The following is a 72089-nucleotide window of genomic DNA, read 5'->3' as shown; positions in this document are numbered from 1 at the left end:
TTATGAATCGTTGGGAGTAGTTATTAGAGACCCCTAGATATTACCCTATAGGTCCCCAAATAAGGGCATAGAGCAAACACGCTCCATGCCATTTGTTCTCATGCATTTCTATGTGAATAGCACATAAAATATAGTTTTGCTAGTGATGTTTTGTTTCCCTAGAGTAATACGTCACTTTTTAATACATACGTTGAGGCGCCATAATGCCTAGAACATAGTATTAAAAAGATGGATCTTTTCTGGTCTCGTACATGTAAATTACCCCTTGTTTTGTTTTCTTTCCGTTTTCATGCATGCGCATTGCATCATTCATATCGGAGTCTTGATCCACCCTTTTTTAGGTAAATGATGGGGACAAATCAAAACGGAAAAAGATTTTATCAAGTCAAGATTAAGGGTCTAGATGTCACCAGCCTTAAGGAGTTGGGACGATTGATGGGACCTCTCCAAAGGCAAGCCTTCTGCAAAGTGTACGGAAAGATTTTAGATTTGACCGGAGCGGAGGTATTTGCAGAAGCTGTTGTATCCCTCGCCCAATACTATGACCAGCCGTTGAGATGCTTCACATTTGGGGACTTCCAAATGGTACCGATTGTTGAAGAATTTGAGGAGATATTAGGATGCCCTCTTGGGGGAAGAAAACCGTATCTTTTCTCCGGGTTTCTTCACTCCTTGAGCAAGATTGCAGCTGTGGTCGGAGATTCGGCGAGAGAGTTGGATCGTATGAAGCAAACTCGAAACGGTGTAGTGGGCCTATCGCAGAAACACTTGGAAGGCAAGGCAAGGGATATGGCAAGTCAAGAAAAGTGGGTCCCGTTTGCGGATATACTAGCTTTGCTAATCTTTGGGGTTGTCCTCTTTCCGAACGTGGACGGTTTGGTGGACCTAGCCGCAATTGATGCTTTCCTTGCATATCACCATAGCAAGGAGAGCCCAGTGGTGGCTATCTTGGCGGACTTATTTGATACATTTGACCGAAGGTGCGAGAAGAACAGCGCACGGATCGTCTGCTGCTTACCCGCTCTTTGTGTGTGGTTGGTTTCGCACCTATTCCAACAAGACATAAGACACCCGTGTCCGCTTCAAAGTTATCGCTCGTGCGTTGAAAAGAGAAGAGTCGATTGGGACCAACACTTGGCTGGGATAGGAGGCAACACAATCAATTGGTTTCCTCGATGGAAGGAAGGAAAGGAGGGAGTTCTTTTCTAATGTGGGGACTACCCTAACGTTCCGTTGATAGGGACGAGGGGTTGTATTAACTATAATCCCGCACTTGCCATAAGACAGCTAGGGTACCCCATGAGGGGAGCGCCAATGGAAGAGAGCCTCTCGCCTTTCCTTGTGAGAGATTTCGGCGCGCAAAGTCTCAAGGTTGTACAAAGAGTCCACAAGGCGTGGAGAAGTCCGTTGAGGAAAGATAAAGAACTTAGGGGCATCCGTAATGGCATCATCGGTGGTTATCACGAATGGCTAAGGGTTCATAGGCGAGGGTTAGATTGGTTCTCCAAGTTGAAAGTTGTCAATGAGGAGAACTTCGAAGCTCCGGAAGAGGATGAAGAAGTTCAAGCTCTAAAATTAGAGCTAGGAAAGGCAAGACTCGCCAAAGAAAAATTCAAGTCAGCCGCTACAAACATCCGAAAAGAGTGCACCGAGTTACGAGAGGAAAACGTGGCCACTGCAAGAGCCCTTGAACATGAAACCAAAAGGGCCCACAAGGAGGAACATGGCCGAGGTAAATTCCGAGGAGCTTTGTGGGGCAGCAACAACGAGCTCAAGCTCCGGAGAGAGGAAAGGGACCAGTCACGGGTGCATGGCATGATCTTAAAGGAAGAGTTAGTTGCTTGCTCTAGATCCAAGAGGAGTTTGGCACAACACTTGGAAGCCACAGAGCAAAGCATGCTAGCTATCATAGGGCAATACAAGAAAGAGTTAAACCAGTCGTTGACCCATGAACAAAAACTAGTAGAGGACTTCGCACAAGCGTACACCGAGAAGGAAGCAAGAGGAAGGGTGATTGATGCATTGCATCAAGAAGCGACCATGTGGATGGATAGGTTCGCCTTGACCTTAAATGGAAGTCAAGACCTCCCGCGACTAATAGCCAAAGCAAAGGCCATCGCTGAAGTGTGTACAGCCCCCGAGGAAATTCACGGGCTAATCAATTACTGTCAACACATGATAGATTTGATGGCCCATATAATTAGAAACCGTTAGGTTCTGTTGTAACACTTTTGTATGATCTTGGCTAGATAAAAGCTTTGTTCCTTTTTATAAAAAGAGAAGTTCTGAAACTCATCACGTTATCTAAAAAAGGCCTTGAGGTGGATCCAAGTGCTCTGATCATTCATTAGCATATTCAGGTTTTGGTGGCATACTCACCATTGTTTGTTTCTTTTGGGAACTCACCATAACTAAGAAAGCGCAAAGGCACCCCTATAACACTCGATCCAGAAAAATGGATAATGAAGAGGGAGTGCAAGAACAGATGAAGGCCGACCTATCGGCCTTAAAAGATCAAATGGCTTCTATCACGGAGGCCATGCTAAAGCTTCAGAAAACTATAGAAGATAATGCCACGGCGGCCGCCTCCAATACAGCTAGGGAAGCGGAATCGGTGCTACAGCCCGCAATAAACTTGGGCTGAGACAGAAACACGACGGTTTTCGGTCGGAGATATAGTCCTCAAGCTTACCCTTATGGTTTGCCTCCGGACTTCACCCCCCGTACCGCTCCAGACGATTTGAGCCAAGCCCCTACCTTTGAGGGGCAACTTCCTCCTTATGCCGACTATCCCCTGCAAGAAGATGATGAAGGAGATGCCCATCTAGGCCCTCTACTTCCCCTCAAAGATCCGACCCCCCATGAATTGCCCCAACCAAACATAGTCCGCCATGTCCCGTCTCCACCCGCACCCGTTAAAGAATTCGATCCCTTTGCAAAAGATAAGGGAAAGATTGATTTACTTGAAGAAAGGCTGAGAGCGGTAGAAGGCCTCGACAACTACCCGTTCTCGGATTTAGCGGATCTGTGTCTGGTACCTGACATCGTCATCCCTCCCAAGTTTAAAGTACCAGATTTTGATAAATACAAAGGGACGACCTGTCCCAAAGGTCATCTTCGGATGTATTGCCGAAGGATGGGGGCATATTCTACGGACGAAAAGTTGTTGATGCATTTCTTTCAAGACAGCTTAGTCGGAGCAACAGTGGCATGGTATACCAATCTGGAAGCTTCTCAGATCTGGTCATGGAAAGACTTGGCAACTTCCTTCATTAGGCAGTACCAATACAACACGGATATGGCTCCTGATTGGAACCAGCTTCAGAGTATGACCAAGCGAGAACATGAGTCCATTAAAGAATATGCCCAAAGGTGGAGAGATCTCGCAGCCCAAGTCGTCCCGCCCATGACTGAGAGGGAGATGATCACAATTATGGTAGATATGTTGCCTACATTCTACTATGAGAAGCTGATAGGATACATGCCAGCTAACTTTGCAAACCTCGTCTTCGCCGGAGAAAGAATCGAGTCCGGACTGAGAAAAGGCAAGTTTGAATATGCCTCCAATGTTGCCCCCAACAACAACAGAAGAGCCCCAGTGGTAGGCACGAGGAAAAAGGAAGGAGATACCTACGCAGTCACCACCGCCCCAACTTGGATGAAAGCACCCCAAAATGTCCAAAACTCATACCAGCACAACCCCCTGAACTTTTTGATCCGAGCCAGGAGTTCCCTCCCAACTCAAGTGAAAGGACCTCCCGTAACAGAAGAAACACCTTCCCAACACACAGCTCCAGCCACACCCCGGCCAGCCAATAATACAACTCCTGGCGCGAGCTATAATAATGCACGGCGCCCCCCTGAGAGATGATTTCTCTCCTATTCCCATGGCATACTCCGAGTTGTGGCCTTCATTATTGGAAAATCATTTGGTGGTGGCCATACCCGGGAAGGTCTTCCAGCCACCATACCCCAAGTGGTACAACTCGAATGCCAAGTGTGCATACCATAGTGGAGCCCCCGGACACGACATTGACTCCTGCCTGTCGTTCAAATATAAGGTGCAACACCTAATAAATGCCGGTTGGCTATCATTCCAAGAGGAGGGTCCCAATGTTAAAACCAATCCACTGGCTAGTTATGGAGGGGCTAGCGTAAACGCCATAAAAAAGGATGGTCCGTCAGGGGCAAAGAGATTAGAAGATGTGGCTACATCTAGACGGTTCATCTACCAGTCGCTGCAAGCGGCATGCATGGTCTCTTGTGGTGGAGACGAAAGGGACGAATGTTTGTTTCATCTCGGGGAATCACACGACATGGAAACCTGTCTCGCGGTGGAAGAATTGCTTCAACGGCTCATGGACTGGGGGCAGCTCGAAGTGTCCAAAGGAGGTAGGGAAGAACCATAAATTTGCATGCAGTCGGAAGAAAAGAAGGTTCCCCTAACCCCCAAAGCCCTAGTAATATGTTTCACTAGGAAAGGGACCGGCTCTAGGCCCATGTACCCCCCGACAGCGCCCAAGCCAACGCCGCTTGCATATCAAAGCAATAAGGCCGTTCCGTGGAAGTATACCCCTCCCGCTTTTGGAGAAAGAGTTGCAACCGAAGTTGACTCCTTGTCAGCCAAGGTGACCAACATCACCAGCCTCAGTGGCGTAACCCGTAGTGGCCGGGTGTTCGCTCCCCCTCACTCGGCGAAATTGCCCTCCAAGGGGAAAGCGCCCATGATCCAAGAGCCCACAGACGTAGCCACCCCCTCAAAAGAAGTGGATCCTCCGGTGGTAAAAGGAGCTGAAAAGAAAGAAGGTCTTCAAGGAAAGATGGTGACTTTGGAAGAGGCTCATGAGTTCCTTTGTTTCATCCAACAAAGTGAGTTTAAAGTAGTTGAGCCACTGAATAAAAATACGGCAAAGATCTCTTTGCTCGAACTGCTCATAAACTCCGAGCCTCATCATGCACTATTGATAAAGGTCCTCAACGAAGTCCATGTAGCACACGACATCTCAGTTGAGGGTTTTGAAGGCATTGTTAATCATATAACCACCAATAACTATATCGCGTTTGCGGAAGAAGAGATTCCCATTGAGGGGAGAGGGCACAACCAGGCTCTACATGTGTCTGTTAGATGTATGGACCATGTCGTCGCTAAGGTACTCATCGACAATGGTTCAAGTTTAAATGTGCTGCCAAAGACCACCTTGGAGAAGCTTCCTTTTAGTGTGTCACGTCTAAAACCAAGTTCGATGGTGGTACGAGCCTTTGACGGTAGTCGGCGGGAAGTGATGGGGGAAATCGACATCCCCATTCAGATAGGCCCCCACACTTGCAATGTGGTTTTTCAAGTGATGGACATAAATCCTGCCTACAGCTGCCTCTTGGGAAGACCTTGGATTCAGGCGTTGGGAGTGGTCCCTTCGACGCTTCACCAGAAATTGAAGTTCGCGGTTGGTGGACTTTTGGTGATAGTGTCAGGCGAAGAGGATATGTTGGTGAGCTGCCCCTCCTCCGCACCATATGTAGAAGCAGCGGAAGAATCATTGGAAACAACTTTTCAATCCTTCGAGGTGGTGAGTTGTGCCTCTGTGGAAACGAGCCCGTTGCTACCTTCTCTCTCTAATGCAGCCATAATGGTGGCACGGGTGATGCTCAATGTAACACCCTGATATATATATCTATATATTATTAGTAATTATGTTTGATGTTTGATTATTTGTTGCGTTATTTTCATCCGTAATTATTTTTACGGAAGTTAATTTAGTTAATAGAGGAGTGGATAGATAAGGATCTAGCTTCTCAAAGAAGCTTATTGAGAAAGCTTCTCAAAGAAGCCACGAGGAAGCTTCTAGAGGAAGCCTCTTAATGAAGCTTCTAGAGAAAGCTACATGAAGCTGCCTCGGTAAAAACGCTGCCCAGCCTTCATTAACCGTTGGATCTTCTCGAAATTTGGTCTGAAACTTCACAAAACACTTTTCCATGATCTGACCGTTGGGATCTTTGAGAAGATGTCTGGAGTATGCTAGAAGCCTCTTAATGAAGCTTCTGGAAGAAGCCTCTTAATGAAGCTTCTAGAGAAAATTACATGAAGCTGCCTCGGTAGAAACGCTGCCCAGCCTTCGTTAACCGTTGGATCTTCTCGAAATTGGCTTTGCAACTTCACAAGACACTTTACCATGATTTAACCGTTGGGATCTTTGAGAAAATATCTGGAGTGTGCTAGAAGCTTCCGTTCCTGAGAGCATCTCTTATTTAAGCATTTCAGCCTTTGCTTTCTTGTAGCTTAGGAAAAATGCAATTTCTTCTTCTTTCTTTCTTCCAAATCCATTTCTAAAGTTCCAAGTACTTTCTCCATCACCCACATCCACCATTAGCCACCACAAACCATCATTGTTCTCCATTGAAAACCCACACCAAGAGGAACCCTTCAACCGAAGCAGAATTTCCAACTTGGCTTGCGGTTTCGGTAGAGAATGAAAACCCTAATCTGATCTTTTGTTTTCTTTCGAGGTAACCATGGTTCTATGCTTGTTTCTTGTTAGTTCCATCTTCTCTTTGCATCTTTTCTAACTTTGCAACCGCCATTGCATGTCTTATGCTTCCTTTGAAAAACCTTAGAGAAAGAGACTTTGTAAACGTTATCCTTTCATGAAATACATGTTATTTTTGTAACCTACACTGAACCCCGGTCACATTGGCGTGGTCGGAATTTCCAAATTACGTTCCTTTGTAAAACCCGAAATACTCTTAGCTCTTTCATGTAGTAATGTGGGTGTTTGACCCAGAGCACTGTTACTAGCTTTGTTTTCTTAAATCCATACTAAGTCTCCTTCGTTTTGGCATGGTAGAAGCTTGTGTGGAATCGACAAGCAAGGACAAAAATGAATCTTCAAGTGACGCGACGAGGAATCCGTGGGGTAGCTCACTATAGGTAAGGAGAGTTTATTATAAAACTTACCGTTTTAACACCATAGTTAGGGTTAGGGAACCTAGCTATGAGGATATCTGTCTGTCCCTGTTGCATGCTGATTTTTCTTCAAAGAAAATTATGTTTTAACTAATGGGATGCGATATATATATATATATATATATATATATATATATATATATATATATATATATATATATATATATATATATATATATATGTGTGTGTGTGTGTGTGTGTGTGTGTGTGTGTGTGTGTGTGTGTGTGTGTGTGTATTGTGATGAATGATATTGTTTTGGTTGTTTGAAATGTGTTGTTTGAAGACCGTGCGTGTGGAAATGATATTGTTGTGTTTGTTTGAATTATTGTTGATGTTGCTATTGAGGATTTTAATTGATATGTGATGATAATGATAATTATGATGATATTGATTTGAGATGACATTGTTAATAAAGACCATGTCAACATGGATTGTTATTATTGATGAATATGTGAATATGAAATGAGGTTGTTGTTGTTGTTGATAACGTCATTGAGATGAGATGATATTTATGTTGTGAATTACATGGAAATACGATTTGTTGATTGATGTTGGAAATGCATTGGCATGTGCATGTTGTGTATGTTCGTGGGGGGCACTGTGCACTGACCTTTCAGGGTCTTTGGCACTAGCTTTTGGCCACGTTCATACGTTGGATGTTGTGTATGATCGTGAGGGGCACTGTGCACTGACCTTCCAGGGTCTTTGGCACTAGCTTTTGGCCACGATCATACGTCGTATGAAGTGTATGTCATGGGGGGGTAGAGTGCACTGACCTTGTCGGATGGCGCAGACGTGGGTAACTAGCGTGGTTAGAGAATCTAAGCATTCCTGAGGGGATGCTTAGGTGCTTTAATTGGTCCATGGTCTTTGGCATTTACCTTTGGCCGTGATCATAGCTCATACGACACAGGAAATAGAGTAACTGTGGCCAAGTGTACTTTGTACTAGGGGGCTGTCACCTGGTAGGGAACACCTTTGGGCTCCCAGGCTGATCACCTATGGGAGGGGGGCTGTTACGTGCACAACCGGGTGGTCTCGACAAACTCAGCACAGTTCCCTAAGTGAGAGTGTCGTGTGGACACGCTTAGGCTATTTCCTAATATTTGGTTGTTGTTGGTACGTACCACACTGCATCTGAGTGTTGAGTTAGGTGCATGCATCATTCTGTGCAGTCTTGATTGGGTACATGGATGGATGATGAGTAATCGTTGGATGTGAATGATGAATATTTGTTGGATATGAGTGTTGAATAATGATTGTTGTGTATGCTTATCATGTTTGCCTATGTTCCTTGCTAATTGTGGTTATTTGGAATTGGTATTGGTTCTTTTATAATAAACTCACCCTTGCAATTTTGTATCGTGTGGTTGATACCTGTGATGATCACGAACCTTGTTCGTGGGAGCAGAATGACAGTGGCAGGGTGTAGGGAGTAAGATTCTAGTGAGGAGCCGCCGAGCCGACGTGATGACGTTGGCGTTATTTTGGGAGAGAGTTGTGTTTTGTAATCAACTCCTCCGTAGTTGGTTTTTAAGTTTTATTTTGTTGAGTTAAAGATGTAAAACTGGAATTTTAATTATATATATATGAACATATTTAATTTTCGTTATGTGTATGACATGTACCGAATTATTGTTTCTATGTAATTATGCATAATCACTTAAGTAATGGCGTGTTGTTGGATGAATTTATGTTGTGACAAAATCACTTCTATTTTCATAATAAAAAAATTAAGGGATTTCTTTTTATAAAAATTGAAATTATCGAATATTAGAGTGTGGATACCGTAGCGACGAGGCGGGTCGTTACACTCAAGCATGGTTATGAGCCCGAAATGGGTCTGGGCAAGGACGGCCTTGGGAATGCCGACGTGGTCGATATTAGGGGAAACCCGTACAAATATGGGTTGGGGTGTGAACCCGGGATGCCAGGAAAGAGGAATGCGCCGTCAAGACTCCGGGCGGATAGGGCATGGCCCGGCCATGTTAGCCAGTGTTTCACCAGTGCTGGAATAATGTTTGAGGAAGAAGTGGTAGCAATAGGAGAGGAGTTCCCTCAAGAGCCGCCAAATTTCGTGCGACCATGCCATCCCGATTCCCAAGTGGGGAACTGGCGCGTGATAAGCCAGTCAGAGGTCTATACCACTGATTCAATGTAATTAGAGGCTATAGATTCCTTTCTCTTTTGTTTTGTGAAACCTACCTTATTAAATAAACAAAGAGATCTTGTTTCATCTGTTCTTGCAGTTCCACCTTTTCTCATATCATTTTGCATGTTTTTGTTTCTTTTGTCTTGATTGGTATAGATATGAGGGTCGAGTCTTTGAGGATCCTAACGACGAGGGTTTGACAATCGATTTTGACCGAGATGTGAGCCAAATGATAAACGAAGAAGAGGAAGAGGACGTCCTTTCACCAGAGTTGGAGAGGTTGATCGCTCAGGAAGAACGCGAAATGAAGCCTCACCAAGGGGAAACCGAACTGGTAAACTTAGGGACCGGAGAGGGAAAGAAAGAAGTAAAAGTGGGAACCGGTATGACCGCACCTATCCGCCAGGGCTTGATAACCCTTCTTGAAGAATATCAAGACGTCTTTGCGTGGTCATATCAAGACATGCCCGGTCTGGACTCCGACATTGTGCAGCATAAGTTGCCATTGAATCCTGGGTCTTCCCCGGTTAAGCAAAAGCTACGAAGAATGAGACCCAAAATGTCTTTAAAAATCAAAGAAGTGAGAAAGCAGTTCGATGCGGGTTTCTTAGCTGTAGCTCAATACCCGGAGTGGGTGGCCAACATTGTCCCGGTCCCAAAAAAGGACGACAAAGTGCGAATATGCGTAGACTATCGAGACTTAAACCGAGCCAGTCCTAAAGACAATTTTCCCTTGCCACACATTGATATATTGGTAGATAATACATCCAAGTTCGCCCTTTTCTCTTTTATGGATGGTTTCTCAGGGTATAATCAGATAAAGATGGCACCCGAAGATATGGAGAAGACTACTTTCGCCACCCTATGGGGAAAGTTCTGCTACAAAGTGATGGCCTTTGGGCTGAAAAATGCTGGGGCAACCTATCAGTGTGCCATGGTAGCGTTGTTCCATGACATGATGCATAAAGAGATAGAGGTCTATGTAGATGACATGATTGCCAAATCTCGGATTGAGGGCAAACACCTCGTCAATCTGCGTAAGCTGTTTGGAAGGCTGTGGAAATACCAACTGAAGCTAAACCCAACCAAGTGCACCTTCAGGGTAAAATCGGGGAAGTTGCTGGGATTTATCGTGAGCCAGAAAGGGATAGAGATAGATCCCGAGAAAGTGAAGGCCATTCTTGGAATGCCAGAGCCGCGCACGGAGAAGCAGGTTCGAGGTTTCTTGGGCAGGTTGAATTACATCGCGAGATTTATCTCGCAACTCACCCCTACATGTGAGCCCATCTTCAAGCTATTACGTAAGAACCAGACGGTCCTGTGGAATAGCGACTGCCATGAGGCCTTCGAGAAGATCAAATAGAGCCTCGCAAACCCCCCGGTGCTCATGCCACCTGTAACAGGAAGACCTCTTTTCCTGTACATGACTGTGTTAGACGAGTCTATGGGGTGCGTGTTGGGTCAGCACGATGACTCTGGAAAAAAGGAACAAGCCATTTACTACCTAAGCAAGAAGTTTACCGCATATGAGATGAATTACATAATGCTGGAAAGGATGTGCTGCGCCCTGGTATGGGCGTCACATCGTCTTAGGCAGTACATGCTCAGTCATACCACGTGGCTTGTTTCCAAAATGGATCCCATGAAGTACATCTTTGAGAAACCGGCCCTCACGGGACGAATCACTAGGTGGCAGGTACTACTATCTGAATTCGATATTGTGTACGTCACCCAAAAGGCGGTAAAGGGAAGCACCTTGGCAGATTATTTGGCCCAGCAACCCCTCCAGGATTATCGGCCGATGCACCCTGAGTTCCCGGATGAAGACATCATGGCCCTGTTCGAAGAGAAGCGGACGCATGAGGACATAGACAAATGGATTGTTTGCTTCGATGGGGCATCTAATGCTTTGGGCCATGGAGTAGGGGCAGTCCTTGTATCCCCGGATGATCAGTGTATTCCTTTCACGGCCAGGCTAGGTTTCGATTGTAGCAACAATATGGCCGAATATTAAGCGTGCGCCCTTGGGATTCAAGCGGCCATTGATTTTGATGTAAAGCTACTCAAAGTGTATGGAGACTCAGCTTTGGTAATACGCCAGTTGAGAGGAGAATGGGAAACTAGGGATGCGAAGTTGATACTCTATCAAACTCACATCTTGAAGTTAGCCGAATTCTTTGACGACATTTCTTTCCACCACATACCTCGGGAGGAGAACCAAATGGCCGATGCATTGGCCACCCTAGCATCCATGTTTCAACTTGCCCCACACGGGGATCTGCCGTACATCGAATTCAGATCTTAGGGTAAGCCAGCACATTGTTGTGCGATAGAGGAAGAGCGAGATGGGAAACCGTGGTACTGTGACATCAAACAATATGTTGAGAACAAAGAATATCCGCCAGGGATTTCCGACAATGACAAAAGAACGTTAAGGATATTGGCTACTAGTTTCTTTGTGAGTGGTACCATCTTGTACAAACGAAACCACGACATGACCCTCCTACGATGCGTAGATGCCAAAGAGGCGAACTACATGATTGAGGAAATCCACGGGGGTTCATTTGGGACACATGCCAATGGGCATGCTATGGCCAGGAAGATCCTTAGGGCTGGTTATTACTGGCTCACTATGGAAAGCGATTGCTGCGCCCATGTAAGGAAATGTCATAAATGTCAAGTGTACGCGGACAATGTCAATGTTTCGCCACATCCTCTGAATGTTATGTCCCCCCCTTGGCCTTTTTCCATGTGGGGGATAGACGTCATTGGGGCCATCGAACCCAAAGCTTCGAATGGTCATCACTTCATTCTTGTGGCGATAGATTACTTCACCAAATGGGTCGAAGCAGCTTCTTATACCAATGTCACAAGAAGTGTGGTGGTCAGATTCATAAAGAGGGAACTGATTTGTCGATACGGACTCCCTAGGAAGATCATTACTGACAATGGCACCAATCTGAACAACAAAATGATGCAGGAAATGTGCGGGGATTTCAAGATCCAACATCATAACTCTACCCCTTATCGGCCAAAGATGAATGGGGCTGTAGAGGCTGCAAATAAAAATATTAAGAAGATTATTCAGAAGATGACGGTGTCATACAAAGATTGGCATGAGATGCTGCCTTTCGCCCTGCACGGATATAGAACCTCGGTGCGAACTTCTACTGGGGCAACGTCGTATTCCTTGGTTTATGGGATGGAAGCGGTACTCCTATTTGAGGTAGAGGTCCCTTCCCAGAAGATACTAGCGGAATCAGGCCTAGAAGAGTCAGAGTGGGCTCAAGCACGCTATGACCAACTCAACCTTATTGAAGGTAAGCGTTTGACGGCCATGAGCCATGGGCGCCTGTATCAACAAAGGATAAAGAATGCGTTCGACAAGAAGGTACGCCCGCGCAAGTTCAACGAGGGGGACCTTGTGCTGAAAAAGATATCCCACGCTGTTAAGGATAATCGAGGGAAGTGGGCCCCGAATTACGAAGGACCTTTCGTTGTGAAAAGGGCTTTTTCTGGGGGTGCTCTGGTACTCACCAACATGGATGGCGAGGAACTACCCTCGCCCGTGAACTTTGATGTCGTTAAGCGATATTACGCTTGAAGTCTGGGGCAATTGAGGGAACCGCTGCATGTTCTTTTATTTCTCAGTTTTTTGTTCTTCTTGGTTTCCTCTAGGGATTCCCATCCGCTGTAATTATCTCGTCACGTTTCTTTAAAAGAGAACATGGGTTGAGGCTTCAGTCCTCACTTTGGTTTTTAAACCTTGTGTTAGTTTGTAATAACCTGAGCCTTTTTCGTTCAGTTCATGGGGTGCCCCAAACGCTTAATTAAAATTGAACCTAACCAGCTTTCACTAAGAAGATCATTGCATTGAAAACATTCATGCATGCACATACACATGCATATTTTGTGATAACAGGGACAAAATCGTCTTAGGCCACGGTCAGAAGTCGAGACAAAGTTAACGGCAGAAATCAACCGAGGTAAGACGATGACCCGGTCACGATTTGCCACGCATTGTTGTTTCCTACTTTCAGGTACTTAGGGACGGATGCAAATAGAGGATAGGGTCACGACCGACAGATCGTCGTCTCTTCCCGACACTGGACAAGCAGAAAACGTCGCTGCAAGGCAGCCCAATATCCTTTAAGTTCACAGTAATTATTACTATCGTTTGTTTAAAATAAATAATTAATGCCTGATCTAACTTAAGTAGGTTCGAGTAGGCAAATGCTAACCTGTAGGGGTCCATGGTTATGTTTCCCCTAAAAAACAAATTGCAGGTTAGCTCGCCTGGGCGAGCTGAGCTCGCTTGGGCGAGCAACCCCTGCAGCAAATTATAAAAAACGAGGGAGGGGAACGTTTTCTGCACCCAAAAAAACTTCCCCCCCTCATTCAAAAAGAGAGAGCTCATGGTTTTTGCTTCCCCAAGCCACCTTTGGTTGCATTTTGCTTTCATTTTTGGTACTCCTATTCACTCCAACAAGTAAGTATTTAATCCTTGAGTTTTTAGCTTTCCATTGGTGCATTTTGTTCATCTTTTGGTGCTCTAAATTGTGGGAATGTGCTCAAATTTGTGGGGCAATTTTGGGATGTTTTCATGCTTGATTTGATAAAGTTGAGGGGTTGTAGGGGATGGCCTTAGGCCTATGTTGTATTCTGAAGCAATGGGGCATGCCACATTGCCCCCATTCTCTAGCTATTTATGCCTAAACATGCGCCCACCAAGTGCTCGGTGAAATGCCCCAATGACATATGAACATGGTTTTGTAAGATTGGGATTGTGGGACTGTTTTATATACATAGGGACAGCATAAAGGATTCGAAATGGGTGCCCAAATGCAATTCTAAGGTTAGGAACCCAAGCTCTTAGCTTCAATGCAAGGAAACATACTTATGGCTAAGAATCTAAATTTTGGTTTTGAAAGTGGAAAGGCATGAAAATTAGGACATGCTTGAGAGGGTTTTTACTAGAATTTGGCTGCCCCATGAGGGATACTTTGCATCTAGATAGCATGGAAAATACCTTTTAATGGTATGTATATATGTGTGTGAATATAGGTAGCATGGAAAATACCTTTCAATGATGTGTATATATGTGAATATATGGCATAAAATGCCTTGCAAAGTCTGAATGAGTAGCAAGAAATGCCTCTCAACGTATGCGTATTTGAGGATAGGTAGCATTAGGAGCCTTTTAGAAATTGTACCCATGTCAAAAAATGGCCTGAGGACGCTTCCTAAATGAATATATGATGGCATGGAATTTCCTTTTCAAATGCAAGTACGTGCATGACATAATTAGCTTTCCAATGTGCATATAAATAAATGTGAGTGAAACAACAAAAATTTGTATGTTAAATACTTCAAATATGTGTAGGTAGTTTGTGATAGCAAGATATTTAGGATGTGAATAGGTGTAATTTTGACACAAGGCCTTGAGCACGAGAAGGCGTATTATTTTCAAAGATGTATATATGTGTGGTAACTAGAATGTGTTGGATGTCCTTGTATGTTGAAATAAATAGTAGGATATTTTACACATGTGCATGTTCATAAATGAGTTACATTAAATGTGTGCATGAGTTCATTCTAAATCGGAAAAATTAGCATGTCATTTTTGTGTTAAAATAAGCATTTTCTTGTAGACTAACTTTCCAACTATCTGTCTTCACAGGAAATGGCTCCGAGGAAGCTTTCCTCGAAGAGATCTAGGAAGGAAGCCACGGCCGCAGGGACTAGTGCCGCTCCCGAGTTCGATAGCCATCATTTCAGGAGCACTGAGCACCAGCAGCGCTTCGAAGCCATCAAGGGATGGTCCTTCCACCGAGAGAGATGCATCCAGCTCAGGGACGACGAGTACACAGATTTCCAGGAGGAGATAGCTCGCCGGCGTTGGACGTCGCTGGTCACTCCCATGGCTAAGTTTGATCCAGATATAGTTCTTGAGTTTTACACCAATGCTTGGCCTACAGAGGAGGGCGTAAGGGACCTCCAGTCATGGGTAAGGGGCCAGTTGATTCCTTTCGATGCAGACGCCCTCAGTCAGTTCCTGGGATACCCCCTAGTATTGGAGGAGGGCAAGGAGTGCGAATATGGTTAGAGGAGGAACCGGGCCGACGTATTTGACGAGGAGGCCATCGCTCAGCTGCTATGCATACCAGGTCAGGATTTTGCCCGGACCGCTGCTGGGAGACGGGTGCGGATCATGCGCACCAACATGACTACCTTGACCCAGACATGGATGACGTTGCTGCTCAGCAACATCCTGCCCAGCGATCACAATTCCGACCTCCCTCTGCCGAAGTGTCAGCTGGTGTATGCCATCCTGACACGAATGAGCGTCCATGTGGCTCAGTTGATCGCTGATGCCATTTATTTATTTGCAGGTATGCCGCCTACCAGGCAACCTCTAGACCCAGATAAGCCTAACAGGGCCCTGGGTTTTCCAGCATTAATCATAGGTCTCTGCCAGTCGTTCGGGGTTCCTGTCACACCTAGTAAGGTGATTCGACTGTCGATCACCCGAGCTTTCATAGAGAAGTATTGCACGCCTAGACAGGCACAGGGTGGTGACCTGCAGGCCCCAAACGCACCACCGCCACCTCCTTAGGCTGACCCAGTTGGGTCATTTGACACGGAGCGGTATTTACGGCATTTGGTTCGCCAGCAGGCGGCCAACCACAGGGCGCATGTGTAGACCCGTGACTGTCTCTACCATCTCAGCCTCAGCCTACAGAGCCAGGGTTTTGCTTCTTTTCAATGCCCTACTCCTGATCAGTTCAGGGTAGAGGTCGCATGGCCCGGAGATTGGCCTGAGGCCCAGGCAGGGGAGGCTCCTGGTGATGCAGATGGGGCCCGAATGGATGAGAAGATGACAGATTTACTCGATTTCTTGGGGGGGGGAGCGGAGCCACATGACCAGGAGATCCCTAGATCCATATTCTCTTTTTATGTTTCCTCTTTTATCTATTACGTATCATTTTATTTTGTATAATTGAGGGACTAACGTTTGTTTCGTTTTGATTGACTCTTGTTTTGTGCATACATATCATTTGAACTGTTACGTTAGTGCTTACTTCGTTGTTGTCAATAGTGTTTGTTGAAATTCCGGAACCGTGTAGAGTTTTTCATTTAGGAACGTCGTCCTAAAAATAAAATGAACCAAAATCATGATAACGCCAAAAATAAGAAAGAATCGTTGTGAACAAATGTCGTGTCTATGTATACAAAGAAAAGAAAAGAGTTTTTTTATATATGTAAAAGAAATGTTTATAGAGGGATTTTTGTGTGTGTAAATAATGTGTGAAAAGAAATTCTTGCGTGTGTGAGCGACGAGTATATATAAAGAAACTTTTGTATAAACTACGGGTGTGTGTTGGGAAAAACGAAAAAATGAAATCTTTGAACAGGAATAGGGTTTGTATATAGACCGTGTTGATGTAAAGAGAAAGAGTTTTAATGCGTGTGTACAGAAAAAGTTCATCATAGGAATGTAGGTGTACCAAGAAAAGTTTTTCTCGTAGATGGCAATGGATGTATAGTTTTTTGTGAACATAAAAATGAAACAAAAAGGAAAAAGAAAGGAAGACCTCGAAGGTCGGCATGTTATGGTCGTAGGAAGCATAAATCATTCGTAGAGAGCAAATGTATCTTTTGGAAACAAGGGACTAACACTAAGAGTTTATTTTCCTAAATGACCGAGATAAGAATGGATGGTTTCATTGAACCGATGAAAGAACATAATTTGGAAACGTTGGGTCTGTTTGTGTAAATCCCCAACTGTAGTATCACAATGCCATAAACTGGATGCTTGAGTGCCCACCTAGCTGTGGCCATGACTAATTTTGCACGTTGTTTCCGAATCATCAATGTTACGCGTGCCTTGTGGAAATGATATGGAAGTTCAACCCGAGACCGATACCTTGACACACGAATTTGTTGTGCCCCAGATATCAAGATCGGGCTCCCACGAAAAAAGACCCTGTTGAGACACGACCTTAGACCACTTTGAACCTTGGCCTATAAAAAGAATCCTCATCCTTTCCCCCGAAGCAAAGGACAACGGAATCTCCTCAAGGGAGAGCAAATAATGAATGCTAAAACCTGATTTCCCAAAGAAAGAAATGGAGAGGGAGAAATGAAAAGTAAGAAAAGGAAGAAATGAAAAGAAAGAAAAGGGAAAAATGAAAAGAAAGGAAAAGAAGGATTCTCGATCAAAGATCGGAAGAAAGTAAAAAAGGAAAAGATAAGAGGAAAACAGAGTAATTCCCGATCAATGAAAGAAAGAGAACAAAAGATTTTTGGACCAGATAAATTTTCGGCAAGGTAAATGACTACCGGTAAAGGAAAACCCATTTTTTGGTGGTTCTTCCTTTGGGATTGCCATTCAAAGTCATTATCGACTGGCGATATCCCGTCCCACTTAAACAAAGAGGAAAAGACCGAAACACCCAGTTTCCTTTCCAAAAACACTACCCTCGAGAAAATCCTATTGATCCGTGATCGTGCGTGTGATCTTTTGATTCGATAGGAAATCGTGTGCAAAATAAAGTCATGGTGCAGTTATGGTTTAGGATTAGGGTAAAACACTTGCCTGTGTGAGTTTTTATACACTATGAGTGATTTATTCCCAGTTTCAGCTTAACCCGATGTTTCCCCTGAATGTTCATTTAAAAGCTAAATGTTGACATCCTACCCTTCATCTTCGGTTACAAGGAAAATTACCTTTGGTACGGGTATATTGTTTCTCTAAGATATAGTGCTCTCGCGAATGATTTATTTTTCTTTGCAAAAAGCATGATTCCCCTTTTTAGGTAGGAAAAAACCGGTGGACCATTCGGTCCTGCCAACAAATCTTATTCGGAGCCCTATGAATTGATTGTCATTCATGCATCCTCCACCAACGAGTCTGGAGCCCCGCGAATTGATTGCCTAGCGCTGTTCACCTATCCTCCACTCTCAAATCTTATTCGGAGCCCCATGAATTGATTGTCATTCATGCATCCTCTACCAACGAGTCTGGAGCCCCGCGAATTGATTGCCTAGTGCTGTTCGCCTATCCTCCACCCTCAAATCTTATTCGGAGCTCCATGAATTGATTGTCATTCATGCATCCTCCACCAACGAGCCTGGAGCCCCGCGAATTGATTGCCTAGCGCTGTTCACCTATCCTCCACCCTCAAATCTTATTCGGAGCCCCATGAATTGATTGTCATTCATGCATCCTCCACCAACGAGTCTGGAGCCTCGCGAATTGATTGCCTAGCACTGTTCGCCTATCCTCCACCCTCAAATATTATTCGGAGTCCCATGAATTGATTGTCATTCATGCATCCTCCACCAACGAGTCTGGAGCCCCACGAATTGATTGCCTAGCGCTGTTCACCTATCCTCCACCCTCAAATCTTATTCGGAGCCCCATGAATTGATTGTCATTCATGCATCCTCCACCAACGAGTCTGGAGCCCCGCGAATTGATTGCCTAGCGCTGTTCGCCTATCCTCCACCCTCAAATCTTATTCGGAGCCCCATGAATTGATTGTCATTCATGCATCCTCCACCATCGAGTCTGGAGTCCCGCGAATTGATAGCCTAGCGCTGTTCGCCTATCCTCCATTCTCCATTTTTATTTGGAGACCCATGAATTGATTGCCTAGCGTTGTTCATGTGTCCTCCGCCATCGAGGCTGGAACCCATGAATTGATTGCCCAGTGTTGTTCATGCATCCTCCACCATCAAGTGTGGAGCCTCCGGTGACTAGGAAATGTGGTTTTTGTTATTTTCCCGATCGGTTCGTTCGCCAAACATGTGTATATATGTATATTATGTTATTGGTGTTTTTGTTGTTTGTGTTTTGTTTTGTGTTGTGTAGAAAAAAGGAGAAGGAGAGACGGGAATCGTCATAGACTAATCACGGAAAGGGCGAAGACGGACGAAATCAGTGTTTTATCTTTGCTTTCCTCTTATCTCCGATAAAAGGTAAGTAAAGAGGGGCAACTGTCATACCCTAATTTCGTCCAGGGACTATTGCTTGATGGCATACAACCTTTAATTGACCGCTTCAAAGTACTTGGCACCCTTTGTTGCACAATATGTGAAGTCCTGAGACGCGCAGGAAATCAAAAGGAAGCGTTGTTACGCAATCCGTGAAATTTCGTAACGTGACGAAAATCAAAAGGAAGTATTGTTACGCAATTCGTGAGTTTTCGTAACTTTTTCGAAAGCTAAAAAAGAGTAATTACATGATCCGTAAGGTTATGTAACCTTACGGAAAGAAAATAAGTATCGTTATGAAATTCGTAAAGTTTCGTAACATTACGGAAAAAGAATCACCAAAAAAGTAAAAGGGGGTGTATTTAGTAAAAAAAAGGGGTGCAAATAGCAATCAGGCCCACTTGGGCCTTCCAGATTCTTCCTCCAGAAGGCGGTTGCTTCTGGAGGAAGCAACCTGGCTCGCCTGGGCGAGCTGGGTGGCAAGCTCCTCCCCTATTTTGCTATAAATAGGGGGAGGAGTGAAGAAGAAAGGGGTTCGGCCTTCTTAGCACTTCGTATTCACTTGAAATTGTTGAGGAAAATTGTTTCCGTGAAGAAAATCCTGTTGGACCTTGTGGTCTCAATAATCTTAAGAGGGATAGGCTTAGAATGCAGAAGAAGCAACAACAATCAATTTAACAATGTTCTTTAACGTGCAAGACACAACTGATTGCAACAAAATAAATAAGATAAGGGAAGAGAGAATGCAAACACAATTTTATACTGGTTCGGCCACACCCTTGTGCCTACATCCAGTACTCAAGCAACCCACTTGAGTTTTCCACTATCTTTGTAAAATCCATTACAAAGTCTGAACCACACAGGGACAACCCGTCCCTTGTGTTCAGATGCTATACAACAAGAGACTCACAGTCTCTTAACCAATCTCATTGAATAAGAAGAATGGAAGAAGAATTCTCTCTTCAAGAGAAGAATATTACAATAAAGATCATGTAGGAATCCTTAAAGATTTTGCAAGTGTTTGGCCAAGGATTTCTTTTGAGAGAGCATTTGACAATGAAGTTCTTTTGGAATCTCTCTCATTGTCTTTTGAGAGGATAAGACATTTTTGCCAAGCAAAACTCTCTCTTCAATTTCGTCCCAAGTCACACATATATATAGGCCTTTTATGGCCATTCAAAATCCAAATGATAAGATGTGACTGTTGGCGATATTCCTTGAAAATCCTCTCTGGTAATCGATTACAGAATTAGTGTAATCAATTACACAGTTGTTTTTCAACAGTTGTGGCCCTTCATTTAAAATTTGAATTTCCAATGTTTAGAGTCTCTGGTAATCGATTACATATGATGTGTAATCGATTACACACTTTCAAACCATTGGTAATCGATTACATGTATTGGTAATCGATTAGATGTGCCTTGAATGACTTGAAACCTTTCATTGTGAGGCAAGGCTTGATCTTGAAGAAATCTTGAATCAAGGCTTTGTTTGTTGAAACAATCTTGTATTAATCTTGAAGCAAAATGAGCCTTGTTTGATTCTTCTTTTGACATCATCAAAATCATGTATACATACATTCACAAATCCAAGCCGAGGCGCTTCCGTAACGTTTCTGTGGGTAATTACGCGAAGATTTTCAACCGTTCTTCATCATTCATCGTTCGTTCTTCATTGTTCTTTGATCTTCAACCGGTAAGTACCCAAATCGAGCTTTTCAATTCATTCTATGTACTCGTGGTGGTCCCCATTTGTTTCGTGTATTTTTATTCTCGTTTCATTTACTTTCCGTACCCCCTTTTGACGTGCTCCAGTCATTTATTTAAGTCATTTCTCGCCTAATCAAAAAATAAAATAAATTTTCACCGATCATTTGATTTGTGATATCTATTAATTTCTGTTAAAATGAAATTCGACCGTTCGGTCGTGTCGTAACCACGTGGGAAATCAAAAAAAGGAGGTAAAATAATAATATAATAATCAAAAAATACCTTTTAACGAAATAAAGCGAAAAAAACAATTGGACGTTTCTCTTTGGGATTTCTCTTTCTTAATTGAATTGACTAATAACTAAAGTAAAACTAAGGCTAAAATCAACCCGCAAAGTCAATCTCGTCCACAAAAATCACTAAAAAAGGATTTGAAAGTTCAATATCTCAGTTTTTCTTACCAAGTAAATGGATCATTTTTAAGGTCCAACGCCTTAAAATGATCACCTTCCAAGTAAAAATAATCGCTTGATTCACCCTTAAAAAGAACTATGTAGGTCTGATTTCCTCTTCGATGGAGGGTACGTAGGAGCAAGAGCCCCGCTTTTGTCGACCTAAAAAATAAAAAGAAATAAAAGTTAAGGTAACACAATTTCCACAATTCTAAAAATAAGGTTGTTGTCCTTTGAGACAAACGTGAGAGATGCTAATACCTTCCTCAAACGTAAATACAACTTCCGAACTTGGAATATTCTTTATGACCGGTTTCCTTCGATTTTTTCCAACATTTTCCACAAATAAACGTTGGTGGCGACTCCGCGCATTTTCCTCCTTTGGAAAACGCACCCGAGAACCTCGCCTCGCGCGCCCGCAAAAGGGCATGTTGCGACACATAGATTTCATTAATCCAAACTAATTAGAAAGTAAGCCCGCACAAAATATGTGTGATTTTGGGACAAAAACCGGGGAAAACAAAATTAGGAACAAGTGCTCATGACTTGTTCAAGGAAATGACTATAATCCAGTAAATGATAAGTGATAACTTTGTACTTGCTCATGAATTGACTTAAGAGGAATGAAGATTCAGTTAACTACAACAAAGAGTCCTTATAAGATACTAGGTCTAAGATAAAGTGATACTAGCTAACACCTAGCAGGAAATTTCAAAGAATTTTTACTTGAACAAAGCAATGCATTATTGTTGTCAATGTTGTGCTGAAACTGTATCAATGATTGCCTAAGTCCCCTTCACCTAAAAAAAAATTTTGGTAGCTATACTAAATTACAATTTACAACTTTCTTTGCTTGAGAAAGAAAAGCCAACTAGAACTCTCTAACCAAAATTGTGCTTATTCGCCTTATATTAACATGAAAGAAATCATGAATATACAGCAAGGCCAAGAGAAAGAAAGCAAATATTAGTGAATCTTCGGCATTTTGTTGATGAAAGTTTTCAAAACGAAACACAATAAAACATTCAATGAAAGGAAATTTAGAGCTCATAGTAGTTTAATAACATGTTGGAACCAGACATTTTACTTAATTCTCTTAAACCAAAAAACTCAACATTAAATGATATTCACTTGTTAACATTAGAGATTAAAAGAAGAACGAGATATTGCAATAAAACCAACCAAGTTCATAGTTGCAACTCACAACTTATAGCAGAAACAATTCCCAGCCATACTACAACAGATGGAATTAAAAATAATTCATATTCCAGATCATAAGAAGTTAAACTGACCCGAGTTCCATTTTGTTCATGTTTAAGGACTTTTAAAAGGCTTGGGGGATTTTTCGATTCATGGAGTACTACAGAAAATTAGATTGGAACTATGGGAAAATAGTAAATCCCTTTACAGAATTATTGAAAAAAAAGGTAACTTTCATTCATGTCAAGCATGAAGAGACACAACAAGCCTTTGAAACTTTATGATTAGCCATAGGACACTTAGGTATGTTCACAAATCATAACATGCAACAAAATATCTGGGGTGGTTTATTGGAAAGGAACAAAGAAGGATATCCAGTAGTTTATAGCTGAATGTCAAGTACACAAGAAATAAGCATCAAAGCCAGTACCTCACCAGTCTCTTGTAGCCATTGCCTATTCTAATCCAAAGTTGGAGTGACATCTCCATGGATTTCATCAATGGTCTATCCACAGCCAATAGGAAGGATAACACCTCGGCATGGAGCATAGACTGCACAAATATGCCCATTTTTTTTTTTGCTATAGTTCATCCTTTCACAACCAAGAAGATAGGCCATATTTTTATATCTGAAAATCTAAAGAATCATATGTCCCCTACTTCCATTAGGGATCAAATCTTGCTCATGCATTTCTAGTCAAAATTATTCAAGCGAGTGGTAACTAAAATGAAGAAGTACAACCATGCTTAACATCCACAAATGGATGGGAAAACTAAGGTGGTAAATAAATGTTTGGATATTTAACATGTTTCATAAGGTATAAGCAGTGGCCATAATCATTGAGTTGGGCTGAATGTTGGTTCAACACAAATGATGCCCTTTAGAGCCTTGTATGGAAGGGATCCTACCTTACTTTTAAGAGGGAATACATTTCCATCAATCATAAGCATTTAAAGTATGAACCAGCTCTCTAGTGTCTACTACAAGGGACTTAATTTTCGATGACTTGAAGCATAATTAACACCATGCTCTACACGACATAATGCAACAAAATAATGAGAATAAGAGATTTGCAGGTAGGAGATAAGATGTATAAGGAATCTTGGTCTTAAAGGTTTAGATTCTTGGCCCAGTAAAGCAATGAGAAACTCAATCCAAGATTGAAGTTCATCCTGTATTCCATGTCATTTGGTTGAAGAAAGTTGTATCAAACTTTTACAGTCCTCAAAACTTACCCAGAATATTGACAAACAATTGGTTATTGTAGACACAACCGAAGGAATTTTTGGATTTTTGACACACTGCTCATGTGGAAGATGAGTTATCAATATGACATGAGTTACACGTGAGAATTCTTCATAGTGTCTGGACCACTTCAGAGGTCTACTGAAAATATGTCACACTGTCTTTATATCATTTTTTGTTCTATTCCTGGTCAAATTCAACCAGAACTCTCCTAAATGTGGCAGATGGAATTTAAAATAGTACATACTACAGATCATAAGAAAGTGTCCTGATAATAGAAATAGTTCCATTTTCTTCATGTTTTCACACATTTTAACCAATGTTATTCTCATATCCATAATCTAGTATCAGTCTGAAAACTCTTATAATGAAAAGAGTTGAAGGAAATAAACTTACAACCCAACAATTTCTGCATGTTAAAACAATAACAAAGTTGGTAGTTTAATTGTAAGCTACATTTTCAAATCCCCTTTCCCTCCTAATCAAGGTGTCACTTTCCTATTCCATATGTGCGAGTTTCAAATTCTTCAACCAATCCCATTTCCTGAGTTGGGAGTGTATAACATCCTTCATATTAAGACCAAAGGAGAGTCACTTAATAGTTAATACATATATATTCTCATATCCTCACATCTCTATTTTTTACGCATTAAATTCCATGGCAAACCTAAAGACACCCCTTGTCCTTAATATGAAGGATCTTGTATGTGATAGTTAAACCCTCTAAGCCTACACCCCCTAAATTTCTTGCATAGTCCACCATTGATAGTGATCCAGTTCTCAACATTTTGTGTCAAACCATTTATGTCTACAAAGCAAATCTTGATTCACCAAATGGCTAACTAGACCCTTTTCATGTGATAAAAGAAGCCCTCTCGAAGGCCTTTGTTTGCTATTATCCACTTGCTGGGAAGATAGTGAAATTTGATGATGGAAAACTTGGAATCAACTCCAATGCTAATGGATTTACAGCCCTTGGAGGCAACTGCTAATTGTGAACTCTCTTCTCTTCACTACCTTGAAGGGATTGATGTTCCAACTGCATAGAAACTAGTGTTTGATGATGATAACCCTAATAATTCTCATGATCCCCCTTTGGTTTTCAAGGTACCAACTTTCTCTATGGGGTTTCACCCTTGGAATGGGCTTGTTACACGGTGTTTGTGATGGGTTTGGTGCATCTAAATTCTTCAGAGCCTTGGCTGAACTTGCATGTACAGTGGAAAAAGTGAGCCATCAATGAAACCTGTGTGGGAGAGGTAAAGACTAATAGGGACACTACTTCTTAATATGGAGCTAGTCTAATTTCCCATAGATGAGACTTCAAGAGCAGTTTCACCATTTTAGCCAACCAAGGAGAGTTGACATCAATGCTTTAACTTAAACGGTAAGAGCATACAAAGACTCAAAATGGAATAGATGAAGGAAAGTCATGATGTTGTGAAAGAAAGCTTCACAACTGTTGAAGCACTTGCTGGCAACATTATTTAAGCAATTTTTATTTGTTATTGTAGTTTTTTGTTCTTAGTTTAGAGTCTTCACTTACTAGAATGAAAAATTGATTTGCTCTAGTTCCAAACTATAATATTCTTGAGTTTGACTGCCCAACTAACATTATTCAAAGCACTAAGAGAAAATTTGAGCCAATGTCTGTATTTCACCTACGCATATACATTCACAATGAATCCGTGAATGTTCCTGGAAATTAAAGTGAAACCAATTTATAACCTGTTGTTGGTGGGGTGGCTGATTTCATTGATTTGCTCCAATTCCATTCCAACATATTAAAAATGTAATCCACCTTCATGGCCATGTAGCAAACCAGTATTCATAGAGACAGTGGACCCATTACACACATGCTTCTCACAACTTAAATATATTCGAAAAAGGGATTTCTACTTAAAACTCAGTATATGTAGGGTTCAAATTAAACAAACACAAATTTGCAATGTCAAAAAATTCATAAACATGTTGCAAACACCAGGCACATATAAATGAAAGCTATAACAAATGAGGGAGCATGAACAACAAAGAAATTTAATTTAGGAGAAAAGCGACATTGGTACTTACTACACGATGAAGGTAGCTGTAAGCAATGGAGGGAATGCACTAGCTATGGCGTGGAATGAGAGTGAGACAAAGCAGTGCAAACTGAAGTAGAAGGAAGGGCACGACAAAGCTTGTGGCAAACTTTGAAGGTCACGGCGGAGTCAAGGGCGCATGAAAATGAGTAAATTAAAGGCACAAATAATCCATTCAGAGTGAAAACTGAAAATTAATAAAATAATTAAAAATCTTATGACTTCGATCAAAGACGGTTTTATAAAAACCATCGTTAACGGCTAAAAATAGTTGGCATTAATTTCAAAAATGCCACCAAATGTTTTACTACATCGATTTTTCAATAACCGACGTAGATACAACGACGCAGAAAGACGCTTTTCTAGTAGTGAAAGAAAGAAAACAATCCTATACATAAAAAAGAAAGAAAGTAAACTTTGAACGTTTTAGGGTTTTAACCACAACCACAACATTCTAATTGACTTTGTTTTCATTATGTATGAGGCTTTTGCATTTAGTGCAACCATCTTTGTGTTTAGTTTGAGCATCAGAAGTTCATTTATGTTCCTTCATTTATTTCTATATTCATTAAAAATCATATAACTGAACCATCTTGCAACTCTACTTGTGTTGGACAAGGGTTCATTGCATGTTCTATCCTTAAATAACAACCAATTCTGCTTATTGTAGCCTGTCATTATGAGTATATTTATTCTATAAAATTGATGTGTTTTGCTCACTATGAAAGAGTAGTGATTCGTCATTTATTTATTTTAAATTCTAAGACAAAAAATTATCTTAGAATTCTCAATTATTTTATTTTTTTTGTAAAAAAAACATTCTAAGATGGTTTTTTGACGAATCGGGAAAACCATCTTAAAAAATAAAAAATGAATGCTTTTGAGATGATTCTTAGAAAAAATCGTCTTAGAAAATTTACTTTTTAAGACGACTTTTAGGAAAATGTCTTAGAATTCTTAATTTTTTAAAATTTTGTTTACAAAAAAGATATTCTAAGACAGTTCTTTAAAAAATTATTTTAGAATGTTCATTTTTTAAGACGATTTTTTTTCCTAAAAACCTCTTAAAAACATTTATTTTTTATTTTTAAAAAGAACAATTTCTAAGACGTTTTCAAAACAAAATCATCTTAGAAATTATATCATTTTAAGACGATTTAGAAACCGTCGTGAAAAGTATTGACTTTCCACCAAACCAGCTACAACCACGGTGAAAAATCATGATTAAAAGATCCTTAAAACCATTGTTAAATGTTGTTGTTTTGTAGTAGTGTCAGATTGCTGCATCAATTTGATAAATCTAACCAAATCGTACCTATCTTAAAAAAACGCCTTGCTCTTCAAATATTTTGGATGGGAAATAAGTTTTGGTGAAAGTTCTCAACATGGTCTTATTTGTTTAAATAAAAAAATAACATAACATAAACTCAAAACATAACATACAATTAAATTTTTTTATGCTTATTAATTTTCACAAATTAATACAAATAATGACTATTAATATTCACAATTAAAGCACACGTCATTAAGTCCTAAATTATTGCAAATGTTAAAATATTTATTTATTAAAAAATTTTCATTTAATTTGTATCAAAATGAAATTTCCAAAAAGTATCCTAGACCTACTTCCTTTTATATATATGAAGATACATTTTAAGAGATCCAATACGTCTTTCTTTTTTCTCTACTGAATTATAATTTAGTGCACATAAAATTGTTTTTTTTATTCAGATTGTACGGATATGCACGAAAAAGCAAGGTAGGTCTATTTAGGTAAGTGTGATGATGTAATTTATAGGAAAACGACTCCAATTGTTACGTGGTGATATGTTGTGATCAATTTGAGTAATTTGACTTTTATTTAGGTTTCTCTCCTTGGGATGTTTCAGTGCGCTTTGGGCAAACAATTTGAGTCATTGGAGACATTCTGGTCCAAATGCACCTGATTGAGGGCGATGCTGCCATTGTCAAATGTTCAATATGAATTGAAAATTCTGCCTAATTTACCAAATTACTTGAAGATCGTTTCCTCATCACAAATCAAATTATCGATGTATAGCCGGATATAAAAATTGAAATTCATCTTTTATTGTACAATTATAATAATTAAACATATCGATAGAAATGTGATTATTTGATCGTGCATAAGAAATTTTTTTATTATGAGAGATAAAATTTATTTGTGATTTTTATGAGAGTTAGTCTCATGACTTTTGACGAAAGTACCTTGCTTGTAAAAAAACTAAAATAATAATATAACATAAATAGACATTAGTAGGTTAAGAAGTTTTATATCTTATTTGACTAAAAGCAATGAAATCAAGGAAAAAAGGAAAAAATATATAGATAAAAAAAATCTTTTCCATTTTGTTCCGTGTATCTTTTTCTTCTGTGAACTGACAAAATTAATAAACTTACAACGAGAAAGAAAATAAAATAAAACTGAAAATTCCTTAAATGAAAGACTTCTTTTTTTCTATTTTGTTATCCTTGTTAGAAGGTGGAAATAAAACAACCATTTTAAGAACAAGATGACCAAAACAAACTTGTACAAGAAGGTTCGTTTGCAATCCATTGACATTCGTTCCTGTATTTAATATTTTATATGAACAACATAAATAAGAAGACAGAGAAATAGAAAGTAAAGTCAATATTCAGTTATACCATTTCTGGTCCAGATACAAATGCCTGATGCTAATCTATATTAAGTCTTATAAAGGAGTTGTCTAGGGAAAACCCTATTGTGCCCATGCTTCAGCTGTTGACATGTGTCCATTTTAATGGTTATTTGGTCATTTTCGCATCCCACTTCCAGGCTGTTGGTTGCTCCACGTACTGCTACAGGTATCGTGTGCTGCTGCGTTGGGTTTGTTTCTTCTTCATTTTGTTTCCATCTGAGCTTTGGGTTTTGGTTAAAATTCACGTTTTTGTTTTCAGCTATTATTCTTTGGTTTTGGTTTTTCCTGTTTAGCTTTTGTTTCATCAATTTTGGTTTTTGTTGTGGGGATTTTGTTTGACATTTTTGTTTTCGACTATTATTCTCCGGTTTTGGTTTTTCCTGTTCAGCTTTTGTTTCGCCGATTTTGGTTTTTGCTGTGTGGATTTTGTTTGACATTTTTGTTTTCAACTATTATTCTCCGGTTTTGGGTTTTCCTGTTTAGCTTTTGTTTCGTCGATGTTGGTTTTTGCTATGGGGATTTTGTTTCATCAATGCATGCTGTGTTTGGCGAGAAATGTTGTTTGTTTTCGGTATTTTGGTTTTGGCCTTTGACGTTTTGTTCTAGGGATTGTTGTTCCAATATGCATTTGGTATTTGACAGAGGGATGATGCTGGTGGGTGGAATGTTTCCTAATATATTTATGCATGTTTAGTTGTTTCCTTTTTGTCATCCAGGTGGTGGCTGAGGCTGTCTTTTGTCCTTTTGAGGTTGATGTCTAATATGTTTTGTGGCTTATTCATTTTGTTATTAGTTTTATTTGATTGTTCCTACCATTTATTTTTGCTTTTCTTCTCCAACAAATATGACTTATACAACTATTTTCTTGTTGTTGTAGGATAGTATTCATTCTTAGTTAGCAAATCTTTCCTCACTTCCAAGTTGCCTATTAATTAGTCGGTGGAGTGCATGTACCACTTAAATCAGAGGTATTTTCCTCATCTTTGATGAATGGTGAGTCTTCGATGGTGCTTTACTTAGTTTGTTTGCTTTGTTTTTATGCAACCAATTCTTTCCTTGCTTGCAAGTTGGCTATTAATCAGCGGGTGGAATGGAGGCACCGCTTAAATCTGAGGTAGTTTGCTCATCTTTTATGCTTTTTTCCCTTGCTTTTGGTGGAACTATTTGTCAGGTCATTAATGCTGAGTGTTGGATGGTGCTTCACTTGCTTTGTTTCTTTCCTTTGTTTTGCATGCAGCCAATTCTTTCCTCGCTGGCAGGTTATCTATTAATCGGATGGTGGAATGGAGTCAACAACTTAATGTGATGTATTTTGTTGATCTTTTATCCATTTCGGCCTGCCTTTGGTGGGGTTATTTGCCAGGTTATTAATGTTGAGTGTTCGATGGTGCTTAGCTTGCTTTGTTTCCTTGGTTTGTTTTCATGCAAGCATCTTGCGTTCCAGTTCACCTTTCCTCCTGCTGACACTTGCACTTTTGTGTTCTGCATATGAGGTTCTGCTTTTGTTGCCTTCCTGCTAAGTTTAGTTGCATATGCATGTTTTTTGGTGGAATTGTTTGTTTTTTGGCATTGATGTATAATATGTTTTGCGTCTTATTGATTTTGTTATCAGTTTTATTTAATTGTTCGTAACATTTATTTATGTTTTACAACTTATGCAGCTATTTATGGTGTTGAGTGTTCGTTGGTGCTTTACTTGCGTTGTTTCTTTGCTTTGTTTTTAATGTAGGTATATTCATTCCAGTCCGTGCGGCTTTGTGTTCTGCATATGAGGTTTTGCTTTTGTTGTCTGTCGTTTCTTTGCTTTGTTCATCATGTAGGTATATTCATTCCAGTACGTGCGGCTTTGTGTTCTGCATATGAGGTTTTGCTTTTGTTGCCTTGCTGCTAAGTTTGGTTCCATGTGTATATGAGCTTTTGGTTTTCTTGCCTTCCTGCTAAGTTTATTTGCATGTCTATGTTTTTTAGTGGAATTGTTTTTTTTTGTTGTCATCCAGGTGGTTCCTGAGGGTACATTTTGTCCTTTGGTGAGGTTATTTGCCAGGTTATTAATGTTGAGTGTTCGATGGTGTTTTTCTGTCTTTTGTTTGTTGGTTTCTCTTTCGGGAGGCATCATACGTTATAGTTCCTCTTTACTGGTGCTGACACTTGCACTTTTGTGTTCTGCATATGAGGTTTTGCTTTTGTTGCCTTCCTGCTAAGGTTATTGCGTCTTATTGCTTTTCTTATCAATTTTATTTAATTGTTCATACCATTTATTTATGTTTTACAACTTATGCAACTATTTCTGGTGTTGAGTGTTCGTTGGTGCTTTACTTGCGTCGTTTCTTTGCTTTGTTTTTCATGTAGGTATATTCATTCCAGTCCGTGCGGCTTTGTGTTCTGCATATGAGGTTTTACTTTTGCTGCCTATCATTTCTTTGCTTTGTTCTTCGTGAAGGTATATTCATTCTAGTACGTGCGGCTTTGTGTTCTGCATATGAGGTTTTGCTTTTGTTGCCTTGCTGCTAAGTTTGGTTCCATGTGTATATGAGCTTTTGGTTTTCTTGCCTTCCTACTAAGTTTATTTGCATGTGTATGTTTTTAGTGGAATTGTTTTTTTTGTTGTTGTCATCCAGGTGGTCCCTGAGGCTACCTTTTGTCCTTTTCAGATTGATGTCTAATATGTTTTGGGGCTTATTCATTTTGTTATCGGTTTTATTTTATTGTTCCTACCATTTATTTATGTTTTTCTTCTCGAACAGATCTGGCTTATACAACTATTTTCTGGCTGTAGTAGGATGGTCTTCATTCTTAGTTAGCAATTCTTTGCTCTCTTGCAAGTTGCCTATTAATCAGTCGGTGGAGTGGAGTCACCACTTAAATCAGAGGCATTTTGCTCATCTTTGATGCATTTTTTGTCTGCCTTTGGTGGATCTATTTGCCAGGTTATTAATGGTGAGTCTTGGATGGTGCTTTACTTCATTGGTTTCTTTGTTTTGTTTTTGTGCTTTTCTTACTTGGTTTCTTTGCTTTGTTTTTTATGCGGCTAGTTCTTTTCTCCCTTGCAAGTTGCCTATTAATCATTGGGTGGAATGGAGGCACCACTTAAATCTGAGGTATTTTTCTCATTTTTTATGCATTTTCCCCTGCCTTTGGTGGGACTATTTGCCAGGTCATTAATGCTGGGTCTTGGATGGTGCTTCACTTGCTTTGTTTCTTTTCTTTGTTTTTCATGCAGTCAATTCTTTCCTCGCTGGCAGGTTGTCTATTAATCGGCTGGTGGGATGGAGGCAGTAACTTAATCTGAGGAATTTTGCTAACCTTTTATCCATTTTTGGCCTACCTTTGGTGGGGTTATTCGCCAGGTTATTAATGCTGAGTGTTTGGTGGTGCTTTATTTGCTTGGTTTTTTTGCTTTGTTTTTCATGCAGGTGCCTTGATTCCAATGAGTTCGACTTTGTGTTCTTCATACAAGGTTTTGTTTTTGTTTCCTTCCTGTTAGCTTAAGTTGCATATGCATGTTTTTTTGTGGGGTTGTTTTTACCCCCTTTTGCGCTTTTGAGGTTGATGTCTAATATGTTTTGTGCCTTTTTCGTTTTGTTTCCAATTTTATTTGATTGTTCCTAGCATTTGTTTATGCTTTTCTTCTTCGACAGATTCGGCTATCTAACTATTTCTGGCTGCTACAGGATGGCATTGATGCTTGGTCAGCAATCCTTCGCTGTCTTCTAAGTTGGCTATTAATGAACCGGTGGACTGGAACCATCAATTAAATTAGAGGCATTTTGCTAATCTTTTATGCATCTCTTTGTCTACCTTTGGTCGAGCTATTTGCCAGGTTATTAATGGCGTGCTTTGGCGGGTCTAACTCTCCTAATACTTTAGCCTTCCATTGTTATTGTACGTTATTACCTCTACATCTTCTGGTGAGATTCCCTTGCATGATTATCTTCGCACTTCCATTGTTATGTTTACATTGGTGGTTTTTGTGCTCTTTTGCATTTTGTTTTGTTTAGCCTATTTGAAGTACCGTTAAAATCCTGTTTGGGTCACGTCGCATGCTTACCTCTTATACAAGTTGTCTTATCAAACTTATGGGGGGAGTTAAATTCATATGACTTTCTGATTTTCTTCTCGGGCCTTAGTAGCAAATAGGTATTTGTCTCATTTCAATTTTGGATTCAGCTTATTGCACCGTATATTTTTTACGCAGCACTCTGTGCCAGTGACAACAGACGATGGCGTACTCCTAAGGCTTCCATTGATGTTAGCGCTTCTAAGGGTTCCGTTGTCGCCCAGAGAACATCTATCATCTGATGAATTGGGTGATGAAGCAACGAGTTGTAACATTAGTTGTATATGCATGTTTTTTAGTGGGGTTATGTGATATCTACTGGATGCTATATATTATATATGGTAATATCATCATTCTTTCATGCTAGGTACTAAACTGTAATTAGAGTAACTTATGGGTGAAGATTCAATCTTTAATTTATTGTGTCATTGCTTCTTATATACGATATATCTAGCATATATGCATTATTGCTGGATGATGATGAGTACTAAACATTAATTAGAATGTGTTGTTTGATTGCTTTTGAATTCTGATACTGATGTGATATATCTAATACATTCTGTATCTAACATAAAGCATCATTCCTTCATGGTAAGTACTAAACTTTCATTAGATAGTATCTTATTAGTTAAGATATGCTCTCTTAATTTGTTGTCATAAACAACACTTTCCACGTAACCAAATTACATCGGAGCCCCACACCTTCTCATTAATTCAATAAAATAACATTGTTGGACTACACAGAAAAGTTCTGAGATTGCAAAAACCGGATACAAAATCTGAAAGAAACACAGGGTTGGGGTGGTGAGACCCATAATTAAAAGGGACAAAAATTTATATGAATCAAGAGAAGTTGTTGAATCAAATGACTAAATGATCGAAAAAAGGGAATTCTCTTAATTTTTTGTCATGAACAACACTTTCCACGTAACCAAATTACATCGAAGCCCTACACCTTCTCATTAATTCAATAAAAAAAATACATTGTTGGACTACACAAAAAAAAAATCCGAGATTGCAAAAAACGGATACAAAACATAGGATTGGGGTGGTGAGACCCATAATTAAAAGGGACAAAAATTTATATGAATCAAGAGAAGTTGTTGAATGAAATGATAAAAGGATCAAACGAACAAAAATTTATATGAATCAAGAGAAGTTGTTGAATCAAATGATAAAAGGATCAAACGAAGGGAATTGAGAGAAACTCCCGGTGGACTGGAACCACTAATTAAATAAAAATGTGCTCCAACAAAATCAAAAAGCAAGACAAGAATCCCACGAAGGTTCAACATTTCTTTTGGTTGGAAAAGTTTGAAAAAAAAATTGCAAAACATGCAGATCACATATGAATATATATACGAATAGACGTCAGCCCAAAAAGAGGAACAAAGCCATAAATAAAAACAACCCATGGCAAATAATCGGACGCAGTGACAACCACGAGAAAAAAAATCGCGAAATATGCAGATCATATATGAATATAAATAATCCAACGCAGGGACATCCACGAAAATAAATAAGTTGTTCGATGTGCATGTCAAACGCAATGAAAATACTAATGTCGTTGGATGATATCAGAATATAAAATTGTTCAAAATATTTAAAAATGAAAATTACATTTCTTCAAAGTTGATGTCGTCGTTCTCCCATTCAATATCTTTCCTGACCAGCAGTTCCCATGCATGGTCATCAAACCGGTAGTAGAAGACTACCTCATCTCCGGGGATCAATTTTTTTCATCAAGTAAGTGGAACCATGGGTCGGCAACTGATGGGACATCATTATGGATGGTGATGTCCTAGTGGGTGCGTTTTGCCAGTCCGCGTTGAAGGGTGATAAATTTCTTTGAAGCATGGACAAATCTTGAAGCTGCTGCTGGAAGTATCTGTATGGAAAATGAAAAAGGAAAGGAATGGTCAAATAGTTTGATCAAGAAGGAATGAGCAGGCAATGGAACGAAAAAAAATCAAATTATCATAGATGATTAAAGGTGTAGTGAAACCCACCAAGGGGAGGGTGCGCTGTATCATGTCCTTTGTGACATCAGCTGTAAAAATATATCTCCTTTTTGATATAAGAGGCTTTACACGCAATTGCCTCTGTGTAGGTTCGATGACATAAACCGAGAAAGTAGTATTTTTGTTAGAAGCAACACAATGAAGAATGACACTCTCATTTAGATCGTGTGCCCTTCTGAATTCCTTTAGGCCATCAGCAAAAAAACATTTGCCACTGTGCCTCCTTACTCGAATGAAATATTTGTTGCCATCATAGTGGAATAAAACATACTTTGGGTATCTGTACACCCATTGCCTATGAAAAGAGAATGGGACTTGCAGAAGGTTCTGCATTGAAAAGCAGTCAACAGAAGTAGACAATAAAAGAATGAAAAATTATGTTAACTATACGATGTTTGTCAGTGTGAATCCTAACCTTTTGAACACGAAATGGTGCAGTGAATCTGATGGTGGCTAAACAATCAGATAACTGCAATAGGAATGAAATAAAAATAGTAAGCAACCAAGCGATTAGAGGAAAATAGATATAACAAAGATTAGAAGGAGGAATCGCAGAAAAAAAGTTACAATAGTTGAGTTGGATCTGGAAGTGCTCATGTTTGTATGTTTATGTAAGATACAAGGGAGTTTAAAAAACAATGTGGTATATATATATGTCACAACTGATAGAGAAATCTTGCGCCAATTAAATGGCCACTCCTCGATGGTTAATGTAGAATAGAGTGGCGAACAGTCGCAACTGATAGAGAAGTGTTGCCCCGATTAAATGGCGACTCCTCGATGCTTGGTGCAGAGTTGAGTGGCGAACAGTCACAGCTGATAGAGAAGAATTGCAACAATTAAATGACAACTCCTCGATGGATGGTGCAGAAAAGAGTTGCAACATTTTTTTATCTATGCTTTTTATTCTTAATCATACAAGCAAACGCAGAAGGAACAAAAAAACTCATGAAGTTTGTTAATTTTAATCAACATTTATTAGTTTACCATTTTTTTACTAACACCCAATTTTCATTACTGCATTTAATCAAATAAAAAATTAGAATCGATTGCATGTCACATATTAATATGAATATATGTATAGTTAAAACTCATATAGTTTGGTTACAAAAGCTTTGCCTCACACCACAAAATTGACTTTCTGAAATAATATATTTATTATACATAATATAATTACTTTGGTAACACCTGTCATATTAAATATATCGTGATTTTTTTTGTTCGTATATTTGTTTTCCTGCATTTTTATAAATATCAATGTTGCTTCTGGACATTGAGTCAACAAAAAAAAAATACTTTGGCTATCTACACTACCACAGATACATTCACAATGATTGATATGACTCTCCATATCCAATTTTCCCATGCTGCATTGAATGCTCGACAATCCTCAAATTCGTTCGTATTGCGGGACTTATACATTTTCACCAACCGCTGTGTCACTTCAACATTTATTCTCCATAGAGCACTTCTTCAGCACTCAACAAATATTCAGTTTTCATTCCTTGAAGAAAAAATAGTAAAACGGCTCGGAGAATGGCTTCAAAATCATCCGCTGACTTAACGAATACAAGTAGCAGTTTTGATTCATCAACAGCTACAAGCAAGGTCAGTGTCAAAGCAATTAGGTTGTTGGTTGCTCCACGTATTGGTTGATGTGTCTTTTTTTTCTTAAATTGCTTCCAGGTGTCATGTGCTGCTGGATTGCCGGTCCATTCTGTTTTCTTTCTTCTTCATTGTGTTTTGTTTATTTCATTCTTCGTTGCCTTTGTTTCTTCTTCATTTTTTTTCTCCGTTTCTTTCCTATTTTTTTTGTTTTCCATCTTAGTTTGTTGTTTTCCATCTCAGTTCTATGTTTTGTGTTTTCCTTTATGCTTAAATAGTTAAAGTTGAGATTTTTGTTTTCAGCTATTATTATTGTTCGTTTTTGGTTTTTCCTGTTCAACTTTTGTTTCGTCGATTTTGGTTTTTGCTATCGGGATTTTGTTTCATCCATGCATGTTGTGTTTGGCAAGCAATGTTGTTTATTTTCGCTGTTTTGGTTTTGCCTTTTCAGGCTTTGTTTCGTGCATGCACTGTGTGTTTTGCAGGGACTGTTGTTTCAACATGGATTTGGTATTTGACAGAGCGATGATGATGATGGGTCGAATGTTTCCTAATATCTATGCATGTTTAGTTGTTTCCTTTTTTTCCCAATTCTGGCTTAGCTTATGTCCTTCAGTGTATGTTTTGGTTGTGTTATAGCCAAATACTCGTAGGCTACAAACGCATCACAGATTCCACGACTAACTTAGCACATCCACAATTTAAAAGGAAAAGAGTGCAGTGAGCCAATCCCATGACACAAATTTTCCAATTAACATCAATCATGGCCATAATGAGAAGAATGTAGCACATGATTCTCCAATCAGCTTCATAACTGTTTTTTTTTAAAAAAACCATATATAACATGTTAGAAAATTGTTATTTGTTCTATTTTTTCATGACTTCGAGTGTCTTATCACGTTACAAATCCTTTTTTTACCATTATTCTTTACCTCAATTGTGTTTGGATAGGGAATAATACTGCTACAATACGGAATTTCGATCTATATTGGTCTCTCATATTCAATAATATTTGTTTGCTTTCTGGCCAACTGAAACAATCTGAAAACTTGGCCATGGCTTTTTTATTTTGATTATTAATCCAGATTCCATTGGAAAAATACTTTATGTCAGCAGCCTGTTTTCAACTCAATGTTTAATTCCAAAATAGACTTAATGTGAGCTGTTAAGTTACGCATGAGTATTACCTTGAAAGTTTGATCCAAAAGATTATAACCACATTTACACCAGTCAGAATGCTGCATAACTTTTATATTTGTTAAGTTTGGAAGTTTTTCATTTTAGTCATTTGATGATAGATTGATTCATTTAATTATGTTGTTGTCATTCTCCACATATTTTAAATTTTACTATTTCAATACCATACTTGATTTATATTTTTGCATTTCCTCTGACTGCAGATTCAATATCAAATTCACACAGAACCATTAATCCTACAATTCACTGTAGTATTCCGCAATGATATGGTAATGTTACATACCAATTGTTTTTATTCTTTATTCAGTTTCATATTTGCTTTCTTGCTATGATTTTGTTGCAGGACATGATAGAAGTGTCATCCTTTTACCACCGACAATGGGCACCAGATTACCTTGAGTTAGTTACTTTTAGATATGATGGAATAACATACCAAATCAGGCTAAGGCAGCATCATGGAAAAGTCTACTTTGCGGAAAGCCTGGACAAATTCAGAAAATATTTATCAATTTTTGAATCTGTGATCATTAAATTCTTGGCATGCAACAACAAATCCATCTTTGATCTTTATTTCATTCCCTCACAAAAATGCCAAACTTATAGGAGGCCACAACTCATGTCAAGACAATATATTTGGACAGTTGAAATCACACAATTGATGCTTGGTGCACCAGGACCACTGGTAACAATGAAAACCTTTTTAATGTTGCTTATTAATTCATGTTTATATATCATGCTATTTTTTTCCCATGCAAAGGCTCCCTAACTGTGCCATGCCGCATGTAAATGCCTGCGGTCGACACATGACTATTCTTTGGAGATTTGGACCTCCATTACAGTGGAATGTCGTGGTGGTTGACGGTGGAGTTGGGCGCAGATATGTTGTACAACCATGGTATCAATTCCTTGCAGATAATAATTTCTCCCACGGTGATGAAGTGTCCTTCTATTACAGGAGCATTGACAAAATATGGGAAATTGTCATCCGCCGGAGAAAGAATTGGGACTACTAGATTTAGTTTATGTGCTTTCGTTTTTCTATCATTTTGTGTTTTATAAACATTTTGTCAACTGCATGGTCTCTTTCTTATTAACTTATTTGACTTTGAACATTAGATATATTATAAATGTTTAATCTTTTTAATTTTAAACATTAGCTCAAATTTTATTTATGGTTTGCAAAAGGAAAAAGTCTAGGTGGCAAGAAAATTGGAAACCAGGGGAATACAACTGATCCCCGATAACAAAGTCATCTACTGCATTCTCTTCATCATTGTCCAATACAATGCAACTTAACTCAATTCTAATCTTTTGTCCTTTGCATTTAGTTATTTAAGCCTCTATCTCTTTGCACCATCACCAAATATAACTTCTTTTGCTAAGACAGCATAGTCAAATGGTAAGTTGTGTTTTTTCAAATGGTCTCAGACACCAAATCAAGCACTCATTTATATTGCAGTCTACAATAGCATTCAATTGTTAGCACGTTAATAAAATACCTATTTTGGCAAATTTTGTCTATACTGCTTTGGATATTGTTATTCTTTTGTTCTGCTGTTTGAGCAAAATGGTGTATACTTCTATAATTGTTATTATAACCTTATATTAATCGCTTTTCTATTATCCTAATTGTCTTGATCGAAATCTGCAAAAACAATTTTTCCTTTTTTTTCCTTGCCATGCAGTTATATCTATTTTGTCAAAAGACTATATACCTATATTGTTGTAATTATTATATTATATTAATCGTTTATCTATGGACAATGATGAAGAGTTAATTGAACTCAATTAAATAATATATTATCAATTAAATATATCATCAATTAACTCAATTCTTACTTTTTTCCTTTTTATACATTTATTTCAGAGTTAATTGATGATATATTTGATAACTTTAATTAATTTATAACCAATTAACTCATTCCAATTTTTTAAAGCTTTTTTTTTAAAAATGACTATTTTTTATTTCTTTGATTTTGGAAAAAAAAAGGACAAAAAAATAGTTGTTACCTGATCTATCAACCAAAATGGACTATCATTCAATAATAGAAATTTCTATTATATATTCTCCTGCACATTAAATTTACAAAAAAAATCATCTCATATATTTATAATAATTATTATTATTATAATATGTGACTCTTCACATACAATCCTCGAAGGCACAAAACATTCCGCAGAAAACATACGCATATAAACCTCGAAGGCCTAAAAACCTTACAAATAGTTGCATATGTGACTCTTCACATACAATCCTCGAAGGCACAAACCAATTAGTCAGTGAGTCTCCCACTTCTTCTCCAAAAACCATTCCGCTTCTACACATCCACCCAATTCATTTTTACTCATTTATATTTATCATCCAGAAGAACTTTAGACAAGTTGATCAATATTTTAACCAAGGTATAGCACTAATCCCTTATCTGACTCCTATTTCAACTCAACCTAGACAAGCATGGCTTCACATTCATCCTCGGCTACAAGCAAGGTTTTTTTTTGTCCTCTTCTATTCTATACATGGATTAAGAGCCTATTATCTGTTATAGATGACATTTTGAGTACATGCATACATATATTTTTGTTGATTAACATTACCCATTTTGACTCCCAAATTTAATTCCTATTTTGACTGCTACACCAGAAAAAGATCACTTTTTTTCCCTATCTCTTCTGTTGCTTCGTATTAAATTGCAAGATGTTTCCATATATTGATCCTAATTTTTAGTGCTCCCTCATGCTTGTTGAATATTCTGACAACATTAGGTTTTTTTGGAATTTATTAACGATCCATATTCAAGGGTTGTTGTCTGTTAGAGGTCATATATAAATCACTCTCTCAGTTTTATAATTTATAATACTAATTTCAGAACAAAAACTTTTCTACATTAAAAATTCAGGGTCATAGAAATTTTGTAATACAAGTCATTCAATATTGTCTGCCCTAATATACACAATACAAACAACCTCACTTTTACTTTGATATTTTCTTATGTGTACTATTTGTGCTTAATTTTTTTCTATCCAGATTTTGATTAATTATTCCCTGTTTTGTTCTGTGACAAATTTAATTAATTTTTGTGCTATAGGATCGATCAAACTGGTTGACGACAATACGGTTTTCGGCTGCATTCCGTGTTTCCAAGGTCAACATTCAACCATTTACCCTATTGTCTTATTTCATATGTAGCAAAATTATTTTAATTAATGTTAACATGTTTCCCTGCAGAACATCATTGAGGTTCCACTGTCTTACCATAGACAGTGGAGGCCATATTATCCGACGTATGTTTTGTTTCAACATAATGGAACCACACATTTTATTAGGCTTCGCAGATATGGTAGCCGATACTTTTTTTCTGATGGCCAAATTTGATTGAGGCCGTACCCGAATCAAATAAACATTAAAATGTAGTAACTAGGAAGTGATCCTAGGTCGTTTCCCAACGAGCGATGATAAACCAAATGTTCATAACAGATAGTAGGAAAATAGTAACGAATGGGGGGGTTGTTTTCTTTTGTAAATTAAACAGCGAATAAATGTGAATTAGAAAATATCAAAATTAAAACACGTTGCTTCCCCTTGATTCACAAGCAAGTCTCTTATCCTAGGTTGCGAGAATTTATCCTTTATCAGTTCAACCACTTAATCCAACCCTAAATTAAATTACTAAGCAAAATTCAACATAAGGCATTCATTATGTGATTAAGCAACACATACACCAATTACTCATAAACGATCATTAAGCATGAACGTAAATTAAGCACAGAGACAATTAATCAAGCACTAAGCATGCATGAATTAATAGCAACAAATTCAGAGTAATTAGTGAAGAGGAAAAACTGAACAGAATTTAAGAATAATAATAGAACCTCAAAGAGAACTGTGCTTGATCCTCAAGAGAAAACAACGTTGGGGACTTAGCCTTCCATTAATCAAATAGAGAACGGAATTATAGATTGAAGAACGAAATTTTATTGCTAAAACAAAAAGTCAGAACTGGAATTGCAAAAACGAAAATAAAGGAGAAAGAGAAGAGAGGCTTAAACTAGAACCTTGGTGCTGTTATATAGTTTTCCAACCCCAAAGCTTACAAATCTGTTTTAAATCCAAGCCCATAAATAAAATCAAATCAAATCTAGATAAGATAAGATAAGATCTAGATAAAATAATATCTAGATGAGATCAAATCTAAATAATATCTAGATAAGATAAAGTCTAGATAAGATAAAATTTGTGTAGAATAAAATAGTCTGCCCTCTTCAAGTCCAAACCCAATTCTGGATTCAAGTCCAATGCTTCATTAATTCCTAAAATTAGATTAAAAACATCAAATTAGCTGAATGGGACCAAATAATAAAATTGCCTAATTAATTTGGCAATTAAGATTAATCAGTACTTAAAATGGTGCAAAAAGGGTTAAGAAATAGGAGAAAATAATGGCACATCAAAACCCCCCATACTTAGGCTTTTGCACTCCTAGGCAAAATGAAATAAAGAACAAAATCCAAGGATATCAAAGAGAGACAAACAAAAACATTTACATATTTCTCAATGAACATCAAGGAATGAAAGGAATGGGTAACATCTAACATGAAGAGATCCAAAGAGTCAAGACATTCGTGAAAATCATCCAAGCAACCCACTCATGGAAAAATAGTTAATCAGTTCAATAATGAAAAATGATTAAGCCTCACAAGATATACACTCTATCTCTCAAGTGTCTAGGCTACTGTTTACCCTTGAAGCACCTATGAAAACAAACACCACATAGACTTGGCAAAATTCTAAAATTGACAAACAACTTGACAAACACATGCACATGAGGATCAAAAGGTCTTTAAAGGTTGTAATGGGGCCAAGGACAAGGTAGGGAAAAAAATATGGAATAAGTAGCTAAATCCCAAAGGAATAGAGGAGCAATGGGGAATAAGTGGAAATTAAGCACAAGTAGTAAACCCAAACCCTCTACTATCAACAAAATCAACCAAGGCTCCCAAATCAAGTCCTCATAACAAGACCTCATTTATTCAACTTCACTTCTTTTCTTCTTCTCTTTTTTTTTTTTTGAACAGTACGAATTTGCAGAATTTGCAGCAATTGAAATTATTTTTTTGAATAGTACGAATTTGAAGATTAAAGCAAGAACTAGGCAATATATATATACATCAAGCATGGCCAAAATAAAACATTAAGCATGGCCAAAAATTATATCTTCCAATGAAACATACCCCCCCCCCCCCCACACACACACTTATTCCCAGCTTATTCCCAAAACAATTCCAAAGCTCCAAAATTCCTTAAGGGTAAGGTGATATCATGGTTTTTCACTTAAGGCTTGTAATGAGCTTCAAAACAAAGAAAGGGGAACATAGGCTCAAAGGGGCTATCAAAGGAATTAATTCAAGGTAAGTCCATTTGGCTAGAAGCTTATAAGAACAAAATTGCCTAAATCATTTCCAAATATGCATGTGAATTAGGAAGCATCAACGAGAATCAAGTCAAGGCTATTGTGCAAGCAATCAATGGGGCAAAACACACCAAAAGATTATGATGATGGATGGCTCAAATTCTCACAAAGGTAAACTTATCACTTTCAAATTAAGCTTTCAAAACTATCATGACGTGTAGAGGAAAAACAAGGATTTCAAATCACAAAATGTCAAGAGACTTTTATTTTCAGAACAATTATCCATTTCTTGAACATATCCTATAATTCAAAGAAAAATATGCAAAGTTGTACATGCAAACACAATTGACCTAAAATATTAAACTAGAAACCCAACAAAACTAACAAACCTAACAAATTTAACACAAACAAAACTAACAAAACTAGCAAAACCAAAACCAAAGAACACTCCCCCCTCATACTTAAACAACACATTGCCCTCAATGTAGCACAATTAAAAGATTAAAAGTAATTAAACCATCAAATAGAATCGGAAAAATGTAATAAAAGTAAAGAAGGAGATAGGAAAAGAAAAACTCCCTAAGTCATGGTGGAGGAAGAGTAAGGTGGAGTAAGGAAGTCTCTTCCACCACTACGTCCACTAAAGAAGAGTTTGTGAGGAATGACTTAAGTCGATGTCCATTGACCTTGAAGCTCTTATTTGTGGAGTCACTTTTGATCTCAATTGTACCATAAGGAAAAACATTAGTAACAACAAAAGGACCAATCCACTTAGACCTCAACTTACCACTCATGAGTCCAAGCTTAGAATTATACAATAACACTTTTTGCCCAACCATGAAGTCCTTCTTAATTATCATGCTATCATGGAACTTCTTAGTCTTTTCTTTGTAGAACTTGGCATTCTCATACGCTTCTAGGCGGATCTCTTCTAACTCACTCAGTTGCAACTTTCTTTCCTCACCAGCTTGATCCATAGAGAAGTTGTAGGTCTTCACTGCCCAGTATGCTTTGTGCTCAATCTCAACTGGAAGATGACATTCCTTTCCAAAGACAACCCGATAAGGAGACATTCCTATGGGTGCTTTGTAGGCAGTCCTATGTGCCCAAAGAGAATCATCTAGCTTGGTACTCAAATCTTTCCTGCTTGGCTGCACAATCTTCTCTAAAATTCTCTTAATCTTCCTGTTAGAAATTTTTGTCTGTCCATTGGTTTGGGGGTGGTATGGTGTGGATACCCTGTGTACAACCCCGTACTTTTTAAGCAAGGCATGCATTGATTTGTTGCAAAAATGGGTTCCTTGATCACTAACGATTGCTTTAGGTACTCCAAACCTGCAAAACAGATTAGATCTAACAAAATCTACAAGAACCTTAGCACCATTAGTTCTAGTGGGCTTGGCTTCCACCCATTTTGAAACATAATCAACTACAAGGAGAATGTAAACATAACCAAAAGATACAGGAAAAGGGCCCATGAAATCTATACCCCAGACATCAAACACCTCAGAAAATAGCATAGGTTGTTGAGGCATTTGTTGTCGCCATGTAAGTGCACTTCCTGCTCTCTGACACTGCTCACAAGTGCTACAATTCTTCCACGCATCTTTAAAGATGGTGGGCCAATAAAAGCCATAGTCAAGCACTTTGCGAGCTGTCCTTTGAACACCCAGATGACCTCCCGGTGCGGAAGAATGACAGAACTGCAAGACTGAGTCAGTCTCATGATCTGGAATGCATCGTCTAATGACCTGATCACTGCACAATTTCCACAAGTAGGGGTCATCCCAAATAAAATGCTTAGCATCACTTTTAATTTTATCTTTTTGAGCCTTAGATGTTAAGGGAGGAAAAACAGAAGCAACTAAATAATTGACAATGTAAGCAAACCAGGGAGTAGAAAGAGAATCAGAAATACTATACAATATATATAAATGATCATCCGGGAAATCATCTCGAATGGGTGAGTCCTCATCAGACACATGTTTGATCCGACTCAAATGATCAGCAACTAAATTTTGTGCTCCGCTCCTATCACGGATCTCCAAGTCAAATTCTTGGAGCCAAAGCATCCATCGGATCAACCTAGGCTTTGAATTAGCCTTCTTCAACAAGTACTTTAAAGCTGCATGGTCAGTATAAACAATAATGCGAGTACCAAGCAAATAAGAACAAAATTTTTCAAGAGCAAAAACTATGGCTGGCAGCTCTTTCTCAGTAGTAGTATAATTCGCTTGGGCAACATCTAAAGTCCTAGAAGCATAATATATCACCCTAGGCAATTTATCAATTTTCTGAGCAAGGACAGCCCCCAATGCATAATTTGATGCATCACATATAAGCTCAAAAGGGGCTGTCCAGTCGGGTGCCTGGATGGTGGGGGTGGTAGTCAGTGCTCTTTTGAGGCAATCAAAAGCCTCTTTGCATTTATCATTAAAGTCAAACTCCACCTCCTTTTGCAACAAGTTGGATAATGGAAGGGCTACTTTGCTAAAATCTCTTATAAAGCGTCTGTAGAATCCTGCATGACCAAGAAAAGATCGCACCTCTCGCACGCAAGAGGGGTAAGGCAATTGTGAAATAACAAAATTTTTTGCAAGATCTACTTCAATGCACTTTTTGGAAATAATGTGGCCTAAAACTATACCTTGCTCAACCATAAAATGACATTTTTCAAAATTTAGAACAAGGTTAGTTTCAGTGCATCTATTCAAAACCTTTTCCAGACTATCCAAACAAATATCAAAAGAGGATCCATATACAGTGAAATCATCCATAAACACCTCTATGCAATTTTCTAAAAAATCACTGAAAATACTAATCATGCACCACTGGAAGGTACCAGGGGCATTGCATAGGCCGAAAGGCATCCTCCTATAGGCAATAGTATCGAAGGGGCAGGTGAATGTGGTCTTTTCCTGATCCTCAGGAGCAATAGTGATTTGCATATAACCAGAAAAACCATCAAGGAAGCAGTAGTGAGATTTACCTGCCAGGCGTTCAAGCATCTGGTCAATGAATGGCAGTGGAAAATGGTCCTTTTTTGTAACTTGGTTCAGCCTCCTATAGTCGATGCAAACTCTCCAACTGTTCTGCACCCGAGTAGGAATCAGCTCCTTCTTCTCATTTTTTATCACGGTGAGGCCTGTTTTCTTCAGAACTACCTGGACGAGACTCACCCATTGGCTGTCGGAGACAGGATAAATGATTCCAGCTTGCAAAAGCTTGGTTACCTCTTTCTTCACTACATCAAGAATTACCGGGTTGAGTCTTCTCTGTGGCTGTCTTACTGGTTTAGCCTCATCCTCTAAATTTATTTGATGCATACATATGGATGGGCTAATACCAGGAATGTCTGCTAGGGTCCAGCCTATAGCATTCTTATGCTTCTTGAAAACAGATAACAGCTTCTCCTCTTGCTCATCAGTAAGGGAGGCACATATAATTACTGGAAAACTTTTTCTATCATCCAAGTAAGCATATTTTAAATTTGATGGAAGAGGCTTCAATTCTGGTGTGGGCGGCTAGATAGTGGTAGAAAGAGATGGTTTCTCAGCCTGTACCTCATAAAGAAAGTCAGAGGTATGTGTACTTCCTGAAACATGGTTAGTTCTATCTGACTCTATAAAAACAATCTCAAGAGGTAAAACATCACCAGAACTGTAATCAATATCAAATTCAGATTCACTCTCAGCATCAAATTCAGACATATGATCAAATACAATTTCAGACTCAATGCATGAAGAGTGATAGGCATGCAGATTAGAATGAAGATCAGTCATGTATTCATCAACAATATGGTCAATTATTTCAACACAAAATACAGAAAGATCTTCAGATGGGTGTTTCATAGCATCAAGAATATCAAAATGAACAGTTATATCACCAAACTCCATAGATTGTGTGCCTGCATATACATCTATCCTAGTTCTAGCAGTTTTCATAAAAGGTCTGCCTAAAATGATGGGAACTGATCCTTTAGAAAATCCCTCCTCCATATTCAAAATATAAAAATCAACAGGGAAAATCAGCTCACCAACTCTAACTAAGACATCCTCTATGAAACCAGCAGGATAGGCAACACTTCTATTAGCTAAATGAATTAGCACATCAGTTGACTACAAGGGATCAAGAGATAGAGAATTAAAAATAGACAGAGGCATCACACTAACAGAAGCTCCTAAATCTAGCATGGCATTGTCAAACTTACTGTTCCCTATAATACAAGGTATGCTGAATGTACCTGGATCTTTACATTTTTCAGGGATTTGGGGAACATATTTACCAATCAATGCGGAGACATTTCTACCCATACTAATTCTTTCACTTCCTTTAAGCTTCGGCTTATTAGTGCACAGCTCCTTCAAGAATTTAGCATATCTTGGAATTTGCTTTATTGCATCCAGTAGAGGTATGTTTACCTCTACTTTTCTAAATGTTTCCAAGATCTCCTTCTTTGGCTCTTCCATTTTTTTGTTGGAAATTGCTCTTGGAGGGAATGGAAGAGGGATATGTTGCTTCTCTTTAGATTCACCTGCATAGAAATTGTTAGGTATCTTACTCTTTAAATTTTTGTCATCATCTTTTTCTGGAGTAGAGTGAAGTTGGGCAGGTTCATTTGCAGATGAGGAAGATGTTGCTGGTTGAGGTTCTTGACACTGCTTTCCCGACCTCAATGCAATGGCACTCACATATTTGGGATTCTGGACAGATTGAGAAGGTAATCTGTCAGAATTCTGGGACTGTTGTTGATTTAACTGTGTAGCCAATTGTCCCATCTAATTGGTTAAGCTCTGAATGGAGGCTCTGGTCTTTTGTTGAAACTACATGTTTTGCATAGTCATTTGCCTCACAAGTTCTTCAAGGGAAGGTTGCAGAGGGGCCTCAACTGTTTGCTATTTATGGGGCTGTTGTTGTTGTTGCTGTTGGATTGGTGGAGGAACATATGGTCTGCTTGGGCCAGCAGCATTTTGAAAATAAGGCTGTTGTTGTTGCTGTTGTGAAGGATTCGACCATCTAAGGTTGGGATGATTCCTCCACCCGGGATTGTACCTATTGCTGGAGAGGTCATAATTTTTCTGTTGTGGCTGATTTTGCTACTGAGGTTGAGGAGGTCTATTGTAGATGTTTGCAGCATAAGCTTCAGGCTGTTCAATTGCTTCAGATTGTTGCACAGAAGGGCAAAGGTCTGTGTGGTGGTCGACAGAGGAGCATAAACCACAGAGTCTGGCGACAGGTGCAGATTTTTGATTCATGGCCAGTTGGGTTACCAGGTTAACCAAGGCATCTAGTTTACCTTCAAGCTTCTTAGTCTCGGCTGATGAAGATGAATTCGTGGCTACTTCATGCACTCCTTTAATGACAATAGCATCACTTCTGGCACTAAATTGCTGGGAGTTTGAAGCCATCTTCTCAATTAAATTTCTGGCTTCAGCAGGGGTCATGTCTCCAAGGGCTCCACCACTGGCAGCATCTATCATACTTCTCTTCATGTTACTGAGTGCTTCATAAAAATATTGGAGGAGCAGCTGCTCAGAAATCTGGTGGTGAGGACAACTGGCACATAGTTTCTTAAATCTCTCCCAGTATTCATATAAGCTCTCTCCACTGAGTTGTCTAATGCCTAAAATATCCTTTCTGATGGTCGTGGTCCTGGAAGCAGGGAAAATTTTTTCTAAGAATACTCTATTGAGGTCATCCCAGCACATGATGGACTGTGGAGCAAGGTAATAAAGCCAGTCCTTTGCTACTCCCTCTAAAGAATGAGGAAAGGCCTTCAGAAATATGTGATCCTCCTGGACATCTGGGGTTTCATGGTGGAGCAGACAATATGGAATTCTTTCAGATGTTTGTGCGAGTCTTCACCTGCAAGGCCATGAAACTTTGGAAGCAAATGGATCAGTCCAGTTTTAAGAACATATGGGACATCCTCATCAGGGTATTGGATGCACAAGATTTCGTAGGTGAAATCAGGTGCAGCCATTTCCCTTAGAGTCCTTTCACGGGGTGGAGGTTGTGCCATGTTCTCAGAATGTTGAAAACTATAATGCTCAAAATCACCAATAACAGAATGCTCAGGATGCTCAAAAGGTACTAAATGATGTCTAACTAATCTATGAAATGTCCTATCTATCTTAGGATCAAAGGGTTGTAAGTCAGGTGGATTGCCTCTAGTCATACAATATATTCAGCATGCACAACTAGTTGCCTTCTTATGCAAGTAACAATGTAGGTTTGAACTACAGCTACCATTAAATGATATCCAAATGACTTGAAATTTTGTGAGCAACCTTATAAAGTGATGAGAGGATAGCACAAAAAATTTCAAACGAAAATTCAAAGTCTAACTATAGAAGCCAAAAATGATAAGTTAAGAAAAATAAGAGAATAATACTTGGAAAATAAAAAACTTTTGACAGAATTGCAAATTTTGTAAGAAGGAGACCTCAGCCGGCCTATGGAAAAGTTATGGTTGTTTGAAGTTTTGACAAAAATACTTGGGAAATTTTTTTCTACCCCAAATACATATATAATAATTGCGATTCTGATAACCGGAGCAAAAGTTATGGCTGTTTGAAGTTTTGACAAAAATCAAATTTGCTACTTTTTTGGAACTTTCAAATCTGACCAGACAAAGGGTTCCAACTATTTTTCCCACAAAATATGGATCAAAAGAAGTGACCACAAAAAAATTCAGCCAAAAATAACAACTGTAGCTACCAAAACAAAAAATCCCAATTAATTCAGCAAGGGTGGTCTCTAAAATTTGTTCTATTCAGCAAAAGTGGTCGCTAAATCCGTCGCAAAACACTATTTACAGCAAAACACCAAAACTGAAACAGGGGAAGCGCTGAAAAGAAAAATTAAAACAGAACACACAATAAACAAAATAACAAGGTACTAAACAATACTAACACAACACGAAAGAATTAAACACTAACACGACACTAGCTATTATGAACCTTTGGACACTGTTCCCCAGCAACGGTGCCAAATTTGATCGAGGTCGTACCCGAATCAAATAAACATTAAAATGTAGTAACTAGGAAGTGATCCTAGGTCGTTTCCCAACGAGCAATGATAAACCAAATGTTCATAACAGATAGTAGGAAAATAGTAATGAATGGGGGGGTTGTTTGCTTTTGTAAATTAAACAACAAATAAATGTGAATTAGAAAATATCAGAATTAAAACACTTTGCTTCCCCTTTATTCACAAGCAAGTATCTTATCCTAGGTTGCGAGAATTTATCCTTTATCAGTTCAACCACTTAATCCAACCCTAAATTAAATTACTAAGAAAAATTCAACATAAGGCATTCATTATGTGATTAAGCAACACATACACCAATTACTCATAAACGATCATTAAGCATGAACATAAATTAAGCGCAGAGACAATTAATCAAGCACTAAGAATGCATGAATTAATAGCAACAAATTCTGAGTAATTAGTGAAGAGGAAAAATTGAACAGAATTTAACAATAATAATAGAACCTCAAAGAGAACTGTGCTTGATCCTCAAGAGAAAACAACGCTGAGGACTTAGCCTTCCATTAATCAAATAGAGAACGAAATTATAGATTGAAGAACAAAATTTTATTGCTAAAATGAAAAGTCAGAACTGGAATTGCAAAAACGAAAATAAAGGAGAAAGAAAAGAGAGGCTTAAACTAGAACCTTGGTGTTGTTATATAGTTTTCCAGCCCCAAAGCTTACAAATCTGTTTTAAATCCAAGCCCATAAATAAAATAAAATCAAATCTAGATAAGATAAGATCTAGATGAGATCAAATCTAAATAATATCTAGATAAGATAAAATCTAGATAAGATAAAATTTTGGTAGAATGAAATAGTCTGCCCTCTTCAAGTCCAAGCCCAATTCTGGATTCAAGCCCAATGTTTCATTAATTCCTGAAATTAGATTAAAATCATCAAATTAGCTGAATGGGCCCAAATAATAAAACTGACTAATTAATTTGACAATTAAGATTAATCAGTACTTAAAATGGTGCAAAAAGGGTTAAGAAATAGGAGAAAATAATGGCACATCAATAGCCGATACTTTTTTACGGATGGCCTCAAAGAGTTTAGAAGAACTCACGGAATTGACGACAGTGTCATCCTGCGGTTTTTTAGTGGTGACAAAAATACCACCTTCGAGGTGGATGCCATTGGACCTACCTTTGGCCAGCGTCATCCAAGGTCGGTTCTGACAACCACGAGACACATCTTTATAGCCGATGTCACCAAACACATGATGCAACAGAGTCTTCCTTTGGTAATTGTTTGCTAGCCACCCAATTATGTTCATGCTATTAAATTATTTAGTTTTATTTTGTTTTAACGCTGGCCACATGTTATTTTTCTCACCCCACTTTTCTTTATGAAAACAAACCTATTCTATTATTTAATTTTTGTCTTAATATTGATCAAATTTAAATTACCCTGAGTACTGTAAATACAATACAGGCAAAACATTTAGTCGTACGCTCACTATTTTTTTTCAATGTAGGTCCTTCCACCAGCAGCTTTCAGTTTTTTGTTTAGATCACAAAAAATTATTCCTGTTCAGAGAGGCTATGGCAAACGCCAACAATGGAAAATCACCATGCATGATGGTGTCCCATCTGTTGCCCAGCCATGGTTCCAATATCTCTCTGAAAATAATTTAATGCCTAGAGATGATGTAATATTCTTCTTCAGATTTGACAAACATGTATGGGAAGTTGTATTTAGAAAGGAAGTTATATGGGATGATGAGGACCTTTCCCGCTGAAGATAATGTGCAGACACCATGGACACAACCTCTTTTTTGTTTATTTCTTTAATGTTTTTATTAATGTTGTTACTCAAATACCGTACGGTATCAGACAATTTATGCTTTATTATTTTGTTGCTTCAATGGTTTTTCCTGCTAAGGTTTAACCAAGTTAATTAAGTATCCTTTTGTGCTGTTTAGTTATATTTTGTTATTTATATGTTGATTAAGCTTGGTTATCATCTGTCCATTTTATTGGTTTTTTGCACATTTCCGCATCCCACTTGCAGCCTGTTGGTTGCTCCACTTAGTTTTGCATGTGTCTTCTTTTGGTTAAATTGGTTACAAGTGTCGTGTGCTGCTGCGTTGGCTCTGTTTCTTCTTCATTTTGTTTCCATCTAAGCGTTGGGTTTTAGTTAAAAGTTGCCATTTTTGTTTTCAGCTATTATTCTCCACTTTTGGTTTTTCCTGTTCAGCTTTTCTTTCGTCGATTTGGTTTTTGTTGTGGGGATTTTGTTTGACATTTATGTTTTCAGCTATTATTCTCCGGTTTTCATTTTTCCTGTTCAGCTTTTGTTTCGTCGATTATGGTTTTTGTTGTACATCAGAAATACTATTATGATTATTATTTGCTCATCGTTTTTTTCAAACTTTTTTCCTTACAAGACTATTCTTCTTACATTGTTTTCGACACAATTTATATGCATTTCTTCCCAATTTCTGTTTCCATTTTTAAAACAATTTTTGTGGCTTTACATTTTAAATGTATAATGATACATGTCATATTGTGAATTATATCAATTGTAGATATTTGAATATATATAACTGGAGTTATAGTTTTTATTCTATCATTCAATATATATAATGCATTTATTATATTTTCCCAAAACCGTGCTTTCTAATTATATTGATAGTGTCATTTTTTTTCACTACAAATATTTATCATGGAATTTATAATGTTATTCATGATTTAGCATAGATATAGTAAATGATTAATATTAGTATGAATTATGGAAATAAAATATGGTTACCATAGTTTGTTTTTATAGAAATTTTATATGAAAGAATAGGTAATATTTTACTGCATTTGTGTTAACTGTTTTTTTTTTCCAAACAAAAAATCAAACTTATTTTATCAATATTTCAAAAAAAAAAACAATCTCCATTTTAGTATAACATATTTACCACATTATTTAAATTTACCATGTCTGATTATTATATTGCTAATCTGGATTTAAATTTTCTTAAAAAAACCATGATATCATTTTCCTTACAAATGATAGGAGTCTATTGTTACAACTACATTTAAATTGGGCCTACAAAGTTTACAAGAATTTGTCTTCTTTTGATTATCAATTAGCACAACAATTTATATTCTTACAGGAAGATTCCTGAATTCAAATTAAACATTGCTGCTTAAACGATTTTTATTAAAAAATAATATGCAAATTAACAAATGATTTTTTCCTATTCATTAAAATTTACCACTTCATCAAATTCTATTTTATTTTATTATATTCATTATTACTATTATTATTATTGTTATTATCAATAAACTCTAAGTTGGGTTTTTTTTTTCTCTGTTGTTATGCTTTAACCTCAAATACTATCATTATTATTATACCCTTAATTTTTTAAAATAATATTGTAATAACCTCTATTAATACAAATTCAAACATTCCTAACTTTCACCAAGACCGCTTCACCTTCAACACTAAAATTATTAGACATCCATTTCTTAAATAATACACACAAATAAAACACATTCGCGGGAAAAAAAATCCCTATTTGTTGGTTTTTTGGGTATTTGATTCTGGCTCCAACTGTTGCTTTCTGCATGCATTCGCGGTCATTCCTTCAACTACTACTCCAGCTTTTGCATGCATTCCCGATCATTCAAGAACAAAGAAATTCTTACTCTGTCTTTGCGCATTCTCTCACTCTTTTCTTTCCTTGGTTTGGTTTCTTTCTTTTTGGTTTTTGTTCCTCCATTATTTAAAGTTCAATTTTGAAACTGCTCTCAGGCTTTCAATTTTTGTACTCATTTGGTGTTTCCTAGACTTTTCTTGGTTCTTAGGTTTAAATTTTCCAGCTGCTCAGACTTTCCATTTTGTGTTGATTTCCTATTGTCGTGCATTTTGGTTTGAGTTCTTGCATTTCTGTTTTTGTGTTTACATTTCTTTACAGTCACAATTGTTTTGCTTTGATACATGCATGTTTGGTGTTGTTTATGCATGTTTGTTTGTTACCCTCTTTAACGACCGGCCTGTTGGGTGGTGTTTTTTTTATGCTTTTAGCCAAGGCAAACAAAATCGGGTTTAAATTTTCCAGCTGGTCGGAGTTTCCATTTTGTGGAGAGTTCATGTTGTTGTGCATTTTGGTTTAAGTTCTTCTGGTTTTGTTTTTTTTTTTTTTTACATTTTTTTACAGTCACAGCTGTTTTGTTTTAATACATGCATGTTTGGTGTTGTTTATACATGTTTGTTTCTTACTCTTTTTTACGATCGGACTGTTTGCTGGTGTTGTTTTTTGTATGTTTTTAGGCAGGTCAAGCAAAATCAGGTAATAGCTAAGCTATCATTGCGATAGTACTATTTTCCTATCGAGGTCACCTTGAATGGCCATACCTGCAATGTTTTTTTGCTTGTGGGGCCTTAAGTTTTGGTCCATATTTATGCATTGTTGCCTATTCACTATTTTTTTAATTCATGTTTTCTCTGATGTTATTCATCATGACAGAAATTTTTTATGTTTGATAGATACTATATATTGTTGTTCCTTTTTGCTGCTCATGTTGGCTGTTGAAAAAAACAGAATCAGGTCAGCTCCATTATTCTTTCTATCTAATTCATCATATTTATAGTCTAACTTATCATTGTTTTTTTTCAATAAATAGCATTCTATTTGTTGTTGTTATCAAGTTATCTGGTTGTTTTGTGGTTTCAATTTCTATGTAAGTGTTTGACTTTTTGTTCAGACTAATGGCATGTATTGCTGACAAGATAAAAACCATCGATGGATCTAAAGAAACTTTGAAACTTGCTGTAAGGATAACCGATCTCTGGTTTGTTGGGACACCGGGCAGGTCTGAACAAGCTGAGAAGATCATTGTTGACTCTGACGTATGTTCTTAATTTGTTCATTTTGTTCATGAATTGGTTCTATTTGTAGCCGTTAATTAGATATTTGTATTATTCATAGGGTGATCAGATCCACGTGGTCTGTAAGCAAGACCAGTTAAAGGCATGGAAAATGGATTTGAAGGAAGGTTGTAGTTATGTGATGCATAATTTTAAAGTCACCAAGAATGATGGACAGTATAGAGTTTGTGATCACCCATATAAATTGACATTTATTGGAGTTATCATTGTCAAATAGTGTGGCTTAGATGGCGTTCCTTTAAAAAAGTATAGATTTGTAGATTTTTCAGATATCATTGCTGGCCAATTACAGTTTGACCTATTAGTAGGTAAGTGCAACTAGATTTACATTTCTAATTTCAACACCAGTATTTGTGGGTTTTGTTTTCCGTTACTGATTTTTACTTGATGTTTTAGACATCATTGGTGTTGTTGACGAGGTTGTCTTTCGTCATATTTCACCCAGAAGTAAGAGAGTTGTTTTTAAGCTTATGAATTTGAGGTAAATGTCTAATATGTTCTATGAGTTACTGACGGTTGTATCACTGCATGGCTGTATGTTGTTAATTCATTGTTTGTATAATGAATTGTTTTGTTTCAGTAACGAATTGGTGTCTTGCACTCTATGGGACGATTATTGTGTCCAATTTCTGGAATATTTGGATCAGCATGAGAATGAAGGGCCTATTATTGTGTTGTTGACCAATGCCAGAATTAAAGAGGGCCAGGGTATACTATGATATATAGTTAGTTGTTTTTCATCTTCATTGGATCCAACTTATGCTTTCATTTCTGAGTGGTACAGGATACTATCCATGCTTGGTTAGCAATTCTTTGAAGGCTTCTACACTGACTATTAATGAACCACTATCACTAATTGAAGAATTCAATCAGAAGTATTTGCCTCCTATTGTTATTAATATATGTTTTCTTCTTTTTCCTTCGGTCTGTTATTGATTTTTTATGTATAGGCTTTCAGAATTGGGCATTGAGATCCGGTCAATTTTGACACGTCGTTCCCAGTGGAGTTCACAGCCTTCAGGTTCTGCTCAGTTACCATCAAGGGAGACATTCATTTCCATGTCAGAGGCAAAGAGCATTTCTGAGATAAACAACCTTTGCAAAGTAATTCACTTATATATGTTTACCTGTTTATCGTTTCTTTAGATGCCTCCTGCTGAATTTAATAGCTGTAATATTTCCTACAGGAGTTTGTTTGTGTTACTGTTGGTACAATCACAAGGATTCTTATGGACAATCATTCATGGTGTTATCCATCTTGCATTCAGTGCTATAAGAAAATAGATGTCTATCCAGAACCATTTGTGTGCCCATGTGGCAAACATAATGATCGGGCTGTGCTTAGGTCTTTGTTATGCTATTTAAATTTCTATGCCCCTATATTTATGTTTTAATTTCTTTTTAGTATTTAACCCTATTATATATGTTTCCAGATATAGAGTTGAAGTCATGGTCAATTATAAAGATGAAAACACAAAATTTCTCCTGTGGAATTGTGAATGCACTGAATTGATTGGGCAGTCAGCTGATGAAGTCAACACCCTCAAAATAGAAGTAGGTATCTATAATTTCAAAATACAAAATTTCATGTTGGCATAATGTTTAATTTTATTTATGTTTTTTCCTGTTCAAGGATGGTGATCTAGATTTAAATGCCTCCCCAAAAGCACTTGATAAACTACTGGGTCATCTGTTCACCTTCAAAGTCAAAATTCAGCCGCAGTATAAAAATTCTACTGTTTTGAAGTGCTCCAGTGACTTAACTTTAATTAATGATGTTCTGGACATGTTGCCTGATGTTGAGGTCCTATTTTATGGAGTTGTTCCTCTTCATTATTGTTATATGTATATCTTATTTATATATGCTTATTTATTTTTCATTGACTCTATCGGAATCAATCAACATCTTATGCAGACATGTTCAAAGATTGAAGCTACAACATCGTTTGATTCCAATGATCCTGTCCACGATGAATGTGTAAGTTTTAAGTTTTACCATCTTATTCCAATATAGTATTTTCATAGACATATTTGGACCAGGATTCTAATCCACATTCATAAACATTATTGAATGGGATCAAGAATCCTGACTGCCATTCGCATAAAGTTCAGCTTTTGCATCGACTTATTCTTATTGTTTGTTCTATCCAGCAATTCATTTCTATAACAGCAGACCATGATCCACTTATTGGACTTCCCTTGACACCAACAAAACGACAACCATTTAATGAATGTGATGATGAAGCAAGAAGCTCCCAGATTTCACCAGCTCAGCTATCGTCCAACAAATTAGCAAAACATGAGAAGATAGAATAGATTTTGTTACTTAGGAATAGCCAACGCTTTTTGCTTTTTTGTTGGTTTTGTGGAAATTGTAATTGAACTATCTTTGTTTTATTTTGGTGTCTAATCCTGGATGGCATCGGCTATTCCAGTCTAACATCCTGTTTATTTGCAAATTCTAATAGAACTCTTTAATTTGTTATATTTTCATCTATGATTCTGTCAAACATTACGCTTATACTAGCATGCATTATTCCAGTCTGACATGTTGTTTATATCTTTTGCACAATGTTTAGATGTGTTAATTTATTATCCGAGATTATGATTTATTATATTTTCTATAATAAATTTTAAAAAAAACATTATTTATTCCACGGTAACTGAAGCATGCGTGGATGATTCGTTGTTTATGATTAAGTAAATGTCTTGATTACCAAATTTGGTCAACGCCTCTGTAGATCTTAATAGCTTAAGCTTAATTTAATTTAAGTTAATTTATGATATGTATCGAGCAAAATCTGCTATCCACTTCCGCATCTATACAGGAAGAAACAAAAATTGCTCTCATGTATTAATCATATAATTTTGTACACTTTTATAAAATAACATAAGCTATGACTTTAAAGAAGGGCAGACTAAATGTTTTATCAATGAATGAATTATACTTCTGTTCGTCACAACATACTTGATATTAAATTCCTTATTGATCAACACCTGTATCGAGCTTAATAGCCTGAGTTTAATTTAATTTAAGTCAATTTATTATATATATCAAGCAAAATCTGGTATCCAGTTCCGCATGTATACAAGAAGAAACAAATATGGCTGTCATGTATTCATCATGTAATGTCGTTAAGTTTGTAAGTATTATACAAGATATGATTTTAAAGAAGCCGAGGGTAAATATTTTATCAATGAATGAATGCTACTTCTATTGCTCGCAACATATTTGATATGAAGTTTCTTATCAATCTTACCAATCCATGTCTATAGGTACATATGTCATTACTATTTAAATTAAAAGTATCCAGATTTTGCCAGCTGTAAATCCCAAATTTGCTATTACACTCTTTTAGTTGCATTTCATTACTTACTGCTTAAGTTAATTATGATAGAGCTCATTTGAATAAGCTTTAACCAAAAAAAGTTCAACTACAATGTCCTCAACAATCCTCGCTGTTTGTTTATGTCTTTTACCATTTGAGTTTGCAATATAATTGTTCCTTCCAACAACACTCCAGTATCCAAATATAAACTACAATATCATCAACTGAACACAATAGGAACATGGAAAACCATAGATTTATAAGCAAGTCTGATTTAGCAAAAGCCAGGAGCAATAGAAAACGTATTAGACAACAAAAAGTCCATCTTGATGTTCAGCATAGTGTCCATGCAAGTCTCAATCCAGCTTCATCCCACACTGAAGATGATTATAACCAACCAAAGACACCACCTCATAGTGTTCATGCAACTGCCGATCGAGCTCCACACGATGCTGAAGATCATTGTGTGTTATCAAAGTTAACATTTTTATATCTTTACATTCAGCTCATATCAGTAAATTATGTTGATACAATATCCATATATAGTTTGTTGTTAAAAGGTAAGAAATTCATAGATTTGATGCAAGATTATAGCAATGCATGTCATTTCAGCATTCGGATTGAATCATTATCATTATTTGTTATTTCTATCATGCTTTTTATGTTTTGAAGTTAATATCTGCGATTCATCTGAGAATGAGACTTCTGGATCAGCAGAAGGTAGGATTACAAATCTCCTTCATTTGCTTATTAATTTCACTTCTAATCAAAATACCTAACTGCAACTTTCGTAGAATCTGAGACTATTTCTTCAGTTCGATATCCAAACTGTGAATCCTCGCATCATGATTCTTCAATGGACACAGGAGGTAAATGTCTTATACAATTTTTTTTGTTTTTTAAATGACACAATAAAACATATTCTAAAGTATTCTACCAGTTAATGTTCTTATATCTATTTTAGTCATTCCTATAAAAAAAATTCTCGATGCTTACGGTTATGGTCTAATATCTAATGTTATTATTCCAAAATATTTTGATCTTGGTGACCAGCTCATACAATGTAGACATTGTAATGCTAAAATGTGGTATCATGAAAACATATCAAAACGTTCAAATGCCTCAAGCCCACGATTTAGCCTATGTTGTGGAGATGGCAAGATTGAACTTCCATTGTTATAGAATCCACCTAAATTTCTACAGCAACTTCTATTTGAGCAAAATACAGCTTATGCAAAAAATTATCAACAGAACATAAGAACTTATAACATGATGTTCGCATTTACTTCTACTGGTATTAAATTTGACAAAACAATTGGTCATTCCAGAGGTCCTCCTACAATCAGAATTCAGGGTCAACCCTATCATAGAATTGGAAGTCTATTACCAATGCCTGGAAAAGAACCTAAATTTGCACAATTATATATCTATGAAACAGAAAATGAAGTTCAAAATAGAATTAACATCATGAGGTAGTTAACAACACAGTGCCAATATAAGATCCCTGATTTTGATTGATGTCCATTGTTTATTTTACATTAACATCCTCTTAATTTTTGATATATTTGAATATCTGGATTTTCAGCCACTATAATGAAATAGAGGCACATATTGTCTCAAATTTGCAAAAAATGCTGGATGAAAACAATGTTCATGCAAAAAGTTTTAGGATGGCAAGGGATAGATTATCAGACACTCAAGTGCATAGTGTCGGACTCAAATTGATTGTTGGTCGAGAAAAAGATGGTCGTACGTATAATATACCAAGTGTCCTAGAAGTTGCTGCACTTATTGTAAGAGATATTGATGCAAATTCGAACAGAGATATTTTTGTTGAAACTCAAAATGGGCAATTGCAGAGGATACATGAATTACATTGTAGTTATCTAGCTCTACAATATCCTCTATTGTTTCCTTATGGAGAAGATGGATATAGGACTGGCATTCTACATCGTGATACATTAAGCGGGAAAAGAAGAAAAAGGAATCGTCTTACAATGAGAGAGTGGTTTGCTTATAGATTATAATGCAGACCCAATGAAGGTCAAACTCTATTGCATTCTAGAAAACTATTCCAGCAATTTGTTGCTGAAGGATACACAATGATTGAATCCGAAAGACTCTCCTATGTTAGAAACAACCAAAAGAAACTCAGAGTTGATAATTTCTGTAGCTTGCAGCAATCATCCGAAGCTGGAAATATAGAAGGTTTAGGCCAAGGCAAGAGGATTATCTTACCTTCAACCTTTGTTGGCAGCCCACGTTACATGGATCAACTTTATTTTGATGGCATAGCTATATGCAGCCACGTAGGCTTCCCAAATCTTTTTATTACTTTTACCTGCAATCCAAATTGGCCTGAAATTCATAGGCTCCTGACACCTTTGAATTTGACATCAATAGATAAGCCAGAAATAATCTCCCGCATTTTCAAGCTTAAATATGAGCAAATGTTATCAGACCTTACAAAGAATCACCTGCTAGGCAAAGTCGTCGCATGTAAGTTGATGCTAATTCCTATTTGTAGTGCTACAAATAGATAAGCAATTTATTGTAAATTATGTTTTCTTTAATACCTTTCTATTAATCATATTTGGTTACAACTACAAACATGTACACAGTGGAATTCCAAAAACGAGGGCTTCCTCATGTTCATTTATTGTTATTTTTACACGCCAACAACAAATATTCATCTCCAAACAATATTGATAATATTATATCTGCAGAAATACCTTCACAGAAAGATGATCCAGAACTCTATAAATTAGTCCAAAATCACATGATTCATGGTCTATGTGGAATTTTGAGGCATGCATCTCCATGCATGAAGGAAGGAAAATGTAGTCGATTTTATCCAAAAAAGTTTCAGCCCACAACTCTTATAGATGGAGATGGTTATCCTATATATCGTAGAAGAAATACTGGTTGGACAATAACCAAGAATGGTATTATAATTGATAATAGATGTATTGTACCCTACAATCCAAAATTGCTGAAAAATTACCAAGCACATATAAATATTGAATGGTGCAACCAAAGCACTTCTATCAAATATTTATTCAAGTACATCAATAAAGGATACGATAGAGTTACGGCTGTGATGGTACATGATGACAATGAAACAGTTCCGCTTGCAAACACTCCAAATGATGAAATCAAGGAATATCTGGATTGCAGGTATGAACCAAGTTTAATATGTAAATCATCTTATGATTGTATTTTAAATATTTTTTTTATTACAAATACATTTCTCCATGTGAATCAGCTTGGAGGATCTTTGGTTTTCCAATACATGGTAGAAAACCTTCTGTAGAGAGGCTACAGTTCCATCCTCCAGGCCAACATAGCGTTCTCTACCAAGACCAAGATGATATTGATGATCTCCTCTCTAACCCAAGCATTTCTGAATCAAAATTTATAGCTTGGATGAATACAAACCAAGCTTTTGTTGAAGGTAAAAACCTGACTTATTCTGAATTTGTGACTAAGTTCGTGTATAACCAGAAACAACGATGTTGGAAACTTAGGAAAAAGGGTTATACTATTGGCAGACTTCAATGGGTTTCTCCAACTATAGGGGAATTATTTTATTTAAGGATGATTCTGACTGTCTGTAGATGACCAATCTCATTTGAAGATATCAGAACAGTTGATGGTGCTGAATATTCTACTTGTAAAGAAGCATGTTTTGCTATGGGTTTTTTACAGGATGATAGAGAATTCATTGCTGCAATCCAGGAAGCAAAAGACTGGGGCTCAGCACCTTATCTAAGGAATCTTTTTGTATTATTACTTTTGACAGGTACCATGAACAAACCTGAAGAAGTATGGGAAAAAACTTGGCATTGGTTAAGTGATGATATTGTATATAGTCATCGCAGATCATCAAACACTCTAGGTTGGCTTACATATAGCTTGACATAGAAAACTTTAATCATAAACATTATCTAACTTCCTTTTCAAATGTCTTAGGATTACATATTGATGACTCCAATCTGATGAATCTGGTATTGTTTGAAGTTGAAAATTTGTTACTAGCCAATCAAAGATCACTTAAAGACTATCCTTCCATGCCATATCCTGAGAACGCAAATTTACTAACACATGCAGACAACCACCTCATTTTGTTTGAGCTGAATTTCAACAATGAAGAACTTAGATTCGAATTCCTTAACCTTTTTTCTCAAATGACAGGTTTATTTATTGTACTAACGTGCCTTCCTTTTTTTCCTCCCTTGTGTTTCACTCTAGAATTTCAACCTGTTATTAAAACCAGAACAATCTTTATGCCTACAGACCAACAAGCACAAATTTATAACCAAATTATTCAGGTTGTCAATAAAAATGAAGGTGGAATGTTTTTCTTATATGGATATGGAGGAACAACAAAAACATTTATTTGGAAGACACTTGCAGCCTCATTGAGAGCTGACAATAAAATTGTTATTATGGTTGCTTCTAGCAGCATAGCTTCTTTGTTATTGCCTGGAGGAAAAACAACACATTCAAAATTAAAAATTCTTGTTCCTATATTTGAAGACTCGACATGCAATATTCATCAAGGAACACAATTGGCTGAATTATTGAATGAAGCAAGTCTTATCATCTGGGATGAAGCCCCTATGGCTCACAAATTCTGTTTTGAAGCACTTGATCAAAGTCTAAGAGATGTTATTAAGGCGAAATCAAGTTCTGATAAAATCTTTGGTGGCAAAGTTATGCTATTTGGTGGAGATTTCTAGCAGGTTTTGCCAGTCATTCCTAGGGGTAGCCGCTTTGATATTGTTAATTCAACTATTAATTCATCTTATCTATGGAATCATTGCCATGTTTTGACACTGTCGAAGAACATGCGTTTAGAAGCCAATACAGATGCAACAGACAAAGAAGAAGTTAATAGTTAATTCTACATTTCCAATTTTATCTAGCCATCATACCAATCCTGAATGCTTTCAAACCAGAGCTATATTAGCTTCCACAAATGAAATCGTACAAGAAGTTAATGATTATATACTATCATTGATACCAGGTGATTATAACATACTTAATCTAATTCTTATTATATATAAATTTGGACTCTATGTCATTCTTATCAAACATTCTGCAGGATTACTAATCAAATTTATTAAATATTTTTTCTCCATACTAATCTTCTAATTTTTTACTCTTTTTATTCTTTATCCGAGATATGATAACCTGATAAAAAATCACAGGTGACCAAATGGAATATCTAAGTGTTGATTATGTAGACAAATCAGAAACACTAGAGAGTTCTCATTTTCGATCACTAACAACAGAATTTCTTAATTCATTAAAAACATCCGGTCTATCGAATCATAACATCAAAATCAAAATTGGATCACCTATCATGTTGTTGAGAAACTTAGACCAAACTCAAGGACTATGTAATGACACTAGATTAATTGTTACAAACTTAGCTAAACATGTGATTGCAGCTAATATAATTTCTGGCAAAAATATTGGTCAGAATGTTTATATTCCAAGAATGTCTATGTCTCCTTCACAATCACCATGGCCTTTTAAACTTTTGAGAAGACAGTTCCCAATAATGTTTTCTTATGCAATGACAATTAACAAGTCTCAAGGTCAATCACTATCCTCAGTGGGCCTTTATTTACCTAAACTTGTCTTCTCACATGGACAATTATATGTGGCATTGTCAAGGGTTAAATCAAAAAAAGGCCTTAAAGTTTTAATACATGACAAAGACAAAAAAAAATTCAAATTCTACAACCAATGTTGTCTTCAAAGAGGTCTTTGCAAATCTTAAAAGGTTAATCCATTTCATATATATTCTCAATGATTAGTTTGTATGCTATAATATTTGATAGTTGCTTATTCATTCTCTAGCATGCAGTTAGATACAAAATTATAACTGCCAACTTTCGACACATCAATTCCAGTTCCTACATATGATAGCTCCATTTTTGCTAAGCCAGAAGTTCAAGATATAGGCAAAACCATATTCTTCATTCATGTACTTGAATAAATATTTGATACAAGTATTTTGCTTACACCATTCAATATTTAAATGTGCTTCCTGTATTTTTTTCAATTGTGAATCATAGAGCTCAATATATCTGCCATCAATTATAATCCCTTTGTTGGTTATTGTCCCATCAGGATTTCTTGACTTCTCATATTTCCCTTCTTCATACACGGACATAGAAGCCTCAAAATTCCACATGAACCATCAACCACATAATTTTGCAGTAAGAATAATATATGTCTTTGAATTTGCATCAATATCACCTGCAATAACTACACCAAATCCTGAAACCATTGGCATCCTAAAACTCTTTGAATTAACATTAATAGAGAATGCAAATGTCTAAGGCAAATCTATTTTCCTGATATTTCATTCAATAATTGTCCAGCAATCCAACAACAACAATATATATATATATATATATATATATATATATATATATATATATATATATATATATATATATATATATATATATATATATATATATATATATATATATATATATATATATATATATATATAATGCATATCATAGAAAGCCAACATTCAATGTTAACAATCATCCACGGCAAGTTGAATCATTCGATAAATGCTATTGTCCAGCAAATACATAAATAACTTAAATCACATTATTTAATTAACATGATTTTAGGAAAACAAACTATATTTATACCATATATTCATTGATAAAATATTTAGCCATTTCTAGAATACCAAATTTACTATGAAATACTGTAAGTACGTTTAAACAAAAAACTAAAAAAGATATTTAATCTTTAAATTCTTTACATGAAAATAAACAAGTTAAACTTTTTTTTTACAAACACTTATTTCTTACAAATATCATCTAATACTTATCAATTACACCATATTTCAGGTCTTCCATTAAATCATCAGCATTTGTACAAACAACACTTTTGCTTCCCTACATTTTTTAAGATATATATATTGCTCAAGACATTCAACCACTGAAGGAAAAGCAGAAGGTAAAAGAAAAAAAAATAGACACACGATCTAAACCATGATTCAGCTCTTGGATAATTTACAGCATTCCGTGGTGTAAGGGAACAAATTAACTATTACCAAAATTCAACTGCCCCTACATGTCCAATCTGCTGGACCAGCATTCAATATTCCACGATTTCCAATTTACTTGCCACGTCTCACGTCACATCTGTTGGCTAACTAGCACTTTACTAACTAATTTATAACACAAACATCATTTCCTTACAAACATTCACCTCTTTCAACTTTGCTAAAAAACAACAGCAACTGGGCTCCGACTATGAGTTCAGACTCATCAACTGCTTCAAACGAAGTAAAATTCTTGACTCTTCTTTTTGATTTTGACTTCTATTTCTGATTCTATGATGAAATTGATTATCTACATTTCAAATTTCCTCACTTGGTTGTGGAATCCTTACCGACTTTTTCTTCTCTCTCAATTAATGTTTTGAATGCATGCACCCATATATTTTATGTTTTATAGTTGACATCCATTTGACATGTCTAAAATTATTCTACATGAGGAACTATATCAATTATTTGGACTGTTGTTTTCCTATGACCTTCAGTTTGTCTGCTTTGGAAATTCGTTTTTTGTTTCATGCATGTTGGAATGCATTCTCCAGCATTGCTTCAACTATTCTAACCCTGCTTCCTCTGTTTTGGTCTTTTCTCAGTTTGTTGATCATTTTTGTATCTTCATCACTTCCACTCGATTTTTTCGCCTGCTTACACCTTCCATTTTGTTATGGCTTTGCTTTAACTTCAACCTTTCTTGCTTTTTAGATTTCATTCCTATTCTTGCTTACTCTAATCGCCCATTCCTAAAACGGCCATATCACAACTTAGATCTTAACTGAATTTCCTAGCTCATGAAACCATATTAAATAATTTCATACTATCAACTATACTGATTATTTCAACTGTTCTTTTCATATCTTGTTTATTTGTGCATGTTAACCTCCCTCATTAAATTTTGTTGTTCATCATTCTATCAGCATAACAATCAAAACACTCCAACTCAAGATTACTTTTTCTTACATATATCTTTAAAACATTCCATTAAACTTTAATTCTCTTTAATTCCCTGTATGTTTGATCAACAATTGTACAAGGTAATATCCATCTAAATGTCCTAATCTAGAATTACACATGTCTATAGAGGCTTAAATAACTAAATGAACACGACAAAAGATTAGAATTGAGTTAAGTGTCTAACAAAGTTGTTAATATAATTGAATTAAATGTGAAAAAACCAGTACAACAAGATGGCTAATTTGTGATGCTAATCAAGCTTAAGATAAGATGGATATTACATGGTCTGTAAAACATAAGCAATCAAATAGGCAGCAAATAAATATGAAATTACTGCAGCACGAAATGTCTAAGATGAAACTATGTTGATGCGACCATCAGTTGTTTTATTCTCGAATAGCTTTTATACTTTGTTTCAATTAAATTTCAGCAGAGAGGAAGAACATGGATAGACACCATTTTTCTATCAATTCAGCATATTGTTCGACAATTTTACTCCTCTAAAATGACTAACCATATTTACACTTTCTGTATCGGCTTCATAGATTAAACTTTATTGCTTTGTTTCTTCCTAACTCCACATCTTTGATTATTATCTATCAGAATAATACAGCTATATTGGTTTTTATGTCCAATCTCATTCTAGGTAGAACTTCCATTTATCAGAAAACCAGCAATCATGCAGTTTAGAGCCACATTCCACAATGACAGGGTAATATTGGATTAAAACTCATTTCTTTTTGGTTTTCTTCCCAGCTTATTTATTATAATTTTACACTCAATATTTTCTTGCAGGACATCATAAAAGTCCCGTTTTTTTACCACATTGAGTGGGCACCAGAATATCCCAAATATGCCCGTTTCAAATATAATGGACTTATATATCAAATCCAACTCAGACTCCATAAGGGAAAAAATCTTTTTTGCTGAAGGACTGAAACAGTTTAGAAAAGAATTGGCGATTTATGAATCCACCATCATCCATTCCTTTGCAATCGACTACATCTCAATATTCGACCTTCATTTCAGTCCACCGCTGGAACACCAGACTTCCGGAAGACCCTGGATGATATCCAGACAACATATTTGGACACTTGAAATAACACAATCAATAATTGACAAACCGCAACCTTTGGTAATGATTTAAAAAAAAATTATTATGACTCATATAAATACAAAACTAACTATTATTATTATTTATCTTCTTTTGCAGAATCTTCCAAACTGTATAACTAGACATCTAAATGTCTGCGATCACCACATGACAATCCTTAAAAAATTTGGACCTCCGTTACAGTGGAATGTTATTGTTCTTGATATTGGAATTGACCAAACATATGTTCTGTAACCTTGGTATCAATTCCTTGAAGACGGTAATTTTTCTCATGGTGATGAAATCTCATTCTACTACAGACATCATGAACAAATTTAGAAAATTATTATTAGAAGACAAAAGAATTGGAATAACAATGATAGTGATAGTGACTAAAGTAAGTTTAGGTTATTTCTTTTGTTTACTAATATTATCTTCGTCAATGAAATACAAATAATCTAATTATTATTAATATTACACATATTTGTGTTCATTTTTATTCTGTTTTATTGAATAAATTAAAATTCGTACAAAATAAATTACAAGTGACCCGTGCATACGCACGGTTTATCAACTAGTTTATCTTTAAAGACAATATTTTTCATATGAAATTTTGAAGTCAAATTTTCATTCAAATTTAAAAGTCTTTATTTTATTTTAGATAATAAATAGGATACAATCATCCAGAATCAACTGACATAAATAAGATTATTCTAGATAAAAGAAAGGGCACACCAAAAGCATATTTTGTTGTCTCTCAAAGTTGGGAGTCAAATATATGAATACCACATTGATGTCCGACATTCGGCATCACCTTTTAATTAGTTGCTTTTTGCCTACCCTAATTTCGGTTAATTAGTAACATATCATTGACATAAAATGTGATCCCAAGATGGGGGAACCAAAGAGGCAAGTGAACCAATATAGGTAAAATTTCATAACATCGAAATAAACATGTTTACATTATTCCTAAAATTCACAAAATTTGTATTATTATTTATTTATAAGAATTAAATAGGATGCCCATGATTAAATAACGTTGTAATTGCATTACCCTCCGCTTTGACTTTATTAACTTACCCTCCACACAACATAGAATTTTTTTGTTCTTTAAATACAGAGATCATTTTTTGTAGATTTCAATTGATTTGCAAACAAGGTTGTGCCTTGTCACCACTTGTGTGAGGGCTCTTCCTATTACTTCTTAATCTTCTCAGCATTCCATCAATTACTTTATATCTTTTTGATCCATCATCATGTTTTCTCATTGGTGCTGCTTTGTGTGTCTCTTTCTCTTGGCGGGTTTGAGAGCAGTGGTAGCTAATGCTCAGGTTTATAGAAAAGTTGGAAATAAACACTTACCTTCCAGGTCAATATTGGTGGATGCATCAGGGCATGAAAACTTCTCTACCATACAAACTCCCATTGATTCAGTGCCTTCTAACAACAGGTATTGGGTTTCCATCAAGGTGAAGGCAGGTACCTACAGGTAAAACTAAATTATTCTCCTCCATTAACATTACAAAAAACAATGACATATATCCTAAGGCATTGGGAAATTGATGCATATTATTTGTGTATTATATTGTTAGCATCATATTATGAAATGAATAAGAATATTCTAAAGTGCTATCTCACTATAAATTGACGTGCAATTAGAAATTGTTGAGTTTTATAATAATTATATAAAATAAAAGTTTAAATATGTGTTGAGATCTCTTATCCATTTTTATTTTTGTTTTGAATCTTTTAATAAAAAAAAATTGGTATTTTAAATCTATGATATATTAAAGATTTTATTTTGGGTCTTTGTCATCATTTCACACTCTTTCAATGATTACTATAGATGGAAAGAATCATTAAAATGATGTCATCATTTAATTGATGGAAACAATTTTATAATCTATGTCTATCATTGTTTTGCATCAGTAAATGAGTTTCTTTTGCAGTATAATTAAGGTATATATGATGATAATGTAATAATTTAATTGAATTGATTGTGATATTAATCCCTTGATGAATCTCAATCGACGGAAGAAAGAAATTGTGTTATTTTGTTTGTTTTAGAGAAAAAGTGAAGATTCCTTAATTATGATAAGCCTTACATCATACTAAGAGGAGAACTATTGTTGAGTGGGATGATGTAAGGCTTTTTCAGAGAGCCCTACGTTCGCAGCCATGGCTGACAATCTTGTTGTGAAATGAATGAGCTTAGGGTAATAATGTTCTACCCAGCTACTGTTTCATTTAAATTATTTGTTATAAATTTTAGGCTAAATTACAGTTTTGATACTTTTATAATTTTAAATCTGCAACTTTAGGATCATTGTTTCTAAATTAAGATATTCAGTCATCTACTATTAAGAATAAACAATTTTGATTCATTGGTCAATTGATAATTTAAAGTCAAATATTGTCATGACACTTGTATAAGCGGTTGACATAATGCTTATGTAATAATAGATTAGAAAAGTAAAAAATAAAAAAAAAATCTTAATATGAGTTGAACTTATGATTTTTTATTCAAAGATAAGATAATAAACTATTAATACATTTACTTTTTAATTAGCTTTATAAATAATATTTTATATGTATCATTAGTCCAGAGTTATTAATTTTTATCGTATTATAAAAATTTATAAATTAAAAAAGTTAATATGTAAATCTTATCAATTTTATTTTATACCAATTTATATATATATATATTTTTTGAATAGTTTACATATTTTTATTTTTATTTTACCAATTTTTAATTAAATTTCATAAATTATTTTGTAACTTTATTTTAATATACAAATTATGTTTACTCTAATTATATAAATCAATATAATTACATCAATTAATATGCAAATTGTACGAATTAAGTAAATTTATTTTAATCTGTAAATTATTTTTATGCAAATTATATAAATTAAAAAAATATATATTTAGTTTTTAAGGAAGCTTACATGTTAATATTTTCCTTTTAACTATAAAAAATTATTTAATACTAATTATATAAATCAAGAAAGTTACATATGTAACTTATTTATATAATTTATTTGATGTAATTTATAAAAATTATGTACATTTATTTTTATATATAAATAATATAAATTTTATTTTAATTATAAAAACTAATAATTTTTTAATTTTTTAGATTACTTAAAAATTATTTTAAATTTACTTAATTTATATGAATTACATAAAATAATTTTTTTAAATAACCTATATATTATTTTATGTATTTTTAAAAATTATAATAAAAAAGAAATTTTTTTGTAAATTTATATTAAATCAAAATTTTATAATAAAAATAAATACAAAGAAATATTAAATATTTATTTTAATTTATAAATTTTATTAATTTGAAAAAAAATTAATAAATCTTTTTTAATGATAAATGTTCAATAATGTTCATAAAAAAGTAAACAAAATAAATATCTTAGGAATTTATTATTTTATCTTTAAATAAAATATCATAAGTTTAATACCTATTAAGTCTTTTTTATTTATTTATTTAATCCCTTATCCCATAAGTGTCATGTAAATAACCTACATAAAACATTAATACAAACCAAAATGATTTATTTCCAAAGATAAGGGATTAAATGTTTATTTTAGAAATAGGGAAACTAAAATGATAGATTTTAAATAATAGAGAGATCAAAATTAAAATTTAACTCAAATGTTAATTATAAAATTTATATATTCAAAAATATTTATCAATAATGCTATTTTTAATGCATTACCACGAATTTATGTGCCCTTGGTCCTTGTTTCCTACTTTTCCCGTCATCGCAACTGAATGAAAATTGGACGAAAAACTACAATTAATTTGACCAAGGTCAGTTTTGGTCTTAAGGTTTTGGGGGAGAGAGTTCGTTCGAAACTCAATGCTGATTTCTAACGAACTCATTACTATCTTTGAATATTTTTCAATGTAAAAAGTTATTTTATTTTAGTTTATTTTTACAAAGGATTGGTCTTCAACTGATTATGAACAATTATTTTGATTAAGAAGCTTTAGAATCCTTGGAAAAAACCTAATAATTATTGCTTAGACTTTCATATTGATCTGTAACTAATGAAAGTGGTCATTAGTTTGACAATATAGAACTTATTTGGAGAAGAAATTTTTTTTATATAAAAAAATTATATTAACAATTTTATTAATTTTTTATATTATTGAAAAAAATAAAATCAATTCAAATGTTTGAAATATAGAACTTATTTATTTATAAAAAGTAATAAAAGAGCTATAAAAATAAAAATAAAAATAATAAAAGATAATTGAATGTAATTAATTTTCAATACACTATAAAATTAATTTCGACAATATACTTTTTCTGAAAGTGAAAAAAGCTGGAACTCAAATGAAAATAATAATAAAATTATTTTCATCAAAAAATAACTCATACATTATTCTATTTAAATCACTTTTATAAAGATTATTAATTTAAATAATAATGATTTTTGATTATATTAATTACAATTATTAGTTAATAATTTATCACGAGATCAAGATAACTAATTTATAAAACTAAGTTGATCAAATGTTAAATTAAAAATAAAAAGAACTAAAATTGTAGTTTAACCCTTTTTACTTCTTTTTTTATATATACATTGAGATATAGTATTTACTTTAATTTGCGTATGTGGAACAGAATTCATACAGCAATCCAATAAAATACTAAACGCCACATGCCTGCTGTGACTGCGATGGCTAGTGGCGACAAGGCTTACTTTTTTAGAGTTGGTTTCTATGGTTTACAAGACACTCTGCAGGAAGACATTACTACATGATTTGTACCATACAAGGAGGTGCTGTTGATTTCATCTTTGGTGCTGGCCAGTCTTTATTTGAGGTAATAATAATAACTAATGGCATTGCTTATTTTCTTCTCGCTGACGATGATTATGCTTAATTACGAACAAAAACAACC

General features: G+C 36.3%; 1 protein-coding gene, 1 non-coding gene and 1 pseudogene across 2 annotated transcripts; all 3 read left to right on the top strand.

Annotated features, from left to right (window-relative positions):
- Window positions 1–15034: 15034 nt before the first annotated feature.
- LOC106799298 (spermidine coumaroyl-CoA acyltransferase-like) lies at window positions 15035–25211 on the top strand (annotated as a pseudogene).
- A 10882-nt stretch (window positions 25212–36093) lies between these two features.
- On the top strand, window positions 36094–57005 carry LOC102666564 (uncharacterized). The gene is made up of 16 exons (XM_006584299.2): window positions 36094–36165; window positions 36244–36276; window positions 37563–37628; window positions 37703–37758; window positions 54506–54650; window positions 54730–54807; window positions 54907–54997; window positions 55086–55170; window positions 55270–55397; window positions 55474–55564; window positions 55640–55793; window positions 55877–56034; window positions 56123–56243; window positions 56323–56493; window positions 56605–56667; window positions 56841–57005. Exons 1-16 carry the CDS (start codon window positions 36094–36096, stop codon window positions 57003–57005), a joined length of 1677 nt encoding a protein of 558 aa, XP_006584362.2.
- Window positions 48306–48412, top strand: LOC113002248 (small nucleolar RNA R71). The gene has a single exon (XR_003267792.1). It is a non-coding gene; the product is annotated as a small nucleolar RNA R71 (small nucleolar RNA).
- Window positions 57006–72089: the final 15084 nt, after the last annotated feature.

Source organism: Glycine max, chromosome 7 (genome assembly GCF_000004515.6).
Source record: "Glycine max cultivar Williams 82 chromosome 7, Glycine_max_v4.0, whole genome shotgun sequence".
NCBI lineage: Eukaryota > Viridiplantae > Streptophyta > Magnoliopsida > Fabales > Fabaceae > Glycine > Glycine max.
Note: the sequence above shows the minus strand (reverse complement) of the source record. Positions and strands in the feature narration are given on the sequence as shown.

Excerpts from the sequence above, each read along its gene's own strand:
- LOC102666564 (XM_006584299.2), top strand. The coding sequence starts at position 36,094 with ATGGCTTCAAAATCATCCGCTGACTTAACGAATACAAGTAGCAGTTTT. Across the intron at positions 37,629-37,702 it reads TAGTATTCCGCAATGATATG|GACATGATAGAAGTGTCATC; the intron begins GTAATGTTACAT and ends ATTTTGTTGCAG. Across the intron at positions 55,398-55,473 it reads CAGAATTAAAGAGGGCCAGG|GATACTATCCATGCTTGGTT; the intron begins GTATACTATGAT and ends TGAGTGGTACAG.